A 72089-nucleotide genomic window follows, 5' to 3' on the forward strand; every position below is an offset into this window, starting at 1 on the left:
TTTAAGATATAAATATAATGTTAATCCCGTTAACCAATCTCGTTTCATTAACAATTCCGTAACCTGTAAGGCCCCGTTACCGGAGCCTCACATTTGGACGTTGGATTTACTCATAAACGCCGTTCTAAATATCAGAGTTAATTAAAACTTTCGCGAAATAATATAAAAGTCAACCATTCATTACAAACATCCATAACTTGTCTTTCAAAAACATAACATAAAACATAGTATTTCAAACATCACGACAAATCTCCAGATGCCAGCCTCTTCGGATCCTGCCATGTGTCTTCCTCAAGCCAACTGTCTCAGTCGATTAGCCTGCGTGCATACTAAAGGTCAGCTACGTTGAGTGAGTTCTAGTTAATCCTACCACATACAACACATTCGTAATTACATACTATCTTACGTACTCCATACTTTCATACTTTCGTTTATATACTTATTTACTCACTTACTCTCTTTTTTTTAATATTCATACCTTACGTTTTAAAGAGCATTTCTCCCTATAACTTTCGCATATGTTATTAGGGTATGCAACCCTTTAACATTCGCATATATGATTAGGGTATGAAACCCTTTAACATTCGCATATATTATTAGGATACGCAACCCTTTAACATTCGCATATATGATTAGCGTATGCAACCCTTAAACATTCGCATATATTATTAGGGTATGCAACCCTTTAACATTCACATATATTATTAGGGTATGCAACCCTTTAACATTCGCATAAATTATTAGGGTATGCAACCCTTTAACCTTACCTTACCTTTCATTACCATATCCACACATTTAACACCATACATATCATAGTCGTACATACTTCCTTATTCACATACACGTACCATACATACTACACTATACTTTCCTTAACCATGCGTGCAATACCCGAAGGTCGTTCACGTACTATCAGGCATACATACATGACTATCACAATATTCATAAAGACACACACTTACCATTTAAGGTAAGTGTATTAGCATTCAAATCGAGTATGCACATAGCCCCGAAAACATAACAAGGAAATGGGGCAAGAAACTCACCTGAATGCGGTTACGTTCACCGTTTATGGTAATCCCTTTCTTGAGCTGTGCACGACTAACTGTATAACAATTACACATATCATTAACTATCACTACCCATATCGTCTTCCTAGTTCAATTATTACCAACAACGAACGGGGGTCCGGGGGCAGCGCCCCTTGCAGCGGGGTTCTAGGGGCGGCAGCCCCTAGCGGGGTCCAAGGGGCAGAGCCCCTGGTTGGGGTTAAGCTGGCAGGTCAGCTTGGAAATACTTTATTTTCATTAACTGTCTTAACATATTTTCCATTAACATTTTAAATCATTTTCTAAGTTGGGCTTATTATTAAACTTAAGATAATGGGCTTGTTTGTTTTAAACAGAACATGGGCTTAAGCTTGTGGACTGAGCTAAGTCAGGCCCAACTGCCCATTATAGTATATGGGCCAGCCGAGAACTCTTTAGCAGAGAACATGTGTTGAACGAGAACACATATTTGGCCGAGATCCATACTTAACCGAGAACTCGTGTTTTCGGCCGAGAACCCTGACCGAGAACACATGGTCACCAAGAACTCTGACCGAGAACTTTGGGTGACTACAGGTTTGGCCGAGAACCACATGGTTTGACCAAGGATTCCTAAATTGGGCCGAGAACACCCAGTTCAGCTCATTTTTTTCTATCTTATGTTTCCACTTTGCCCAGATTACTTGTTCCATGGTTCAAATCATGAACTTTTAACCCGTTCTATTCATACTAACCGTTTTACCCCTGTCACTATTCCATCATCTAGATCTAATTCGTTTTAGGCATCAAGCTTGGACCTTTATAGATTAAAAACATTCTAGGCTAGATCTAGGGTTCACTTGATGAACCGTTTATAACCTTAAGCTTGCTAAGTCCATTTTAGTCATCAAGTTTGTATTTTAATGAAGCATCTAGACCCGATCTACTCTATGGTCAAGTTTCACGGCAAAACGTTCATAAAAATGTAACCTTTAATCATAGAGAACATACCTTTTGATGTTTCTAGGTTAAGGTTTGCTTGATATACGATCTTAGACTTGTAATCTTGCTTGTATGATTGAAGATCCTAAGTTACGATGCTTGGTTGTGTATTTGGATTGTGGTCGGCGACTAGGGAGGGAAGGTTTGGCTTGAGTGTGTGTATTAAGGTGTAATATAGATAAGAATGTATGGAAATGGAAAGGATTAGGGTTTAAGGGGGTATTTATACTCTCTTAAGCCCATGGACCTAATGCCCATCTTTCCTCTTTGGTCCATGTTTAATTCCTTTTAATTAGCCTACTTATCTTCCCTCTTAATATTTTATTATTTCTTTGTCAAATCAAATAAACTCGTTTATCATAAGAAATTAAAATATTATTACTTAAAATTTTGGGATGTTACATAACCCAAACCTGTTTAATTATCAAACCCGTAACCCAAACCCGTAACCCAATCCCGTTTTATAACCCAAACCCGTAACCCAATCCAGTTTCAATATCAAATCCGTAACCCAAACCCGTAACCCAATCCAGTTTCAATATCAAACCCGTAACCCAATCCAGTTTCAATATGAAACCGTAACCCAAACCCGTAACCCAACCCGTAACCCACACACGTAACCCAAACCCGTTTTATAACCCAAACCCGTAACCCAATCCAGTTTCAATATCAAACCCGTAACCCAATCCAGTTTCAATATCAAACCCGTAACCAAACCCCGTAACCCAAACCCGTTTTATAAGCCAAACCCGTTTTATAACCCAAACCCGTAACCCAATAGGTTATGTTACCCGTAACCCGTTTTACATAACTTGAGGTTTTCGGGTCCGATCTACAATAGTTTATGTTAAATGGGAGACGATAGTAGTTGGAATCGGTGTCTTAGGGTTAGGGTTTGTGTTTGTAATGTTTGAAAGAGTTACTAGACGGTGGCGTACATAGTGTTTGAACATTGATCCGCCACTGATCGACCGATATGTGGCGGATTAAGTTTTTTTTTTTTTTTTATCTAAGAGCCAAAGAGGCAATATAAAATAATATTATATATTCATAATATAAATTGATTTATACTAATAACAACATAAATTTGATGTTAAACCAATAATAAATTATAAATTTGAATAATTACATCAAAAAGCAACGGATATTACATCAAATTCTATACAACGACTAATTCCTAATCATCTTCTTGTTTATTAGCAGTTCTTCTAGATAAGCACTCCAAAAATAGCATCAAGACAACATTTTTTTGCAGTGGCTCTCCACTCACGGGCAAGCAAGTCACTGGAATCTGTGTCGGCCCACGGCTACGGGTTTGCCCCACAAAAAATGGGGTATAATCATTAGGCCCGCGTATCTCTGTCAGTTGTAGCATTTCAGTCACCTGAATGTCAAATCCACCAGGATACACGGGATAACTTTAAATAAAGTACCCTATACAGGTACCGTTATGCCCGCATATCTCCTCCATCAGCTGTGGAGGCCCTTGCGACCTATCATGGAGTCGTTGACACCGAATTCATTAAAAAGAAAATATTGCTCGATGCACCCTACGTGGGCGCATCGGTGCCATCTTTATTGATACTGGAAACCCCATGAAAGTTGATACGGGACTCTATTATGTGGTTGACCAGTGCTGATCCACACAACCGCCACAATCCCCAATAAAGGACACTGTTGGGATTTATGAAGGGAGACTACTAAAGTGTTCGGCCAGCTCTCGACAGCTGCACTGGTAGCACATAAGTTCAAAATAGCATCTACACAATCACCATTATAAAAATAATATATATTTAATTTTATAAAAATATATTTTTAAAATATATTATATATATATTATTTTATATTTACTATTAAATTACAGTTACCACTATTATTTTTAATATGTATTTAGTTTTAGAAATATATATTTTTATATTTTATTTTATATATATTGTTTTATAATTACTATTTTATAATTTTTAATAATAACGGACTCCAAAATAGCCTTTACACAGCCACCACTATTTCTAAACGAAATTATTATGGTTGTGTAGATGCTATTTTCGGACCCCGTCGTCATTATTTTCCGCCAACATATGGTTTTATCTGGGACTTTATTTTGTAATAATAACGGACTCCAAAATAGCCTTTACACAGCCACCACTATTTCTGAACGAAATTATTATGGCTGTGTAGATGCTATTTTCGGAACCCGTCGTCATTATTTTCGGGTGGTCGTGGTGGTTTTGGTGGTATAATCTGGTGATGTTTTGAGTGAAAGGTTGAGCGTTTTATGTGGTTTTGGCGAGTTGAACAGTTATAACACGTGGCTATTTAATATCTTCCAAAAATGGATCAGATCCGCCACTGATCGATCGATCAGCCACAGATCTGATCTACAGCAGAAACCATGGTTGATCGATCGATCAGTGGCGGATCTGATCCACTTTTGGAAGATATTTTGGTATTATTTTAAATATTTCTGGTATTATTTTAATATTTTTAAATTATGTATTTCATCATGTTATTTATAATTTTTTTTAAAAATGTATATTATTAAAAAATATATTATTTTTAAAAATATATATTTTAAAATATATATTATTTTAAAATATATCTTTTAGAATATTTTTATATTCTATTTTACTATAAGTTCTAATTAAAAAATATATATTATAAAAAAAATATTATTTTAAAAAATATATTAATTTTAAAAATATATATTTTATCATGTTATTTTTATTTAAAAATTGTTGATAACACAAACTACCATATATTACATATATTATATTGTTCTACAAGTTCTAATTAAAAAATGTATATTATCAAAAAAAAATATTATTTTAAAAAATATATAATTTTTATAAATATATATTTTATCATGTTATTTTTATTTAAAAGTTGTTGATAACACAAACTACCGTATATTCAATTTTTCTACAAGTTCTAATTAAAAAGTATATATTATCAAAAAAAATATTATTTTAAAAAATATATTATTTTTAAAAATATATATTTTATCATGTTATTTTTATTTAAAAATTGTTGACAACACAAACTACCATATATTCTATTTTTCTACAAGTTGTAATTAAAAAATATATATGTTGAGTCTAACAACTGACCTAAGGGGGAGATTGTTGATTCAAAGATTTGACCAGAATGAAGTATATGGAAGATTGTAATCTTCTCAACCTCCTCAGAATTCACTGAGTATGGATCCGGGCACACCTTAGACATCCGAGTAAGGTTTTACTTAGCCGGGTATGATATTTTGTCTACCGGGCAAGGTTTACTTCAAGTAGTCTTCTTTAGTGGTTATCCGAGCAAGGTTTGCAAATTAGTGTATTGCCGAGCAAGGTACACTAGTTTATGTAAATCCGGGCAAGGTTCACTTTATCAAGCAAGTCTGTTCTTCAGAGCCAAGTATATTACTTTTCCGAGTAAGGTTTGGTTAACCAAGTCCAAGAAACCAAGTGATTGAAAGACCGGGCAAGGTATTCATTAATAAGTATGGTCCAAGTATGCTTGATGATCTAAAGGAATATCTCTAAGTAATATCGGGCAAGGTTCAGCTCAAGCAAGGAACAGTACTCCCGAGTACACTTTGCTAATAAGTTATTTTATAGCAAAGAGCTGAAATGGATCATTGAAGAACAAGGTTGCTCGTAAGGATTTGTCGGGCAAAGTGTGACAAAGCCAAGAAGACTGAAGTCTACTTGGTGAGTATTTTACTTGGTGAAATACTCTTCAAGCAAAGTCTACCCGGAAACTGATCCCGAGCACACTTCTATGTTACCAAGTCATGAAGGATGGAAGAGTACACAACGTACTCGGAAAATGAAGATTTATGAAAAGCCTACCCGGAAGACTTGTTTTACACTTAGTTTATTTTGAATATGTATGATTGTATTTAGGGTTTCTAGAAGGAATGACAGCTGTCCTAGGTTGGCAGGCCTATAAATAGAATGTTTAGGGCACGCCGCCAAGAGAGAGAGGACACGGATTTTGAGCCTTTTTACACTTTTCGGATAAGAAAGAATATTTCTTGAAAGTGACGGCTGTCCTAGGATTCCTAGAACCCTAAATCGATTATCCACTTTGTATGATGAAAATTATATAGATGGAAATATTTTGAGTGAATCCTTGTGTGCTTTCTACCTTTGATTATTCTTTGCAACCGTATGTTTGTTATTGATTCCGCCTTTAACAAACGAATATCTTTCTAAATATAGCAACCCGTCATTAGCTCTCTTGTCAACACATTAATCTGTGTGAGTTATGACATGATTAATTAAGATCCAGCTGAAATCGAGGGGCCTGACAAGTGGTATTAGAGCTTGTTACTGCTATTTTGGAAAGATTGTTGCTGGTTGAAGATTTGAAGAAGAATGACGTAAGCAGACCACTGTTCGATTGATTTGTGATGTCAGCAGCCCTGTTTTTCATTTTTCTTCCAGATCTACAATCTACCGGTGTTTTCTCTTCCTTATTTCAATTAAAGTTCTAATCTTTATATCTAAATCTTGTTCTAATCACATCAAACACATCAGATCTGAGCATTCTGTTTTCAGATCTGATTATTTTGAAACTCTGTTTTTACAAAGAAACTGATTTTTTTTAAATGTCTGGATATGAGGAACAAGAGGTGTCTACTAACAAGATACCAAGGTTGTATGGACAGGAAAACTTTATCAAATGGAAAGTACTCTTTGAAGCAGCTGTATTCTACAATGATATTGATATGTGGAACTCCATCAAGAATGGTCCACAAGCTGTTGTTGAAGAAGGTGCAAATGCCGCTACAACTGCTGCTGTAAGAGAAAGAATGAGAAAGGTGGATGACAAAGCCTTAGCTATGATTAAGCTAGATTTGTCTTGGGAGATTCTGGCCAAGGTGGCACATCACACAACTGCCAAGCAAATGTATGATGCCATCCTTGTGATGTATGAATGGAATACTGAACTAAAGAACATAAAGAAGCAAAGATTGAAGCAACAGTTGGAAAGGTTCAAGTATAAGGAAGGAGAGAGGTTGAAATCAATACTAGAACGTTTTCTAAGTATTGTGAATGAGTTGAGGACAACTGATTATGTAATGACTGACTTTGATTTAAATACAAAGTTACTCAACTCAATGCCAAAAGAATGGTATACTGCTTGCAAGTTCATCCTTCAGAAGCATAATTTCAACGAATTGAAATTGGATGATGTAGTATGCTTTCTTCAGGCTGCAGAACTTGAAATGATAGAGAATGAGATGATTAAGGAAGATAGACCCTGCTTTAATATTTCAAATGCATTGATTGCACCCATGGGAAATCTGTCTACCAAGAATCAACAGCAAATTCTCATTATTGAAGAACCAGCTGAACATAATGTTGTTACTCCAAAATCTTTCATTGGAGGTTGCACAAGTAATCAAGGAAATCAGCAGAGGTTCAATGTGCAACTGATTGATGATACTGAAACCGCCTCAATGGCAAGTGGGAATGTGCATCACTCTAGTGGTGTAAATGGTCAAAACAGTGAAACAAATGCATTGTTGTCTATGTTTACTGAGTCATATAATGCATTTGTTGCAAAGAACCTAATTCACACAAGTGTGGTACAAGATGATTTAGAGCAAATTGATGCAGATGACTTGGAAGACATGGATTTGAAGTGGCAAGCTGCTATGTTGGGTTTGAGAATTAAAAGGATGTATAACAGAACTGGTAGGTCTTTGGTTTCGGGTCCAAATGACAGGATTGGATTTGACAAGTCAAAAGCAATCTGCTACAATTGTCAGCAACCTGGTCATTTTGCAAGAGAATGTAATCAACAAGAAAATTTCAAATGAATCAATACCAGAATCAACAACAAGGAGGTCAGCAGCAATATCAACAAAATCAACCAGGAGGTCAGCAGCATTACCAACAAAGTCAGCTAAGATTCAACAACAACAACAATCAAATGAACAACTTCAACAACAACAACAACTTCAATCCCAACAACAATTACAACCCCAACTTCAACAACTTTCAGCCTCAAATGAATAATCAACAACAAAGTATGCAACAGACTCAAGGTTTTCAAATGAATAACAATCAAAACCTTCAAGCAGCTCAAAATGCTCCAAACAACACTGTTCCAGCAAATCAAAATCAGATCAGAAATCAAGGAAATGTGACAGTGACTACACAGCATGAAGGAAATTTTGATTGGAGCAATCATGAAGAGGAAATTGCAGATGATATCAAGAAAGCAAATGTGGCATTCATAGCCATAATTGAGAAAGAAAAAGGATCATCATCTCAGGTACACTCTGCTCCTACTGTTGATTTAAATGAACTTATCATTAAATTGAGAACAAAAGTAGGCAAGCTGGAAAGTGAGTGTTTTAGAAAACAAAGTATCAGTGGGTATGAGGCAAGTGAGATGATTAGTGAAGAAAAGATTAAAAGCCTTGAAGATGATTGCATGATCAATTACAGAACTCAAACCAGATACATCACTGAGATTGATGCATTAAAGAAGATGTTGGTTGAAGAAAAGGTGCAAAACACAAGACTGAAGGTTGAAACTGAATTTCTGAAGAATTTGGTCTCAACAGGCAACATATGTGGTATACTGAACCAGGTGAAGGAACAAGACAAATACAAAGTAGTTCCACCTCCATTCAACAATAACTTCATGCCAAAAGTTGACAAAGAGAAAAGAGATGCAAACTTGCAACAATTCAGAGATGTCTTTCAAGACAAGGAAGAATTTGTTGATTTATACAAAAAGGTAGAAGTGAATGAAGAAGGAGAGTTTGTGATTAAGGAAGAAGTAAAAGAGGATAAGTCAATTGGAGTTCAAGTCTCTGAGGATGACTTTGATTCAGTTGAATTGGATCAAGATGACTTGAGTAATTTGAATTATCAAATTACTGAAAAGGAAATCAAAGCTGCTGAAAGAGGAAGAAAATATAAGAAACCGGAATCTGTTGATAAACTTCCAAAGTATCCACCAGTCCCACCAAGATTGAAGAAACAGAATGATAAAATGAAAAGAGAACATGTTTCTTTTGACATTTGTGAAAGGAGGAAGATAAACTACAATGCAGTCAGACCACCAAGCAAGGCTGTATTGGGTAGGATAAAGCAGAAAAACAAAAAGAAGATGGTGACTGAAAAAGTCGATACAGAAAATTTTATCCTAGTTTATCCAATCTTTTCTAGTCATGAGGTGTTGGATGTTGGAGAAGTGGAAACTATGGAAGAGTATGAGAAAAGACAGTCAAGGGTTATAGAAAGCAGTGATGAAGAACCTATGATTATTAAAAAAATTGTCTTTGTCAAAAGCAAACTTGAAAGACAAGACATTAAGATTGAGGAGTTTGTGCCATTCTCAATTAACTTTGATAGCTTAAAGAATCAGAAGACTCTAGGAGTCAAGTCACCTAAGCCAAGTGAAAGATTCAAGAAACCAAAAGAACATGAAATATTCAAAGGCAAGGTTTGGTGCACAAGGTGTGATGAATATGGTCACCACACAGACTCATGCAATGAGATATTGAAATTTCAACCATTTCATGTCCCAGATGGAACAAAGTATGGCCAAGACTTTGTCATGTACAAACAGAAGTATGATGTATATCTGGGAAAAGAAAAGGTGTGTGGAAATGAAACCATGAACATAGAAGAAAAGAAATCTGCAAAGGAGACAAGGATTGATAAGAAAGCTGAAGTAACAACAAAGAAGCAAGTGGCTGAATTAGCAAAAAGAAGTAAATCTCCTAAGAAGCATGAGAAATTGACCAAAAAGAACTATCAGTCTTTGAGAATCAAACAAGATACTCAATCAGTCAAATCTGATGGTTCTCAAGGATCATCAAGCAGTGAGAAGACAAGAAGAAAAGATGCACATTCTAGAAATAAACCAACAGAACTCACTGGTGATGAGAAGTTTCTATTAAAACATGGATATGAACCACATGGTTTCCTTTGGAAACCTAAGACTGAGAGTAAGGTTGAGCAAGTTGCTGATGTGAGAGACTAGTCTGAGAAGAAGGACTATGTGATAAAGGAGTATGCCACTGACTCAGCTGAATACCAGTGTCCAACCTCACTTGTTAAAACTCCAAGAGAGTGTGGTTATGAAACTGATAATTCAGACAACTTAGAATTGACTCATGAAGATCCTAAACCAACAACACTCACTTCCCAAGCTGTGTCTGAAACTGAATCTGATGAGCTGCAAGTTGATAAGGCTTGCACTTCATCACTCAACTAATCAAACTTTCTTTGTATGTGCAGGAACAGTCCACTCCTCTAAATGACATATGGTATATGGATAGTGGTTGTTCTAGTCATATGACTTGTGACAAGAGATCTCTTGTCAATTATGAAGAAAAGTATGAAGGTCCAATAGCTTTTGGGAGTGATGAGAATGGTGGAAAGATTGTTGGAAAAGAAATCTTAACAAATGGGAAAGTCTCATTTGATAATGTATTTCATGTTGAAGGTCTTCAGTACAATCTGCTGAGTATATCACAAATGTGTGATAAGGGTTACAAAGTCAGTTTTGATGATTCACACTGTTTCATTTTAAAACCTGAGTTTGTAATTCCATTTGGAATGATTATGATGATGGCACCAAGAAATGGTAACTTGTATGAATTGAATATGAAAGAAGCTATTTCAAGAGGAGGTGCATGTTTTGTTTCCAAAGCCACTGAAAATGAGTCAAAATTGTGGCATAGGAAACTGTGTCATGTGAACTTGAAGAACATGAATAGACTTGTCAAAGGTGAGCATGTCATAGGCTTACCTACAAGAGAATTCAAGTTGGAAGATCAATGTGATTCATGTCAAAAGGGAAAACAACACAAATCTACTCATAAGTCAAAACTCATCAATTCAATTGATCAAGTACTTGAATTACTTCACATGGATCTCTTTGGTCCTGTGAGTGTACCAAGTATTGGGAAGAAACGATATTGTCTGGTGATCATTGATGACTATTCAAGATACACTTGGGTTTATTTCCTAAGTACCAAGGATGAGACTGCAGAGTTGATTAAAGGTTGTGTAACAATGATTGAGAACAAGTTGAATAAGACAGTAAAGATGATGAGAAGTGACAATGGCACTGAGTTCAAGAATGGAGTTATGCAAGAATTCTGTGAAGCAAAAGGAATACAACAACAATTCTCAGCTCCTATAACATTTGAACAAAATGGTGTTGCAGAAAGAAGAAATAGAACTTTGATTGAAGCTACAAGAACCATATTAGCATATGCTAATCTGCCTGTCACTTTTTGGGCTGAAGCTATAAATACAGCCTGCTATGTTCAGAATAGGGTACTTGTGAACAAAAGGCATAACAAAACTCCTTATGAAATATTTCACAACAGAAAGCCTTACATCAAGTTTTTCAAGCTCTTTGGATGCAAATGTTTACTTTTAAATACAAGGGACTATTTGAACAAGTTTCAAACAAAATCCCTGAATTGCTTCTTTGTGGGATATTCTACAAACTCAAAAGCCTACAGAGTTTATGTGAAAGATCACTTGAGTGTTATAGAATCATCTGACATCATCTTTAATGAGAATCAATTCAATACAGTTAATAGTGCAGCATGGTTGTTTGATCATGAGAAGTTAATAAGGTCTTTCAAGATTTATCCTGAAGACTTTGATGAATCTTTCTACAAGACCAATGAAATTGAAGAGCAAAAGAAGAAATCATTGGACTTGGAAGAATTATGGAAGAAAGTTGCTAGAAAAGAAAAGGAGTATACTTTTGTGAAGAATCCCTCATATGACAATGGTCAACATGATCGAGAAAATAATCACAATCCTAAACATGATCATACTAAGAACAATCAAGACAATCAAGATGTACATGATGATCAAATTCAGAATGAGGGTGACACAAGCAACCAAGCAAGTGGAGAAGAAGCTGCATCTACAGCAAGATTTCAAGATCTATTTCAAAGATTGAACTTAGAAAACAGTGGTGCATCTACTTCAGGACAACATAATGATGAAGCACCGGAATTTCATGATGCAGAAGCTGATTTAATCATTGAAGAACCAGAGTTCAATGAAACAAATATTAACACAAATTTGTCTACAGATATGATTGTACAAACTCCTTATGTGGAAAAGAATCATCCTTATGAAAACATCATTGGTGATTTGCATGAAAGAGTTACAAGAAGTCATTCCGAAATTGCAAACATTTGTCTTTACTCTTGTTTTCTGTCCCAAATAGAACCAAAGAACATAGCACAAGCATTAAAAGATAATAGTTGGGTGGAAGCAATGCAAGAGGAATTGGCAAAATTTAGAGACCTGCATGTGTGGGATCATGTTGATAAGCCATTTGACAGATATGCAATTGGAACCAAATAGGTTTTTAGAAACAAAAGGGATGAAAGGGGTTTGGTGATTAAGAATAAAGCTAGACTTGTAGCACTAGGATGTCTTCAAGAAGAAGGAATAGACTTTGAGGAAGTCTTTGCACCGGTTGCAAGACTTGAAGCCATCAGGATTTTTCTTGCATATGCTGCCTCAAAGAACATTAGAGTGTTCCAGCTTGATGTTAAGTCTGCATTTCTAAATGGAAAGATTGATGAAGAGGTGTATGTTGCTCAACCTCCAGGTTTTGAGGATCCAATGTATCCAAACAGAGTGTATAAGTTAAACAAAGCCCTTTATGGATTGCATCAGGCTCCAAGAGCATGGTATGATGAGCTGTCAAATCAACTTCTTGAAAATGGTTTAAAAAGAGGAGCCATTGACAAGACACTCTTCTACAAAAGAAAGGGATCAGACTTGCTTCTGTTACAAGTATATGTGGATGACATCATCTTTGTTCTACAAATGAACAAATGTGTATAGAGTTTGAAGGGGTAATGAAGTCCAAATACAGCATGAGTTCTATGGGAGAAATGAACTTCTTTCTAGGACTGCAAGTTCAACAGAAGGCTGAGGGGATTTACATTCATCAAAACAAATATTTGCAGGACATCTTGAACAAGTTCAACTGTCAAGAGTACAAGACTGGTTCAACTCTAATGGACACCAAAGAAAAGATGATTGCAGATGAAAAGGGGGAGCCTATAGATGAGCATGAATATAGAGCCAAAATTGGATCTCTGATGTATCTGACTGCAACAAGACCAGATATCATGTTTGTTGTATGTGTGTGTGCAAGACTCCAATCAAGTCCAAAAGTCTCCCACATGAATGCTGTTAAAAGAATATTCAGATATTTGAAGGGAAGACCAGACTTAGGGATTTGGTATCCAAAGAACCAAGCTTTTGATCTGATTGCATATACAGACAGTGATTATGATGGCTGCAACATGAGTAGAAAGTCAACCTCAGGAGGATGTCAATTTTTAGGTGAAAGGCTAGTGTCATGGCAATGTAAAAAGCAGACTACAGTCTCAATCTCTACTGCAGAAGTTGAATATGTTGCTACATCCGCCTGCTGTGCACAAGTTCTATGGATTCAAAATCAGATGCTGGACTATTGTTTGAATTTCTTGAACACCCCTATTCTTATTGACAATACTGCTGCATATTTTACTATTAAACATCCAGTTTAGCATTCCAAAACTAAGCACATTGAAATCAGACATCAATTCATTAGAGACTGCAGTGAAAAAGGTTTGATTAAAATGCAAAGGGTTGATACAAGTGACAATTTGGCTGACCTATTCACCAAACCACTTGACAGAACCATGTTCAACTTTCTTCTAAAAGCCCTGGGAATGATCAACTCTGATGAAATCTGATTAAGGATGTGTGCCTGGTTGTGTGTCTCTCTGTGATAACTGATTATTTTGTTAGAGATTACACGTATTGAATGTTTAGTGAATATGCTTGATTATGTTACTTAAGTATGATATTTGAATATGCTACTGAATATGTTAACTGTTATGTGCTTTAACTGTGTATGTATGCAAACATTGACATGTTTGATCTGATTGATAGGTTTGCATGATTATCTGTTGATGTGCATGTGTGATGTTAGAATAAGTGTCTATGTTGTGATTTACTTGTTAGAGTAAGCTTATTTGACATCACTGCTTGAATGCTTGAATATGTGTATTATCTGATCATGTGATGTTATTAAGATAGGCTAGACCTTGAATGTTAATAATGTCTGCTTGTCTTGATGATGTTATGTTTGATTAAGATTCGATTGTGTTACAACTGTTTGTGTCAAAATAAGTTTTATCTCAAAATTAAATGATAAATGAATTTTCTAATGAATTTTTGCATAAATACTTTATTTTGGTCAAAACATGAGCAAGTTGATTAATGGTGTAGAGATATGATAAGATTATTCAGTTCAAGCTTTAAAGAAGCTCAAAAGAAGGATTTTTTTAAGAAAAGACTCAATTAGTTATTTTTGCTGAAAATTAAGCCATTTGCCCAGTTGGAAGAACATGCACTTGTGTATGTTTGGTCCTTAAATCTCTATAGATTCACAGGATAGCCATTGACCTGAAAACTGAATGCATTTGGGGCAATTATAACTTGTTTCTTATTCTTTCACTAAAAACTATGTCAATAACTCTGACTTTGAAAGGATATATATTCACATGTATGTTTGGTCCTGTTGACCACTTCTGGTCAAACAGGATAGTCATTTACCTGACAATGAAGAGATATTGGGGTGATTGAATATTGAACTGTTAATCTGGGAAATGATAATACATTGACTGCTTAGCCAATCATATGGATTTAATAGGCTAAAAGGACCTTAGTATAGTCATTAACATGTATGGTTGCTTTCCTATGATGATGTAAAATCTAAGGTGATATAAACATAATGAATATGCTAATCTTTATGTGGAGATACATCGTTGTCTTTGCATGTCTCAAGATAAATCTCTCCGAATGATAGGCAGAAAAGTGATTACCTAGTCATGCACGAGCCTGTTGTTATTTGGTCAACCAAAAATGAAACATCTTTAAATATGACAAGGAACATGCTTTAAGAAAATTTGAGAAAATTTCAAAAACAAGGGAAAGAATGAATAAATCAACCAGAAGTTGATAAGTGTTTTTAAATAATTTATCAAACAAGAGGGTTACAACAAGAACTACAAAGATGTTGACAAAAATCTGTCTCATCTTGAATGAAAGGCATGTTATTAACTGTATGTCCAACGTTCAACCTCTATATATGTTTGAATCAAAAAAAACAAAAATCAATAAGTTCTGTCATACAAAAACAAGTTTTTGACCAAATACAGGAGGTTGGAGTCAAATTGGGGTGATCTGGGGAAAGCCAAATAAGCTTTGAGAAGAGATATGAGGCATCATAGCACAGTGTTGACCATTAATGCATTATGCTTAAATTGAACCTTAATCATATCACCAAAGAGATGAAACTCATGCTAAGTTTATACCTGCTCTTAACCTATCTATGTTGTCATAATAATGCTGAGAATGAAGTTTTGAGAAAGCTACTTAGTCAATATGATCTCATTCTTGAGATCTTTTCAGAAAATGGAAGAAGCTGTTTTGAAGAGAAATATAACTGATATTTGATCTCTAAATGCACCATTTGCTCTTAAACTATGATCTTTAAAAAAAAATTATTATATTTTGACAAGTGGTTTAAGTCAAAAAGTGTTGCATTTTGTCTTTAATAGGTTGAATATGTAAGTTCGGGTAAGGTTTAATGTTTTATAACCTTTCCGGGCACAAAATAGTTGAATATGTTTGAATATGATATTTCGGGTAAGGTTTGGTGATTTATGACCTTTCCGGGTAAGCTTAGTCATTTTTGACTAACTTTATGATTTTCGGGCATGCTTTGAAGTGTTTACACTTTCCGGGTAGAGTACACTGTTGTACTCATTTCCCGAGCAAGCTTGAAGTCTTGAGATGATTATGTGTTGTTATAGCTAACTTTTAACAAGAATTTCTTGTTTTGGGCAAGCTATGCATGTTATATGCTGATTGTGATTCCAAGTGGACTTTATGAACTTTGTCAAGTACATCAAGTAAGCTTTGTGATTTGTGTGAATATGTTGTTAGGAAAGGTTTGTTAATCTTTCCGGGCATGCTTAGATATCACTATTTAAGTTTGTCATTTTTTGGGTATGGTTTGGCATGCTGAAATCCCTCGGGTAAGAGCATACCTGATGATTGAATGTGTTTATCCTAGCAAGCTTAGTACTAACATAGGATTTTCGGGCAAGCTCTTTGAAATTTTAGACTATAGCACACTTAAATGTTTATGTGTTTTAATTTTATTCCGAGCATGCTCTGTGATATGTGTGTTTATGATTTCTTTGAAATTACAAGTGTTTTCGGGCAAACTTTGTTTTCCGTGCACACTTTATATTTCGGGTACACTTTTGTTCCCTCAATATACTTGGTAATTTCAAAACATAACTTTCCGAGTACACTGTCTGCTAGAATTCCTTTTCCGGGCACACTTTGTACTATATGAAGGTTATTCGGGTATACTTTGCATTAGAAGGTGTTCGGGCACACTATTCTCTTGAATGGTTGCTCGGGCACACTATGTTTTCAAGTATGCTTGATTGAATATGTTAGTTAGTATGATAAAATTGATTATGATTCTTATTAGGGTTTATGCTAGATAAGTTTTAATTTGAAATTGAGAAATCTATATGGGTGTCTTGACTGATTCCTAGTAAGGATGTTTATTTGATGATTATACTTGATTATTTGCCTTGTGATTAATTTTTCAAGAAATCTAGTATTTCGGGTAAGTTTTCTTCATTATGTCTTAACTTTAAATTAATTTGCTTGATCGAGCAAGGTTTATAAATAGAAGAATTCGGGCAAACTTTGTATATTTAAAAATGAAAATTTTCCAAGCAAAGTTTGACCGGGTAAGCTTTGTAAGTGGTTGTATACCAAGTAGACTTTGAAAAGAAAATTCCGAGTAAGGTTTTATTAACTTAAAAGATAAATATTGTTTTTAATATCAAGTGGATAATGTTACTGTATGACAGCTAATAATTCACAAAAAGACAAAGAGCATTTAAAACCCACTTTCAAAAGGTATATAAGAGGGAGTTAGGCAAAATTTTCAACATTATTTTTCCATCTCTCTCCTTCCACTGCAAACTGCTTACTCTCAAAGAAACCCAAACCGACTTATCACATTCTATCATTCCTAACCCTAACTTGAATTAGCCCTCTAATTCCGACTCGGTAAGCAACATTAATGTGTTTTTTCGACCACGATTAGACTATAATGGGCTTTGATTATGTATCTGATTACTAACACTCTGTTTATGTGTTTAGGTTATAAATTTGTCGAAGAACAGGTTCTTGATGATTTTATCTTTTTTCTTTCTTCTTCATTTTTATACCTTGAAATTATCCAAAAGTACTGAACTTTATGACTAATTTCACTTTGAATATGTTTGTTTATGTGTTTCAGATATGGAAAACGATGAACCCAAGTATGTCTTTGAACCAAAACATAATATGTGTGCACTTCTACAAGTCACACCTGACAATGAGCCGATGACTAGGATGATAACTTGGATGGCTCAGTCCAATGTCAGTTTCGCATTCACTGAAAGCCCGTAATTTACAAAAATCACTCCTTGGATTTCTGGAGATCTGCTGAACTGGTTGAGGACATAAATGGTAAAAGAATCGAGGCAACCGTGGCTAGACAAGAGATACTTATTACAGAGAGAATGATAAGAAGATGTCTTCGGTTGAATGATGGTGATCACAACTCAATAAACTTCAGCACACCCCACCTAATGAAAATATTTGAAGAGACAATGGGTTATCAAGGAAATGTTCATGATGGACAGTTTCAGAAGGGCATGTTTCCTATGCTGTACAGATTTCTTATTCACCATGTTATACACGGATTTGCTCCAAGGAAGGGATCGTGGACCTTGATGAGTCACGACTTGGCAAATGCCACAGTTGGGATTATATATGATCTGCCCTTCAATTTCTCTAAGATGATATTTGAAGGATTAGTAGGAAATCTGAAGAAGCCTGAAAGAAAAATATTTTTACAATATCCAAGATTCCTAAAGATAATCTTCAATAGTGAGCTTCAAGATCTACCCACTGTTGGAACTACACACCAACTGCAAGACCCTGACACATATAGAAGAATCAAAAATCCAGGTGTCTCAAATACATACAACTCAAATGTTCCATTTGAGATATTGCCATGGTTATTGGACCATGACTTGCAAGTGATGCCAGTACCTGAGTTAAGCTCAGAGGAGGAAGGAGGAGAGGATGACAGTGATGATGATGATGGAAACTCTGATGATGGAGATGGTAATGGAGATGAAGGAGGAGACGAAGTGAATATTGAAGTTGTTGCACCTATTCAGGGGGGAGCAACTTGAGCACATTGAACAACCAATTATTCCATCACCACCACAAACTCCACCACACCAGATCACTCACACACAACCACAAATCCTAACCTTAAGCCAACCAGAAACATCTACACATACATCCCCACCACCACAAACACCACCATCCATATTTCAATCCCACACTTCAAACCAAGACCAACCTGATTATGAACATTTCACCACCTACAACACCACCAACTGATAGTGACCCTTTGACCTTATTAAAAGAAAATGCTGAACTGAGAAGAAGGAATGAGGAAGTAACTGAGGAAAATGTTATGTTGTTGAAAAGACTAGTAGAAGCAAATTTGAGAATTCAAACCCTGGAGCAGGAGGTTGAGAAGACCTCAGCTGCCCCAAAATAGGGGGAGAATGTATCTATGCAAACTGTCTCAAGTGGAAATGATGAAGAAAATGTAACAGTTTCAGAGACTGCTGATGCTTTAAAAATGATTATGATTGTTTATGATGATGGAGAGGAGAGTGGTGAGGAGAGGAGAATTGAAGAGATAGATTATGAAGCTGATATGTCTGATGGTACAGAACAGGATTATGATGTGAATGATGAGATTGTGAGAGTAGTATGGAGTGAGGAGGATATTGAGACAGGAAATGAAAAGGAGATTGAAAATGAGAATGTTGAAGAGAATGTTGAGAGAGTGGATGAGATTGAAATGATAAATGTTGCGGAAAATATAGCCTCTACTGACATAGCTACTGATGTCTTGACTGATGTTCAGACAGAAGAAGAGACTGAAGTAATGATTGATGAAAATGCTGCTACTGAGGAACTAATACACACTGAACCAGAAACTGATCAACAAGCTAGTTCCAAGAGAACATAGCATGACCTAGAATAGGAAGCCCTTGAAAAAAAAATAGATGAATATGTACAGTCTGAAGATGAGGAGAATGTGAGGAGAAGGATTGAGAAGGGTAAGGCAAAAGTTACAAAAGAAAAGCCTGTTATGGCATATCCTGAAAAGGATGTATTGTTCAAAGATGATGATGAAGCTGCTGCTGCTGCTCTAAGGGAACAAGAAAACATTCTGAGAGAAACAAGGGACAGAAAGATACTGGCCCAAACTATGGACCCTGTAGATTGGCAGAGCAGGAAAACTTGATCAATCAAGCCAAATTTGCAAGGGAATTCATTGAAGAAGTGGTTGATCAAGAAGTGATAGAGGCCTTGATTGAGTTGAGAAGAGATGAGGAAGTTGATAACTCCCTAGCTATGGTGGTCAGCATGTTTCAAACTGAAAGTCAACAAGAAACAAAGTCAAATGAGACTACTGAACCAGTAAATCTGAATACTGATATGATGGCTGAAGAAGAAATTGGTGAGTCCATGGCCTCAATGGTTGCACAGAAATGGACTCAACAGATCAAATATGACATTAGACAAAATCCTGATTAATGGGAATATGTGGATGATCCCAAGTATGGAAAGAAGTATTCAAGGAAAAGGGATCGACCAGAAACATTCATGTCAGATGAAGGTACTGAGTATGTAAAGAAAGGGAGATGGGATGAAAAGAACAAATACTATGTTGAGACTCCTGATAATGATAGTGAGAATGATGATAGCCCAATCAGAGCAATTCCTTTGCAGACTTTAAGGCCAGATGAACATGTGCAAGGAGTGCCAAATGTATCAATCCCTGAGAATCCACTTTCTGATGAACCACAGATTGATGCAATGAATGATCTAACTGAAGGTGAGGATGAGTCTGAAGACTCTGATGATGATGATGATGACCCTGAGAATGATCAGAAAATGAATGTGAAAGCTACTAATGTTATGTCCCCTCAAGTCACAATGACTGAGGAACAAAGGACAAACATTGAGTTGAGTATGAGGGAGGCTAAAAGGAAAAATCCTTTGGTTTTAAAACTGAGAACATATGGCATAAGTTTTGATTCACTGGCTGATCTTGATGATGATCAGTTGCAGCTGAGACTTGACAAAGAGAGAGATGCTCTGAAGAAAAAGATGGAAGAAAAGAGCCAAGAAATACAGAAATTATCTCAGAAGGCACAACTATTCTGAAAAGGATCTATCTAACTTTACTTTTGATCAACTCCAAGATCTCTATAACAGTGAAAGAGAAATGGTGATTGAAAAATGTGTGAAAGAAAATGAGAAACTGGAAAAGATGGTGGAGTTGAAGAAAAAGTTTGGAGGCATGTGCGGATATTTATTGGAAAGAGGTGTGAAACCTGAAGTTGTTGAGAATATAACCAGAGAATCAGTGTTGGACCAATACAACAAGTTGAAAAGAAAAGAAAAATTGAAAAGGGTCCAAACTGAGAGCTCAAACAAACAGGCCGAACCAACTGATGAACCCCAAGCTAAGAAAAGAAGAATTCAGACCTTAAGAGAGAAAGAAAAAGAACAAATCAGATCAGTTGAAACCCCTACTCCTCAAGATGTGAAACCTGAACCTGAGGATGAACCATTTGTTCCATGGGAAAATGAAGAAATGATAAACATACGGAGGAACATAATGATCAACCAAAGGGGAATGAGTGAAGCAGAATTCAATGTCTTGGAAAAGGAGGATTTGAAATACCTCTTTTATATTAAAAAGGATGAATGGGAAAAAGCCCTAAGGGAAGGAGAGAATCCAAGATACTATGCTGATGGTAGGTTTGTACCTGCTGGATTGGCAAGAACTCCTGGCATGGATAAAATGTTGAAAGAACTTAAAGCAGCAGGACACGATGTGGTTGAACTTGCCAATCTACCAACAGAGATGGTAGAGGCTGTATACATTAATGTTTTTAACTTGAGGCCTGCAAAACCAAATAAGTCGATTCCCTTCAGACCTCCTATTTCAAGAAGATTTCCACAAGGAGGAAGAGGTCAAGAAGGAAGAGGTGAATCAAGCAGTTCAGCACAACAAAGAACAAAACCACAATCTAATGTGGATCTACCAAGAGAACTGTACTTTGATTCTGTTACTGGTGTATTAAAAGTGATTATGGAGAGTAGACAATTGAGAGAAATTGTTGTGAGAAGTGACTTCTATGAATTCAATGAAGAACAATTGAGAAGGATGGCCACTCTCAGATTGTATGATTACAGAAACAGAAGCAGATTGGCAGGTAGACAGATGAATGATCTGTCAAATTTTTTGTGGGAAGAAGCTGGAAAAAGGTTCAAGTTCTTAAAAGAAAAGAGGAGCTGGAGGTTGTTTCAGTCTCACAAGTCAAAAAGGACTGCAAAGCTGAAAAGAATGGACATAGCTGAAAGAGACTTTCAGATGACCTTCAGAGATGAGAATCCATTGTCCAACTTGAATACATGTATAAGTCTGGGAAGAAGACTGAGATGCCCCAATTACACAGTACAGAAAAATGGGATTATAGCTGACATTGAATTCAAAGAGAATGATAATCATTTTGTGCTAAGAAATTCGAATGGAAAAATTCTGGGGATCATTAAAAGGGATGAAGACTTGACATGCCTGCACAATGAAGATCTAATGGATATAAGGGACTTGGCTATACCAGAAAGTCACACTCACTACCAAGCCCTTAATATTTTCCAGATGAAAGCTGCTTCAGAGATAATTAATCGAAGACAAGCCATTATTAATGCAAGAAAGAGACAAGATCAATAGAATAGGCTTTGTTTTGTAATGTCTTCGGACAACTTTCTGACTATGTAATTTGCTTATGTTATTTGAATATGTAATTTTGATTTTTGATTTGATGTGTATTTTTGCTAAGTGTAAGTAACCATAGAAATGTTTTGGCGGCTAGGGAGGGAAGGTTTGGCTTGAGTGTGTGTATTAAGGTGTAATATGGATAAGAATGTATGGAAATGGAAAGGATTAGGGTTTAAGCGGGTATTTATACTCCCTTAAGCCCATGGACCTAATGCCCATCTTTCCTCTTTGGTCCATGTTTAATTCCTTTTAATTAGCCTACTTATCTTCCCTCTTAATATTTTATTATTTCTTTGTCAAATCAAATAAACTAGTTTATCATAAAAAATAATTTAAAATATTATTACTTGAAATATTGGGATGTTACATAACCCAAACCTGTTTGATTATCAAACCCGTAACCCAATCCTGTTTTATAACCCAAACCCGTAACCCAATCCAGTTTCAATATCAAACCCGTAACCCAAACCCGTAACCCACACCCGTAACCCAAACCCGTTTTATAACCCAAACCCGTAACCCAATCCAGTTTCAATATCAAACTCGTAACCCAATCCAGTTTCAATATGAAACCGTAACCCAAACCCGTAACCCACACCCGTAACCCAATCCAGTTTCAATATCAAACCCGTAACCCAATCCAGTTTCAATATGAAACCCGTAACCCAAACCCCGTAACCCAAACCCCGTAACCCAAAACCGTTTTATAATCAAAACCCAAACCCGTAACCCAATAGGTTATGTTACCTGTAACCCGTTTTACTTACCTTGATGTTGTCGGGTCCGATACAATAGTTTATGTTAAATGGGAGACGATAGTAGTTGGAATCGGTGTCTTAGGGTTAGGGTTTGTGTTTGTAATGTTTGAAATAGTTACTAGACGGTGGCGTACATAGTGTTTAAACATTGATCCGCCACTGATCGACCGATATGTGGCGGATTAAGTTTTTTTTTATCTAAGAGTCAAAGAGGCAATATAAAATAATATTATATATTCATAATATAAACTGATTTATACTAATAACAACATAAATTTGATATTAAACCAATAATAAATTATAAATTTGAATAATTACATCAAAAAGCACTGGATATTACATCAAATTCTATACAGCGACTAATTCCTAATCATCTTCTTGTTTATTAGCAGTTCTTCTGGATAAGCACTCCAAAAATAGCATCAAGATAGCAGTTTTTTGCAGTGGCTCTCCACTCACCGGCAAGCAAGTCACTGGAATCTGTGTCGGCCCACGGCTACGGGTTTGCCCCACAAAAAATGGGGTATATTCATTAGGCCCGCGTATCTCTGTCGGTTGCAGCATTTCAGTCACCTGAATGTCAAATCCGCCAGGATACACGGGATAACTTTAAATAAAGTACCCTATACAGGTACCGTTATGCCCGCATATCTCCTCCATCAGCTGTGGAGGCCATTGCGACCTATCATAGAGTCATTGACACCGAATTCATCAAAAAGAAAATATTGCTCGATGCACCCTACGTGGGCGCATCGGTGCCATCTTTATTGATACTGGAAACCCCATGAAGGACACTGTTGGGATTTATGAAGGGAGACTACTAAAGTGTTCCGCCAGCTCTCGACAGCTGCACTGGTAGCACATAAGTTCAAAATAGCATCTACACAGTCACCATTATAAAAATAATATATATTTAATTTTATAAAAATATGTTTTTAAAATATATTATATGTATATTATTTTATATTTACTATTAAATTACAGTTACCACTATTATTTTTAATATGTATTTAGTTTTAGAAATATATATTTTTATATTTTATTTTATATATATTATTTTATAATTACTATTTTATAATTTTTTTAATATTAACGGACTCCAAAATAGCCTTTACACAGCCACCACTATTTCTAAACGAACTTATTATGGTTGTGTAGATGCTATTTTCGGACTCCGTCGTCATTATTTTCCGCCAACATATGGTTTTATCTGGGACTTTATTTTGTAATAATAACGGACTCCAAAATAGCCTTTACACAGCCACCACTATTTCTGAACGAAATTTTTATGGCTGTAGATGCTATTTTCGGACCCCGTCGTCATTATTTTCTGGTGGTCGTTGTGGTTTTGGTGGTATAATCTGGTGATGTTTGGAGTGAAAGGTTGAGCGTTTTTTGTGGTTTTGGCGAGTTGAACGGTTATAACCCGTGGCTATTTAATATCTTCCAAAAATGGATCAGATCCGCCACTGATCGATCGATCAGCCACAGATCTGATCTACAGCAGAAACCATGGTTGATCGATCGATCAGTGGCGGATCTGATCCACTTTTGGAAGATATTTTGGTATTATTTTAAATATATCTGGTATTATTTTAATATTTTTAAATTATGTATTTTATCATGTTATTTCTAATATTTTTAAAAAATGTATATTATAAAAAAAATATTTTATTTTTAAAAATATATATTTTAAAATATATATTATTTTAAAATATATATTTTAGAATATTTTTATATTCTATTTTACTATAAGTTCTAATTAAAAAATATATATTATCAAAAAAAATATTATTTTAAAAAATATATTATTTTAAAAAATATATATTTTATCATGTTATTTTTATTTAAAAATTGTTGATAACACAAACTACCATATATTATATTTTTCTACAAGTTCTAATTAAAAAATGTATATTATCAAAAAAAATATTATTTTAAAAAATATATAATTTTTATAAATATATATTTTATCATGTTATTTTTATTTAAAAATTGTTGATAACACAAACTACCGTATATTCGATTTTTCTACAAGTTCTAATTAAAAAGTATATATTATCAAAAAAATATTATTTTAAAAAATATATTATTTTTAAAAATATATATTTTATCATGTTATTTTTATTTAAAAATTGTTGACAACACAAACTACCATATATTCTATTTTTCTAAAAGTTGTAATTAAAAAATATATATGTTGAGTCTAACAACTGACATAAGGGGGAGATTGTTGAGTCAAAGATTTGACCAGAATGAAGTATATGGAAGATTGGAATCTTCTCAACCTCCTCAGAATTCACTGAGTATGGATCCGGGCACACCTTAGACATCCGAGCAAGGTTTTACTTAGCCGGGTATGATATTTTATCTACCGGGCAAGGTTTACTTCAAGTAGCCTTCTTTAGTGGTTATCCGAGCAAGGTTTGCAAATTAGTGTATTGCCGAGCAAGGTACACTAGTTTATGTAAATCCGGGCAAGGTTCACTTTATCAAGCAAGTCTGTTCTTCAGAGCCAAGTATATTACTTTTCCGAGTAAGGTTTGGTTAACCAAGTCCAAGAAGCCAAGTGATTGGAAGACCGGGAAAGGTATTCATTAATAAGTATGGTCCAAGTATGTTTGATGATCTAAAGGAATATCTCTAAGTAATATCGGGTAAGGTTCAGCTCAAGCAAGGAACAGTACTCCCGAGTACACTTTGCTAATAAGTTATTTTATAGCAAAGAGCTGAAATGGATCATTGAAGAACAAGGTTGCTCGTAAGGATTTGTCGGGCAAAGTGTGACAAAGCCAAGAAGACTAAAGTCTACTCGGTGAGTATTTTACTTGGTGAAATACTCTTCAAGCAAAGTCTACCCGGAAACTGATCCCGAGCACACTTCTATGTTACCAAGTCATGAAGGATGGAAGAGTACACAGCGTACTCGGAAAATGAAGATTTATGAAAAGCCTACCTGGAAGACTTGTTTACACTTAGTTTATTTTGAATATGTAATTTGAATATGTATGATTGTATTTAGGGTTTCTAGAAGGAATGACAGCTGTCCTAGATTGGCAGGCCTATAAATAGAATGTTTAGGGCACGCCGCCAAGAGAGAGAGGACACGGATTTTGAGCCTTTTTACACTTTTCGGATAAGAAAGAATATTTCTTGAAAGTGACGGCTGTCCTAGGATTCCTAGAACCCTAAATCGATTATCCACTTTGTATGATGAAAATTATATAGATGGAAATCTTTTGAGTGAATCCTGTGTGTGCTTTCTACCTTTGGTTATTCTTTGCAACCGTATATTTGTTATTGATTCCGCCTTTAACAAACGGATATCTTTCTAAATATAGCAACCCGTCATTAACTCTCTTGTCAACACATTAATCTGTGTGAGTTATGACATGATTAATTAAGATCCAGCTGAAATCGAGGGGCCTAACAATATATTATCAAAAAAAATATTATTTTAAAAAATATATTATTTTTAAAAATATATATTTTATCATGTTATTTTTATTTAAAAATTGTTGATAACACAAACTACCATATATTCTATTTTTCTACAAGTTCTAATTAAAAAATATTATTTTTAAAAACATATTATTTTTAAAAATATATATTTTATCATGTTATTTTTATTTAAAAACTGTTGATAAAAAATTGTTTATAACACAAACATGTTATTCATAATAATAGAAACACTTTATTCATAGTATCTCAAACAGATTACATATCGTCCTAAATAAATTGGCTCTTCAGTTTGCACTCGCCAAGTTTCCCTTATTCGCAGATACACTTTTATACGATCTTCGTACAAAGACTCCCATTCGTGTGCCGCTTCATTGGCGTATCCTTCCTATTGACATGCTGGTAGCGGCACGGGGAAATTCCCTTCTAATGGTATGTTGAGCCAATGATTATCTTTAACATTTAAGACTGCTATTACCGGAATCTGAGATAGTGGTTCTGGACCCATTCTCATAGGGAAGTAACTCTCACTGGAAGTCAGATGGAGATTGATTAAAACAAAGTCATACGTCTGAGCCACTACGTGTCCGTGCCCAGGTAACGTAAACCATCTACTCTTTTGCTGGAATAAAGTAGACGTCGAGTAGTCTAGCGAGTCACGAACCGTGTCATAATTACCGGTTATCTCGTAGTTCAACCTTTGCTTCCACCACAGTTGGTTAGTGTCCATCTCATTCCTCATGCTTGCTCTGACCTCCTTCCAGTTCATTTGACGCATGCCTAAGCCGATAGCGATTACTCTGAAACCGCAATTACTATCTGGCTTTACATTGCTTATTCCTGAGATGAACGAGTATGCCCAGGTGGGAATGATGTGCCTATAATTTTCTATGATTGGGACGTCCTTTGGGTTACGCAGTAATGGAAAACCAAGGTCGGTTGCGGTCTGTTGCTTTTTAGATGAACGTTTCGGTGGTTTAGGTATCTTAAACCGGGGCTGAGACTGAGACTGGGAACGCGACAACGAATGTGTGGGGGTTTTGGGTGTTGGTTCCCTTGACAGGGAGGGGGCGTACGAGCTGTGTCTGTGGGGATCAAATGACAGGGATGGGGCGTATGAGCTGTGTCTATGGATATCAAATGACGGGGACGGGGAGTACGGGCTTTGTTTGTAAGGATTAGTTAACGGGGACGGGGAGTACGAGCTGTGTCTGTGGGATCAAATGACGGGGACGGGGTGTACGAGCTCTGTCGAGGGTTTCTCTTTTTTTGGCTTGTTGGTTTAGATTTGGACGCCCCCTAGGGTCCTCTCGTTCTCAGACTCCTCCTTGTTTGATTTCCCGGGAAGAACAAACATTATCTTTGAGAATATACTTTTTTTTTTCATTTGGTTGTTTAGTCCTAGAACTTGTTTTTTCACATTTTCCAGTTCCGCTTCTAGTCTGGTTCTTCGTATCGAACAAACGCCAGACTGAAATAGAGCTTCCTCCAAAAGGGGTCTATTTCTTTTAATGGAATACATATATTGTTAATAGTGTACCAGTTAAGCTTACAAGCACACGGCAAGCCCCAGGATGTTTGTAACTGGTGGTCGCACTCCGCCCCCGTATCTTACAATGTGTCAAGCAAAGTCAGCTCTTTGTCAAGTTTAGCGATAACAAAAAGTGACACCCTATTATGTAGCTTTTCAAACAAAGTCAACTTATGGTACTTCTTGACCCTAACACGGGAGTCTTAAAGGGTCGCACCGATTTCTTCCATTTGGGAATTCACCACTTCAAGGGAAAACGCCGCAATAGAGTCTAGCGAATTGTTCGGCACCGGAAGGTATCTCTTCAATTTCGCGTGTTGGCCCTCTACTCTGTTTGTTGTATGCTCGCCGAAGTTTAGTCGGTCGTCAATCCAGCAGGACACGAATTCTCTTTGTAGGGTACCAACCAGTTGTCGCGAATATAATACCAAGCCTCTACAAACAAATAATAAAAAAACATTTTAGGCAATGTACAACTAGAATCTAAAATCATGTGTACATACGGGACATAATAAAAAAACATTTTACCACGTCTGCCGTGTCCAGCTAACGTTCCTTCCATTTGACCGCAGTGTACTCGAACATAGATTTTGTTGGCGACTCGTACAGTACTTTCCACCAGTAAGAGAATGATTCAAAGATATCTGTCTGAAAAAGACTCTTATGTTTTTCTTTATGTTCTGGAAGATGTGCCACCTACAAAGGTTTTTGGTAGCATTGGAAAAGACTGTTTCACAGGATTTCATCAAGGCTTGGTCTTTGTCAGTCAGGATGACACGCGGCTCCCTACAATCGACGAGCATGTCTTTAAGTCGTTCCAGGGCCCATGTGAAGTTACACTCTTGCTCCCTTAAGATAACCGCGTGCGCAATACAGAAAGATTTTGATGTCGACGTCACACCAACAAACTGAACAAACGACCAATTGTACATGTTGGTGTTGTATGTCGTGTCAATCAGCAACAAATCTAGGAACGCACGCCACATGGTATGCGACTTCTCGTGAGAGAAGAAAACATTCTCCGTCCTATTAGTGGAATGATTATCCCATGTGTAAAAGGTAAACCCATGGGTTTGAAGAAAGTTTTCAAGTACCTACGTTTGGTTTAAAAAAAATTTACTAAATATTACAAGTATTCTTACTAAAGATCAGAATTATAATAAAAATAATATAATAAGATAATATTATAAATAGTATTCTTATTAAATCTTACATAATATATATATTTTATATATGATAACACAAAATAATATATATTCAAAATAATATATATTAAAAAAAGTTTTACAAAATAATACTATTTTAACAAAAAGTACCTACATGGGGGTGTCACCAATTTTATCTTGGTCATCAACAAGCTTCACGACGTTGTATATGTCCCTAGTAATACATTTGTTACTGGGAAAGCGTTGCTTTATGGCTGACTTAATTTTAGTAGGCCTCAGACCCTGACTATGCAACGTCGCAACCATATCAATTTCCTCGCCAGTCAGTTTCCTTAGTGTCGGGTGCCCCTCCTCAAACAAAACTGGATCGTGGTTGTGCGTCTCGTTGACAACCTCTAGCTTCCAACAATCACCTGGCGTGTTGTACCTCCAGACAAGTTTAAATGGACAACCCCTTCTAATACTCCCGGTATGCCTCACCCTTGCCTCGAGTTTTGGTTCCCCACCTCGGTTGCATACAAGTTCAACACTTTTGTTCCTTGAATGTTGGACAGAGATAACACAACCATGCTTCCGTCCTGTCTTCTTAACCCAATCCACCAACTCAGCAACAGAATTAAAATACTGATATCAAACAATGTAAATAAAGTAATATTTAGTAACGTCTTGAAAAAGAATAACAGGTTTTTTTTTTTACAAAAAAAGGTCATACATTATTAGTTACATAAGAAAATGTCGTCTCCCGTATGACGATCATCATCATCATCATCATCATCATCATCATCAACATCGTCATCGCCTCCTTCGTCGTGAGCCTCTTGAATGCCATCAACGACGTTGCTCGTGACTAGTCTTGACATGTATGGTTGCTCTCCTAAAGGTAACTGGTACGAATTCTGGGTTCTGTAATACGGACCGTCTACATGTAACTGCTGCGAAGACTGACCATAAGGCTCCTAGACTCTGGCATCATATGTATTCGGCGATGTCCTATTATCCTCTGGCCACGAAGGGTGACTACCGCCGTATATGATATACCTCTGAAAATATAATGGCAACGTATAATATTTTAAAAATAACTAACACGCTATTGTACTATATAAATACACTAAATAACCTAGTCAGAATTTGGTAAGTCGTACTGCTCGATATTTCCATACCCCGGCTCATGGTTCGAGTCGGGAAGTTCATTCAAATCTGGCAAGCCCGATTGCTCCGGTTGATCGTTGTATCCGTAGCCCGACTTCTCGTCGTTCCCGTCACCAAACAAAATATCATTCGCATAATCCTCTTTTTTTTTGTTCCTGATGTGTTCATAAAAAACGTTTGAACATATTTTAGGACAGTAAAAATCAACAATTAACCGTGCAAGCAAGCAAGTATCTATCTATAAATACAAACCCAGCCCGCCCATCTCCCATTTGAAACCAAATCGAATTCCAATCCAACGGTCGACTCTTGTTACGAAAACCCTAATAAATCAATCAATCAATCAAGAAGAATGGTTGTCTCAAAGCAAAACTATGAAGATCTCCGTAAGCAAAGGCTGGAAGAGAACAAACGAAGGATGGAAGAGCTTAATCTTCCTCAACTCACCAAAGCTCTCAAAACCACACCTCACTCCCCTAAGCCCTCACCGGTTCATTTCTACATTTTCTCTTAATTAATAATGAAATGAGTGACCTAACCCTGATTGACACAGGATATATGATGTCATGTTTTGTACAATTGACTCTAATAACTTACTTGTTTGGCTTAGCTTTTGTTCTGCAACTTTGTTTTAGAAACTAAGCAAATAGGTTTGATGAATTAGATATTATTTTAAAACTGTAGTTTTGTTTGAAATGATTTGCTTATCTGTGTAACAATGGCAGATGAAGCGCACACAACCACGTGTAATCGGGACAGAGTTGGTGCAAGTGAGGAGATCAAGCCGCGTTGCAAATTTGCCTGCACCTGTTTACAAGGAAATTGTATGCATCTTTTGTTTCCTTTTTCTATTATTAACTTGCACTTGCTTGTTCATTTAAATCGACTGTCGATACATTGAATCGTATTTTAGATGAAAATGATCGTTCACAAAACCTCATATATTGTTTTATAATAATGCTTTCTTGTAGACGGTTTATGAGCGAATCGACTTACCAAGGAGGTAAGTAATTAATTAACTTCTTTCAGTACTTATACGAGACATGCTAATTATAATTTGAAAAGGTAAGTAATTTAATATGTCTTTGCAGCAAAAGAAAGTATAGCTACGCGCGCAGGGACTTAGCAAACCGTGTGTACGCATCTGATGAAGCTCGGGAATATGCGACAGCAAAAGCCCAAGAACTTGAAGCTAATCTTGAAGGCGGTCATCCTTCATTTGTTAAACCCATGCTTCCTTCACATGTTAGTGGCGGATTTTGGCTGGTTCGTTTATTTTAACAGTTCATAAATAATACTTATATTGCTTATAATCATATATAATATAACCAAATTTTGTTATGAATATTTCAGGGTCTGCCAGGTCATTTCTGCAGGAGTTATTTACCAAAGAATGATGGAACGGTTACTTTAGTTGATGAAGAAGGTGAAGAGGTTCCAACGGTTTATCTTGCGCGTAAGGTTGGGCTAAGTGGCGGATGGAGAGGGTTTTCACTCAGCCATGAATTGGTAGACGGTGATGCACTTGTTTTCCAACTAATCAAACCGACTGTTTTTAAGGTTAGATTGTTGTAACCGACAAAGATCTTTTAGTTATCTTGAGTGATATACCCTTTGCGTTATTTATGTTTACACTAAGTTGTTGGTTGTGTTCTTTAACTAACTAGCGTTAACTTATATTGTTAAGTTTATTGTTGTCATGTGCAAGGCACATGACAAAACAAAACAAAACAAAACAAAAGAAGTTAATGCAGTTAGTTAAAAGGATGCGTAATGTGTTACGGCTTTTCAAATAAAGGGTGTTCTTTGTAATTACTTTAGTTAAAGGACAGAATTCGCATTTCGCAATTTAGGGTAAGCCTAAAGGACGAAGAAGTAATTTACTCTTAACTTAAATTACCAATGTGCTAATCTTAGTTTGTTACTTTTAGGTGTATATTATAAGGAGCAGTGGTTATGAAGATGGTGAAAACAATGACGTTTCAAACGCTTAAATTTATGTGCGAGTTGATCGAGTTAACGCATGTATTAGCGTATTATTAGGTAAGCCTCAACACTTTCTGTAATGCATGTAGTGCTACTTCTATAAGGAATATGTTTGACTTTGACCTTTTCATAGAAGCTCACTTCCTCTGCATGTCATAATTGCACATGCATTCCATGTGGGTGGGGGTACATACTACATAGATAGCCATGCTTACAGGCTGTTAAGTATCTACACAAATATGTACAGCAAGTCTTTAAGTGTTTCGTTAACGTGTTTGATTCATTATTAATATAACATATTTAGTTTTGTATAACCGGGCTTAAATTGTTTTCTATTCACGAATACTAATATTCTCTCTTTTTGTTATTTAGGTTATAAAAATATCAATTATCAGGATCAAATTCAGCACATTTTTGTAGCTATTCAATCCAGTGCTGTTTGGCTTCTCCCTCTGTTCAAAGTCTATAAGAATGGAAAATTTGATGTTTGTCCTAAAATCATGGCAAATCTATATTTATGATATTTTGTAATCACGGTTTAACAACAAACCGTGACTTGATGCATTGAATCGTGTACACTGTTTTGAAGTTTGGTTGATTCAAGCATGGAAATGTTGATGTTTGTCCTAAAATCATGGCTGAAAATAAATTAGAATTGATGGTCAAATATAAATTATGTGGGGTGGTTGAGAATGTGTATGATTGGATTTGTGGTGACAGGCTGTTGCAAGACTTTGTATGGTTTATAAAAATAAACTAGATAGATCCACCAAATTTGAGTGAAAGTTAAAACTTGGTTGAAATATAATAAAAACACTTTTTAAGTTATTTTGTATAGCTTGAAACAGATTATTTAGATGTTGTTTATGTAATTAATAAAAACCTAATCACTAGTGAATACGCTACATTTATCGGTACATACAAGATACAACAACTGCACATCCATTTGCTAATTCACAATGACTGCATTATACAAAAGTGGTTACATTTTCGTGTATTTGTTGTTGCATACGCTACATTTTATTAATTAAAAATGTAAAAACATTAAAAAAAGAAAAAGAAAGAAAGAAAGAAAGAAATGGTCCTAGTATATTAATTAAAAATGTAAAAACATTAAAAAAAAGAAAAAGAAAAAGAAAAAACAAGTGAGAGAGTAATGACAGGTCAGCTCGTCCCAAGCCGGCTTTTCGAACGGTACATGACAATGGACATGATGAGAAGAAAGAAAGAAAGAAAGAAAATCACCCAAACAAAAAAAACATTTATTTATTTATTTGCATCCTTTCTTCTGTCTCTGGCGGATATAATAAAATTTTTAATTTTCCTTGTTGGTCTGCAACATTCAATTCAATTGATTTGATTTGGTAAGTAATTTGTTGATTTACATTACATTCTTCTTGGGTTTTGAAAGTCCGTTGTTAATATGATTCAGGTGAAGTTATATGTGAAATGTCGTCGCATTCGCATTCGCATTCGCATCATCATGAGACGGTGCCGTTATCCGTGTTGCTGAAGCGTGAGCTGGCCAATGAGAAGATCGAGCGGCCTGAGATCGTCAGCGGCCAGGCCAACCACTCCAAGAAAGGGGAGGATTACACCCTCATCAAGACCGACTTAGGAGACGCTGTAACCACCTATTCCGTCTTCGGAGTATGATCTTCTTCTTCTTGAATCACATTACATTTGTTTTTATATTTCTTGTTGAATTACATTACATTGTCAATTTTATTGCAGATTCTTGATGGTCATAATGGCTCTGCTGCAGCTCTCTATACCAAGGAGAATCTTTTGAATAATGTTTTGACTGCTATTCCTCCCGACCTTAACCGCGACGAATGGATCGCCGCTTTGCCCAGGGCCTTGGTCGCTGGATTTGTCAAAACGGATAAAGATTTTCAACACAAAGGTAGGTACTGCCTTCTTTTTCTTATTTCATGAATCTTCTGGTTTTCGATACTTCATTATTCGTTAGATGAATCCGCAATAGTCGGTGTTGTAAAAATCGGGAGTATGCCATTTCATCTAACCGGATTTAGTCAAAATCGTTCCTTTGGTTTTAACCCGACTTTAAGCATTGACATCGACTCTATCAAGTTTTAAGCAACAAAAGATGATCAAACGAGGCATCGAAATGCTGAGGTTTGTAAAAAAAGCAACAAAAAATGATTTCAATGTGTGAGTGTGTATAATTGAAGAGTTACACATAAAAGTTTCAATCTGATTCATTTGTATCAATAGTTAGTCGGTACCACACCGTCTGACTTGCGAAAAGTGTTTTTTACAATACTGGCAGGCAGTAGTGACTAGCTTTCGATTGGTGGAATCTGGCATGCAATTTGTCAATTTACGTGCATCTTGTGTACGCGTATGATCCCCTTTTTACAAAAAAAAAAATAAACCCTTCTGAATCCCACTTATCGAGTAGGTAAGGATAGTAGACCATATCTCTGTTAATGGCAATCATTAGTTACAATCTAAACCATATCTTCATTAATGCCTTTATGTATTCTGTCACCAATGTTTTGATGGATTACTGTAGTTTTGAGTTTTCTTAAAAACCTTATCTTTTAGTTTACTAATTTTGCTTATAATGTGTGTACTTGTCGTATAACATGCATATGTGTTGCTTGTGGTTATGATAGCAGGTCAACTGTCGGGAACAACTGTCACATTTGTAATTATTGAAGGATTCATAGTTACTGTGGCATCGGTTGGTGATTCCCGCTGTATACTTGAATCTGCAGATGGGAGCTTATATTATCTATCAGCAGATCATAGATTTGAGGACAATGAAGAAGAGTAAGTATACATATGCAAAATATGACATTCTATTTATGCATGCTTTTATGATATGTTACTATTATTGTTGTTTGGTTCTAATTTTCAGGACAGAACGTGTCACTGCAAGTGGTGGTGAGGTGGGTCGGCTTAATACTGGTGGTGGTACTCAGGTGTGTTATAACGAAATTATGATCTTCAATATCAAAGTATATAGAATAAATGTCCCAACAGGTTTTATAGGCCTAATTGTAATTAGTACCCTCCCAACAGGGGACAATAATTTTCTTGATATTCTTCAAAGTGTCACTGTTTAAGTGCTTTATGTCTTTTCTTGCTCTCTAGTTTCATGATTTCTAATACCTTTATTTAATAGCTGGCCATTGATTAACCTATGAAAAACATAAAGACACAACTACACAAGTATATATTGTCAATAAACATTACGTTTCCAAAAGCAGTTCTTGTAGTTGATGAACTTTTTAGCAACCATTCAGACAAATAAGCATGCAATAATATATTCATATCTTGAGTTAATAATTTATTTACTTTAATAATTTATTTACTTTCATGTTATGTGCAGATTGGTCCTTTGAGATGCTGGCCAGGTGGCTTGTGTCTTTCAAGATCAATTGGAGATCTAGATGTTGGAGAGTTCATAGTTCCTATTCCTTATGTTAAGCAAGTAAAGGTCAGTTATATTTTTAAATCCTTATTACTAATTGTTTCAAGCCAACGCTCTTCAAAAATAAACTGTAAATGGAATCCTGATCTTATTAATGTTTTAATGCCATATTATATCCCTGTTCTGACCATATAATGCAACGGCATGATTTGCTGTAGTGGTGGCAAAATATGTACTTTTAGTCTGTTTCCAAAGAACTAATAAATAATAAATGCATTAAGCGTGTTAACAAAAGTCAAAGACAGCATTATTACAGTTATATTCAACGTTTTATGAAGTTGTATGCATTAAAGTAAATTTTGGATGACTTTCAACCTGTTTGACCCACTATCTTTTATTCAAAATTGGGTTGACAGGTTTGACCCATTCTCTTTAGCTGATTCGACCAGTTCGCCTAATTCCCTTTTTAGCTAAGATATTAATTCGACCTGTTTGACCCGTTTCCTCTTTAGCTAAAATTTTAATTTGATCCACTTGACCAATTCCTAAGGGTGTAAATGAGTCCAGCCGATCCGAGTCCGAGCTCGGCTCGTTTTGAGCTCTATTTCTGAAGCTTGAGCTTGGATCATGAGTAGCTTTTTAAGCTTGAGCTCGTCTGGTCTTTTTTTTTTTTTTATATTTTATTAGTATTTGTTTATATATAGTTAGTTGCATATGTGTTGTTAGTTTAAATTTCATATATTCTTTAGTTAATTATATTATTGTTTTATATAATAATATTCTTTTAAAATATATATTTAATATATTAAATAAAAACATTATATAGTAGGCTTGTTTAGACTCGCAGGCCAACTCGAGCTCGATAAGAAAAGCTTGGGTTCAGGCTCGTTTATTAAACAAGCTTACTTTCAGGTTCAGGCTCGTTTAAACTCGGCTCGATTCGAGCTTTTCGCGAGTCTATCTCGAGTAATTCATGAGCAGCTTGAATCTATTACACGGCCACTCCGTTTTTAGCTAAAGTGTTAATTCGACTCATTTGATCTATTGATCTATTCCTTTTAGCTTAAAAATTAACTCGACCCTACCCGTTTGAGATAAAACACAATCCAAACCAACCCGTTTACATGTGGAACATGCCAGCTTTCCTCTGTGGGTGGAAGACTTATTATTGCAAGTGATGGTGTCTGGGATGCCTTGTCAGCAGAAGCGGCTCTAGAGTGCAGTCGTGGACTGCCGCCAGATGCAGCTGCTGGACAAATCGTTAAAGTAAGGAAACCCATAGTTTTTAGAGTAATATTTCATGCTTCCTTGAAGCATCAAGTTTTAATCTTTTAACATTATTAACAGGAAGCGGTTCAACCGAAAGGATTAAGAGATGATACAACTTGCGTGGTGGTTGATATTCTACCTGCAGAAAAGATAAATCCACCCGTAGTTCAACCAAAGAGAAAAGGAGTATTTAAAGTCAAAGCCATGTTTAGAAAAAAGAGCACCGAGTCAACATCTCAAATTGAAGAATATCTTGTTCCTGATGTGGTGGAGGAGCTTGTGGAAGAAGGATCTGCTAGGCTTTCTGAAAGGTTCGTCTTCGTTCGTTTAACTTTAATCGAACAAACTAATAAAAAACAAAAAAATTAAACGAACCTTGGTTTCTTGTTCATGACTTCATGATTACTTTGTTAAGAAAATGAGCGTGTTTGTTTATGTTCATTCATTAACAGTATAAATGAGCAGTTCACGAATGAACATAACTGAACATAGATGAACGATTATAACTGAGCTAAAACCAATTGAAAGTAAGCGTGAACAACAATGTGCTGGGCCTAAAATTAGATTAAATTGGAATGAACCCATAGTTATCAAATGCGATAGGCGCACTTAAGGCGCATAAGCCTCGCCTAAGGCCTAGGTGCAAGGCGCAAAAAATGCGAGGGCCTGAGAAAAAATAAGCGCACTTAAATAAAACATTTAAAATATATTATGTATATGAAAAATAATACTATTCTTAAAATAAAATAAACAAAAGCTATTATATAACATATAATATCATCTAATTAGTACCAAAATTTCTAAAATTGTCAATATTCAAATGTGATTTCAAAACTTGAATAACAGAATGTATCAATATAATGCCTTTGACTTCTCCTAGATGTAAGTTTCAATAGCAACCCTTGCGTTTCTTTTGCTCGGCTTTTATGTTCTCATGTCCTTGGCATAGACAATGCCGAAGCGCTCGCCTAGGAACTAGAAGCGCATTTATTGAGCCTCGCCTAAAAAATGGGCCTAGGCGCAAGAAGCGAGGGCTTTTAATAACTATGTGAACCTAAAAAAGTTAAATGCAGATATTAATGTATGTAATTGAATGAACTTAAACTAACGTAAACTGACAGATATAAATGAATGTAAACTAATGGAACTTAAACGGATTTGAATGGGAACGTTCACGAACATAAATGTTAAAAAAACGTTTGTTTTAACTAAATGAACAAAAAATTTTGTTCATGTCCGTTCAGTTATTAAGTAAACGAACTTTCCGTTGAACGTTTCACTGAACGTTCAGTTCATTTAGAGGCCCACATACAACCTTGAAAATCATATTTTTTTGTAAGAAAATTAGATTATTACCTTAACCATTCTATATCTACCTTTTTGATATTTTATATCGGGTTGCAGGTTAGATACAAAATATCCACTTTGTAACATGTTCAAATTGTTCACATGCGCTGTGTGTCAAGTTGAAATGAAGCCCGGTGAGGGTATATCGGTACACTCAGGATCATCATGTAATACACGGAACTCAAGGCCATGGGACGGCCCATTTCTTTGCATAACTTGTCAAGAGAAAAAAGAAGCCATGGAAGGAAAAACTCATTCTAGAAGTATGATTATTCTTCTTAACATGTTTTGAACTCCACTATGTTTCTCACATTCCATTTTCAGCCCTTTTATATACACATGGGTTGATCTGAAACGTCCGGTACTTTAAAGGTCAACTGGTTTAAGCCAAAAGATTTAACTACGAAAGAAAATGGTCAACCCATGTATATACAAATGGACCAATGTGGAATATCGTATATCTTTAACGGGTCACCTGGGTTAAGCTAAAAGATTTAACTACAAAAGAACATTTATATAGAAATGGGTCTATTTTAAATATCTTTGATGTAGGTTAAGCTAAAAGATCTAACTGCAAAAGAGAATGATCCCTATTTAGTATTTATATACACATGGGTCGATTTGGAATATCTTATATCTTTAATGGGCCAACTGGGCTAAGCTAAAAGATTTAACTATATTAGAAGCAAATTTATACACAAATGGGCCGATTTGGTAATAGGTCAACTAGGTTAAGCTAAAAATTTAACTACAAAAGAAGCAATTTTATATGCAAATGGGCCAATTTGGTATATCTTAATTGTGGTCGATTAGGTTAAGCTAAAAGATTTAGCCACAAAAGAAAATTATCAATCCGTTTATACACAAACGGGTCGATTTGGAATATCTTATACCTTTTTACTGGTCAACTGGGTTAAGCTAAAATGTTTAGCTACAAAAGAATACGGTCAACCCATTTATATACAAATGGGTCGATTTTTGGAAAATCTTGTACTTTTAACGGGTAAACCGGGTTAAGGTAAATGGGTCGATTTGGAATATCTTATATTTTTAACAGGTCAATTGGGTTAAGCTAAAAACTTTAACTACAAAAGTAAATGGTCAACCACTCAACCCATTTATATACAATTGGATTCATTTGTAATATCTTACATCTTTAGCGGGTCAACTGGGATAAGCTCTAAAAGATTCAACTACAAAAGAAAATGGGTTAAAAAGGTTAGTTATTTTTTAAATTGTTGATTTTATTAATCATATTTAACATTGACAGACGGGCGATACAGCAGTGGAAGTGAATAGCAAAAAAACCGATTGAAATTCTTGTTTTAACTTGCAATTGCTTTGGAGTCGCGTGTACATGAAAAGATCACAAGGTTATTATTATTCAAGTTAAGTTACTCATTCCTATGGCCTATGAAGATCTTCACTATTAATCCTTCCTTATAAATCCAGATTAGAATCATATTGTGTAGTTATAATCTTTTCCTAACTTCAGGTTGATATAACATAGATCCCATAAATGGGCCAGACTCAGATAAGTTATTAGAACATCTCTCAACAAGTTTTGGAGGTTATTTGTTTGTATACTCGTTTTTTTTTTTTTTTTTTTTTTTTAGATCTAACGATCAGAGTGGAAACAATATTAGTGACGGTTTATATAGTAAGCTCGGGTGTGAGCGAGCTAGCTTACAATTATTGGGAGTCAAGTTATTGAATTTACGGTTAACATTTGTGATTCTTATGTTGGTGGAAATCTGTAACATTATTTGATTCTTGTAAAAGAGTGAACACATGTTCTAAATTCTATTTGATCTCATTCCAACATTTTTGTTTTTGGTTCTTTTTTGTTTCCATTAGATATTGTGGTGTATTTAGATTTTAGATGGGTTTTTTTAATCGTTGAATTGACCATTTTACCCTTGATTCTAGTTTAACAGGGGATGCACTTGAAATAAGATGTTTGGTCGTTATGATGGCACGTCTTCTGATGCTCATTTACCTAGTTTGTGATATTGTTATTCTTGATCTAGTTAACCGTTGTGCTAGGGTGGTAAAGTGGTTATGGTGTAGAATAAGAAGTAAAATGTTCAACTTTTTGTGGAGTGTAGTATTTAATCGTTCAAAAAGAAGTTAACCATTTGACTCGTTTATAAGAAAACTTTTCGATTTCTAATATAGGTACTAGATACATCTTATATATTTTTAAGAAAAGAAAGATATCTGCATTTATTTACTAGAAATAATAAAGTCCAGGGCCGGCTCCGAGAAAACAAAAAAAGTTATGGGTCTATGGCGAAATTTTTTTGGGCCTTAAGTAAAAAGAGTATTTTGTTGGTTTAAACAATTTAATTTTTATATAGGTTTACTTGGTTATAATTTGGGCTGTGTAAAAAATTTTTGTATAAAAATAGGATTAAACATGTCTTAAATGAGACTAAAACCTAAAACATTTTGTTTGCCACTAGACCAAGCTAGTGGTTGTGTAATTGAGTTTAAACATTAAATATGCATATTATATTTTATAAAAGTACATATAATTTAAAAAAAAAAAAACCCGGGCCTAGCAGGGTGTTGGGCCTGTAGCTGTCAACCACCCTGCCACCCCGAAGGGACACGACCCTATAATAAACAAGATTAGATATGTAAAGTCATTTTAATGCATCATGATTGATATGCCCACTTGAATGAAAATGCGTCAAGGTTTTGTAAAAATCATGTTCAAGAAGATACAACTTTTGATGAACGCAAAGCTAAAACCGTCAGTATAACCTAGTAGTCTCAAAACAACATAAAACAAAACAGAATCCCAAAACAAAATAAAACAAAAAAGAATCAAAGAAAATGTTGATGTGTCATAATCGTGTTACATCACGTGATCCAATCACATGTTTTCAGTGTCTGTTTGTCTATAGTATAATCACTAGCCGTGTGAATATATTTGTGCACCTTTAATTGAAATCACTTAACCATGCAAGTCTATTTATGCACCTTTAATTGAAATCAGTTGCCATCCGAATCTTTTTGTGCATATTTAGTTGTAATCACTTCCCTTGCGAACCTATTTATGCTTATGCAATTCTAGTTGAAATCACTTCTTTGTGGATCTATTTCAAAACCACTACTTACAGTGCGATTTTATGACGAAGCAAGATGTTTCTTCAACACAACTCTTCCGTTTCCGTTGGATTATTCAACCTATTCCTTCCAAAGGTAGCGATTGAACTCGGTTTCAAGTGTTAATCTAATAAGAGTGTTGTACTCTAGGGCAAGGTTATCAAGTAGATGCCACTCATGTTCATCACTACAAGATCAGATTGCAAGATCAATTCGATTTAATATAGTCAACGGGCTGACAAAATTCCCAGACCGTATAAATCCATTCATCCATCCATCATCAATAATCATTCTCTTCCTCCTTTTCATTACAACCCAAATCCCATTTTCACTTGATACATTCAAAAATGAATCGTCATTAACTAAAATTTTTGAAGAAAATGGTTTGACCCCAGGTGTTTGACAAAATGGGTCAATGAAAAACTCATAGTTTTTTGTGTTTGAAGAGGGGAGGGCAACGGGTGGTTGCTCTCCTCTTTCCTCTTACGTTCGGGTATTCATTCCTCAAACTCAACTCGAGTTTTGTTTAGTTTTTTGGTGTGGTTCGTGGCTACCGGTGGTATGACCGGGGTTATTGATGAGGTTGTTTGGCCGTGTCCGTTTAGAGGCTTCCACTGTTTCACGGATGGATTACCGGGGTCCAAGGGGGTTCGATTGGCCGCACATATTAAGCGGCTTCATTTGTCATCGGATAACAAGAAAGGGACCTTACGGGAGGCGATCTCGACGAATTTGGATTTGTTTATTTCGGTTGGTAAGGCTTTGAAGGTCTCACACAGGTGGATGTGTGGGGTGTGTATGGAGTCACATGCTTTTCGTCGGGGGTGCCATCATAATGACGGGTCGGTCTGGTACAAGTGTGTCACGGGTGATGTGGAGGAGTTTATAGTAGGGATTGCGAAGCCACATGTTGGGGGGAGGGGGGGGGGGGGGTTGTCGTGGTGGGAATGGTGGAGGTGGATGCAGCTCTCCTTGAGCGTGTCTTCACTCTTCCTATTACGACTGTTAAAAACAGTCCACATAGTTGTCGTATGGCTTTTTCCCAAGCCTTAGTGGGTGCTCTAGGTAAGGTGGCGGCTATGTCAGAGTCTGTTGAGGCGTGGGTGAAACTTTTGTAGTTACCACGTTGAACATTACGAGTTTTCAGACCTTCTAACCGTCAGCAACGCAGGTCTGGCAATAGAAAGTCTCTGCAAATGCCGAAGTATTCAACGGCCGCTATCAGCTTGGGGTGACGGTTTCTTTGAGCTTCTTCTATCGCTTTTTGACCAACCCTTTGGGGATGCCTCGGGTGGTGATGTGTTTGTCCCAGAATCTGATAACTCCGGGTTGTGCTCTAGTGTTAAACTATGTTTGCGGAAAGTTGCGGACAAGCATTTCACTGCTGCGGTAAAAGTTTTATGCTCTTCATTGGTTGCACCTTTCAGTAAGGATACTTTGAACGCATTTTTTTTCCAAAGCATCCCATCATGGCCCCTCCGATTATGCCTGCTTCCTTTCTTTCTGAGCCTCCCCTTGTTGCGGATGTTGATAGTGTTCTTGGGTGCATTAAATCTTTCCCTAAAGGGACTTCGTGTGGGAGGGACGGATTGCGAGCCCAACACATTTTAGATGCGTTGTGCAGAGAGGGGTCTCCGATTGCGGATGGTCTGCTCAAGGCTATTTCTGTGGTGATTAATTTATTTTTGGGGGGAAGGTGTCCTAAGATGTTGTCAAAGTTTGTTACATCTGCCCCCCCTTACGTCGTTGCTTAAACCGGACAATGGTATTAGACCAATTGCCGTTGGGGCCATTTGGAGGCAGTTAGTCTCTAAGGTGGCTATGAGGGGTGTCGGGAAGGAGATTTCTAAATACCTCAGTGACTTTCAATTTGGGGTGGGAATCCCAAGTGGGGCAGAGTCTATGCTCCATAGCGCAAACATGTTTCTAAATCAGTTTCATTCGGATGGGTCATTGGCTTGCTTACTGTTGATTTCTCTAATGCCTTCAACGTAGTCGATAGGACGACCCTTCTACATGAGGTCCGAAGTCGATGTCCTTCTATTTCTCTTTGGGTAGATTTTTTAAATGGGCAGTCGGCTAGGTTATATGTGGGTGGTACTTACATTAAGTCCACCACTGGTGTTTAACAGGGGGCCCAACCTCTCCTTTTTGCCTTAGTTTTGCAACCACTTGTTCACCAAATCAAAGATCGGTGCAAGCTTCTTTTTCATGCTTGGTACTTGGATGATAGTACGATTATCGGGGACACAAGAGAGGTGGCCAAAGCATTAGATATTATCAGGTCCGAGGGGCCTCGTTTGGGTCTTGAAATAAACGTTAAGAAAACAGAGTTATTTTGTTGAGTCAAGATTTGACCTAAAAATGATCATAAGGAAGATTGGAATCTTCTCAACCTCCTCAGATATTGTTAAGTATGGAACCGGGCACACCTGAGACATCCGAGCAAGGTTTTACTTAGCCGGGCATGATATCTTGCCTACCGGGCAAGGTTATCTTCAAGAAGTATTCTTTAGTGAATACCCGAGCAAGGTTCACAAGTTAGTGTATACCCGGGCAGGGTTCACTATATTAAGCAATTTTGTTCTTCATAGCCGAGTAAGGTTTACCCCGGGTAAGCTCTTGGCTAACCAAGCTCATGAAACCAAGTGATTGGAAGACCGGGCAAGGTATTCATTAATAACAATGGTCCGAGTAAGCTTGATGTAAGCAATGATATATTCCAAGTATCATCGGGTAGGGTTTAACTCTAGCAGATTACAGTGCTACCAGGCACACTTTGCTAAATAAGCTATTTCATAGCAAGGAGTTAAGGGACCATGGAAGAACAAGGTTTCTCGTAAGATCTTACCAGGCAAAGTCTGATAAGATCAAGAAGATTGAAGTCTACTCGGTGAAAGTTAAGAGTCTACCCGGAAACTGTTCCTGAACACACTTCAAGGTTACCAAGTCTACCAAGGAAGGCAGAGCACAAAGTCTACTCGGACAAGATTACTTCTACAAGCCTACCCAGAAGACTTGTTTTACACTTAACATAGTTTTGAATATGTAATTTGGATATGTATTATTTATTTAGGGTTTCTAGAAGGAATGACAGCTGTTAAGGAGGTGCCAGGCCTAAAAAAGACATATTTAGGGCACGCCTCCTAACAGCGGATAAGAACATAATAGACAGACTACTCAAAGAATATTATTTAGAGTGACGGCTGTCTAAGAATAGTACGGACATAACTTTCCATAAGAAACCCTAAAATCAATTATCATTTGTATGATTTATATTATATGAATGGAAATCTTTTGAGTGATTCTTGTGTGTTAGTTACCTGTTATTAGTCTTATAGCAACTACCTTGTTTGTTATTGATTCCGCCTTTAACAAATGGTTTTCTTTCCTAAAATAGCAACTGTCATTAACTCGCTTGTCGACACATTTAATGTGTGTGTTATGACTTGATTGTGATTGTGAGTGAATATTCGGGACCGACAAGTGGTATCAGAGCTTGTTGTTGCTGATTTGGGTAAATAATTAGTTGCTAATTGAAGGTCTGTTGAAGAACAATGACGTAAGCAGAACACTGTTTCATTGAAGAGTGACATCAGCTGCTCTGTTCTTCATTTCCGTTCAGATATGCATATTACCGGTGTTTTCTTTTACTTATTTTAGTTAAAGTATACATATTTATTACTTAATCTTGCTCTAATTGAACCAGAAACATTAGATCTGAAGATCCGGTTCTCATATCTGATAATTTTCAAACTTTGTTTTTCTAAAATTAACTGTTTTCAAAATGTCTGGTTACGAAGAACAAGAGGTTTCTACTAATAAGATTCCTAGACTTTATGGACAGGAAAATTTCACAAAATGGGAAGTTTTATTTGAAGCAGCCGTTTGCTATAATGATGTGGATATGTGGAATTCGATTAAGAATGGTCCACATGTTAATACCGAAGGTGCAAATGCAAATGCAACTGCTGCTGTCCGTGAAAGATTGAGGAAGGTGGATGACAGAGCCTTAGCTATGATCAAGCTAGGACTGTCATGGGAAATACTAACCAAAGTTGCACATCATACAACTGCCAAAGCAATGTATGATGCAATTCTTGAAATGTATGAAGGGAACACTGAATTGAAAAACATTAAGAAAAAGAGATTGAAGCAGCAACTGGAAAGATTCAAGTACAAGAAAGGGAAAAGATTGAAGTCAATCCTGGAGAGATTTCTGGCTATTGTGAATGAGTTGAGAACAACTGATTATGTAATGACTGATTTTGATTTGAACACCAAGTTGCTCAACTCAATGCCGGAGGAATGGTACACTGCATGCAAATTCATCCTTCAAAAGCCCAACTTCAATGACTTAAAAGTGGATGATGTAGTCTGCTTCCTTCAGGCTGCTGAAATTGAGATGATTGAGAACGAAATAATCAAAGAAGAGAAGCCATGTTTCCAGGTGACCAATGCTCTCATTGCACCAATGGGAAATATGTCAACCAAAAACCAACAACAGATTCCCATCATAGAGGAACCAAATGAACAGGGTGTTGATACACCTAAACTTTTGTTGGTGGCAGTTCAAGAAACTCCCAAAACCAATCAAGGTTCAATGTCCAACTCTTAGAAGACAGTGATTCAGCCTCAATGGCAAGTGGACATACACCTTTTGTTGGAGGAAATGGAAATCATGGGTCTGACTACCATGGATTGCTCTCAATGTTCACTGAGTCTTATAATGCTTTTGTGACAAAGAACATGGTTCATACTAGCATTGTTCAAGATGATATAGAGCAAATAGATGCTGATGATTTGGAGGACGTGGACTTGAAATGGCAAGCTGCCATGTTGGCTCTTAGAAGCAAGAGGCTATACAACAGGACTGGTATATTACTTCTATCAGGGCCAAATGAGAGAATTGGTTTTGACAAGTCAAAAGCCATCTGCTATAACTGCCAACAACCTGGTCATTTTGCCAGAGAATGCAACATGCCAAAAAAATTTCAGATGAACCAATTCCAGAACCAACCAAGAAATCAGCCACAACAGTACCAACAAAACCAGCAAAGAAACAACAATTTCAACAACAATCCCAACAGTTTCAACAACTACAATCCAAACAACAACTATAATACCAACTTCAATAATTGCCCACAACCTCCAGTTAACAATCAAAAAAATGTGCCTCAAACTCAAAATTTTCAAAGAAATAACAACCAAAACCTTCAAACTGCTCCTACTAACCAAAATAGAAACAATCAAAATCAACCAAGAAATCAAGGGAATGTAGCTTTGGTTGCACAGCATGAGGGTGATTTTGATTGGAGTAATCATGAAGAGGACATTGCTGATTACATCAAGAGGGAAAATGTTGCACTTATGTCTTTGATTGAGAAAGAGGTTGGAACATCATCTCAGGTACACTCTACTCCTACAGTTGATTTACATGAAACTATAAATGAGTTAACTATAAAAGTAGGCAAGCTGGAGGGTGAGTGTTTTAGGAAACAAATTATCATCAATGGGTATGAGGCAAGTGAACTGATTAATGAAGAAAAGATAAAGAGTTGGAAGATGATTGTATGATTAGTTACAGAGCTCAAACAAGATACATCACTGAGATAGATAGATTGAAAAAGATGATTGTTGAGGAAAAGGTGCAGAATACAAAACTGCAAGTTGAGAATGAATTTTTGAAAAACTTGGTTTCCACAGGAAACATCTGTGGTATTCTAAATCAAGTAAAAGAGAAAGACAAGTACAAGGCAGTTCCACCACCATTCAACAACAATTTTATGCCAAAAGTTGACAAAGAGAAAAGAGATAGTTATCTCCAGCAGTTCAAAGAAGTGTTTGAAGATAAAGAAGAACTTGTTGATCTCTTCAAGAATGTTGAGGTGAATGAAGAAGGAGAGTTTGTGATCAAAGAAGAAGTGAAAGAAGAAAAAGCCATTGGAGTGCAAGTTTCAGAAGATGATTTTGATCCTGAAGATTTGAATGAAGATGATTTAAGTGATCTAAGTGATCAGATCACTGAGGAAGAAATCAAGGCTGATGATAGAGGTAGTTAAAGAAACCAGAATCAATTGACAAACTTCCATTGTATCCACCTGTCACACCAAGAATGAAGAAGCAGAATGAAAGAATGAAAAGAGAGCATGTGTCTTTTGACATTTGTGACAGGAAGAAGATAAGCTACAATGCAGTGAGGCCTCCAAGCAAGCCTGTGTTGGAAAGGATAAAACAAAACAACAAGAAAAAGGTGACTGAAACTGTTGATGTTGAAAACTTTATCCCTATTTATCCAGTCTTTTCTAGTCATGAGGTGCTTGATATTGGAGAAGTGGAGACTTTGGAAGAATATGAGAAGAGGCAGTCAAGATATAAAGAAAGTACTGATGAAGAACCAATGATTATGGAGAAGATTTACTGAAAGACAAGACATCAAGATTGAGGAATATGTACCCTTCTCAATTGATTTTGATGGATTGAAAAATCAGAAGACTCTTGGAGTCAAAGCACCTAAACCAAGTGAAAGGTTCAAGAAAGGAATTGAACATGAAAAATACAAGGGAAAGGTTTGGTGTAAGAAATGTGATGAATATGGTCATCACACTGACTCATGTAATGAGAGATTCAAATTCAAACCCTATCATGTCCCATATGAAACAAAGTATGGACAAGACTTTGTTTTGTACAAGCAAAAGTATGATGCATACCTGGGAAAAGGAAAGGTGTGTGGAAATGAAACCATAAGTAAAGATAGTTTGAAATCAGCTGAGGAGACAAGAAAAGAAAAGAATACTGAAGTCAAGACAAAGAAACCTGTGACTAAATCAGCAAAGAAGAAGCATGTCTCCTAAGAAGTTTGAGAAGGTTGTGAAAAAGAGTGTTCAACCCTTGAGAATTATCCCCAACAAGGATACACAATCCATGAAGTCTGATGATACTCAAGGATCACCAAGAAGTGAGAAAACAAGAAACAAGGGTATCTTCCCTAGAAAGAAACCAACTGAACTCATTGGTGATGAAAAATATCTTTTGAAACATGGTTATGAACCTCAAGGTTTTCTTTGGAAACCAAAGAGTGAAACTAAAGTGGAAAAGGTTGATGATGTAAGAAATTATTCAGAAAAGAAAGATTATGTTGTGCAAGAAGCTGAAAATGCATCTGATGAATTCAAGAACACAACTTCATTTGTGAAAACTCCAAGAGAGTGTGGTTATGAAACTGACAATTCTGATAATCTTGAGTTAACATATGAAGATCTTGAACCTAGAACACTCACTCCCAAAGCTGCAATTAAAATTGAAACTGATGATTTGCAAGTTGAAGTAACTTGCACCTCATTATCAAACTAATCACTTTCTTTGTATTGTGCAGGAACAATCCACTACAGTAAATGAAATATGGTATTTGGACAGTGGATGTTCTAGGCACATGACTTGTGACAAAAGGTCACTTGTCAACTATGAAGAAAAGTTTGAAGGGCCAGTGGCTTTTGGAAGTGATAAGAATGGTGGAAAAATAGTTGGAAAAGGAATTTTAACAAATGGAAAGGTTTCATTTGATAATGTGTTTCATGTTGAAGGTCTCCAGTATATTCTTCTAAGCATATCACAAATGTGTGATAAGGGTTACAAAGTTGGTTTTGATGACTCACACTGTTTCATCTTAAAACCTGAATTTGTAATCCCACCTGAAATGATTATGATGATGACCCCAAGAAATGGAAACCTATATGAGCTTAATATGAAAGAAGCTGTTTCAAGGGGTGGTACATGTTTTGTTTCCAAAGCCACTGCAAATGAGTCAAAACTGTGGCACAGGAAATTATGTCATGTGAATCTGAAGAACATGAACAGACTTGTGAAAGGTGAGCATGTCATTGGCTTAGCTACAAGAGAGTTCAAATTGGAAGATCATTGTAGTTAATGTCAGAAAGGTAAGCAGCACAAATCTTCTCATAAAACAAAGCTCATCAACTCAATTGATCAAGCACTTGAATTACTTCACATGGATCTTTTTGGTCCTATGAGTCTGCCAAGTATAGGAAAGAAAAGATATTGTCTGGTGATCATTGATGATTACTCAAGATATACTTGGGTTTATTTCCTAAGTACCAAGGATTAGACTGCAGAGTTGATTAAGGGTTGTGTGACAATGATTGAGAACAAACTGAATAAGAAGGTTAAAATGATGAGAAGTGATAATGGTATTGAGTTCAAAAATGGAGTCATGGAAGAATTTTGTATAGAAAAGGGAATATTTCAGCAATTCCCAGCTCCTAGAACTCCTGAATAGAATGGTGTTGCAGAAGAAGAAACAAGACACTTATTGAAGCTGCAAGAACCATGCTAGCAGATGCAAATCTACCAGTTACATTTTGGGCTGAAGCCATTAATACTGCTTGCTATGTTCAGAATAGGGTACTTATCAACAAAAGGCATAACAAGACATCATATGAAATTTTCTATAACAGAAAGCCTTACGTCAAATTTTTCAAGCCTTTTGGATGTAAATGTTTTCTTCTGAACACCAGGGATTACTTGAACAAGTTTCAAACAAAATCCTTGGATTGCTTCTTTGTTGGTTATTCTACACACTCAAAAGCATACAGAGTATATGTGAATGACCATTTGAGTGTTATTGAATCATCTGACATTATTTTTAATGAAAATCAGTTCAACACAGTTGATGGTGCAGCATGGCTATTTGATCATGAGAAATTGATAAGGTCTTTCAAGATTTATCCTGAAGACTTTGATGATTCATTCTACAAGACCAGTGTAATTGAAGAGAAAAAGAAGAAAACATTGGACTTAGAAAAGTTGTGGAAGAAGGTTGCTAGTAAAGAAAAGGAGTATACATTAATAAAGGATCCCTCAAGTGATATTGTTGAACAAGTTCAAGACATTGATCAAGAGAACAATCACAGTCCAGAACAAGATCATGCAGGTGTCAATAAGACAATCAAGAAGTGCAGAATGATCAAGGTCAGGATGAAGGAAACCCAAGCAACCAAACAAATGAAGAGAAATCTGTAGCAACAACAAGGTTTCAAGATTTGTTTGAAAGATTGAACATGGAAAACAATGGTGCATCCACTTCAAGACTATACAATGAAGAAGCACCAGAGTTTCATGATGCTGAAACAGAATTGATCATTGAGGAACCAGAACTCAATGAATCAAATCTTGACACAAATATGTCTGCAGATATGATAGTTCAAACCCCTTATGTTGAAAAGAATCATCCATCTGAAAACATCATTGGAGATATACATGAAAGAGTTACAAGAAGTCATTATAAATCTGCAAACATCTGTTTGTACTCCTGTTTTCTATCCCAAATAGAACCAAGAACATTGTTCAAGCTCTAAAAGACAATAGTTGGGTGGAGGCAATGCAAGAGGAGTTGGCACAGTTCAGAGATCTACATGTCTGGGATCTTGTAGATAGGCCAAGAAACAGATATGCAATTGGAACAAAATGGGTTTTTAGAAACAAAACGGATGAGAGGGGTATTGTGATTATGAATAAAGCTAGACTTGTTTCACTTGGATGCCTACATGAAGAAGGAATTGACTTTGAGGAAGTCTTTGCACCAGTTGCAAGACTTGAGGCTATCAGGATTTTTCTTGCATATGCTGCCTCAAAGAACATTATGGTATTCCAACTTGATGTTAAGTCTGCATTCCTAAATGGAAATATTGATGAAGAAGTGTATGCTACTCAACCTCCAGGTTTTGAGGATCCAATGTATCCTAACAGGGTGTATAAATTAAACAAAGCCCTATATGGATTGCATCAGGCTCCTAGAGCATGGTATGATGAGTTGTCAAACCATCTTCTTGAAAATGGTTTCCAAAGGGGAGCCATTGACAAGACACTCTTCTACAAAAGAAAGGAATCACATTTGCTGCTGGAACAAGTCTATGTAGATGATATCATCTTTGGGTCAACCAATGAACAACTGTCTATGGAGTTTGAAGGGGTAATGAAATCCAAATACAACATGGGCTCTATGGGAGAGATGAACTTCTTTCTGGGACTGCAAGTTCAACAGAAAGCTGATGGGATATTCATTCACCAAACTAAGTATGTGCAGGACATCTTGAATAAGTTCAAATTTCATGAACTTAAAACTGCTTCAACTCCAATGGACACAAAAGAAAAGATGATAGCTGATGAAAAGGGGGAGCCTGTGGATGAGCATGAATATAGAGCCAAAATTGGATCCCTGATGTACCTAACTGCTACAAGACCTAACATTATGTATGTTGTTTGTGTATGTGCAAGATTCCAGTCAAGTTCAAAAGTTTCTCACATGAATGCAGTCAAGAGAATTTTTTGATACTTGAAGGGAAGACCAGACTTGGGGATTTGGTATCCAAAGAACCAGTCTTTTGATGTGATAGCCTACACAGACAGTGATTATGATGGATGTAACATGAGCAGGAAGTTAACATGAGCAGGAAGTCATTCTCAGGTGGATGTCAATTTCTGGGAGACAGGCTGGTGTCATGGCAACACAAGAAGCAGACCACTGTGTCCATATCAACAGCAGAAGCTGAATACATTGCTGCATCTGCTTGCTGTGCCCAAGTTCTCTGGATTCAGAACCAAATGCTGGACTATGGTTTGAATTTTCTGAACACTCCTATTTTTATTGATAATACTGCTGCATATTTTACTGTTAAAAATCCAGTTCAACATTCAAAGACTAAGCACATTGAAATCAGACATCACTTCATAAGAGATTGTAGTGAAAAAGGTTTGATTGAAATCAAAAGATTTGATACAAGTGACAACTTGGCTGACCTATTCACCAAGCCACTTGGCAGAACCAGATTCAACTTTCTTTTGAAAGCTCTGGGGATGATCAACTCAGATGAGGTCTGATTGAGGATGTGTGCTTAATGTGTGTCTCTATGTGCTATTTGATTATATTGTTTGAAGTCACACACACTGAATGTTGAATGAATATGTTTGCATATGTTACCTGTTTAAAGTTAACTGAGATGTGTTTAAGTGATTATCTTTGCAACTTAGGTATCATTGATGCTTATGTTTGATTGTCAGTTAACTACTTCTATATCATGATAAGTAGTGTTTTATATTGTCAAATTTGATATTTGCTTGTCTGATGTCATGATGAAATGTTTGTTTATGTGTGTTATCTGATCATGTGATATTATTAGGATAGGCTAGACCTTGAATGTTAGTCTTGTCTTCTTGTCTTGTTGATGTTTATTATGATTAAGATTTGAATATGTTACAACTGTTTATGTCAAAATTAGTTTTTATGTCAAAATTAAATGATAAAATGACTTTTCCAATGAATCTTGCATAATCACTTTATTTTGGTCAAAACATGAGCAAGTTGTTAATGGTGCAAAGATATGATAATGCTATTCACTTCAAGCTTTATAGAAGCTCAAAAAAAGGAATTTTCAATGAAAAGTCTCAAAAAGGTACATTTGCTGAAAATTATGTCATTTGCTCAAGTTGGATAGGAATATACTTGTATATGTTTGGTCTTGTCATCTGTTATTGTCACACCCTCAAAATCCACTAACGGAGTTTTACCGTCAGAGGGTGTGAACTAACAGGATCGGAATCATTAGTTATAATCAAACCATAAGTAAAGTTTTCAAACCACGAAACATTTAAGTGTAAATAAGTGCGGAAGCGTAAAATCATAAACCAAGTGTTGCGTCACGCAGGACGACTTAAAACCCAATTGATAACAGTTTAAAAACAAGTTTACAAAAATGATAGAGTTCAAGGTAATGCATGATCCAATACCGCGCTCCCGCCTCGGCTACCTGAGAATAACATACTAAAAGTGTCAACACGGGGTTGGTGAGTTCACAAGTTTATATAAATAAAGCGTTTGCGTTTGGGTTTACGTTTTGCGTTTGCGTTTGCGTTTGTGTTTTGCGTTTGCGTTACCAGATAATGTTAAATCAATTATATATCTATAGGTAGCTAGCCTATAAAACAAGTATTACTAAGTGTTCGACACCGAAGCTGACTGTTTATCAATTGCCTTGCCACCATGTCTATCCAGACCATGGAAAATGTGTTAGCCAAGATTACACCCGCTCGACCTCCAGTCGAGTTTAGCGTTGGGTGGGGTTTGTCAAACCCAGAAGTACTACTCAACAGTGACTCGCTATTATCCAATATTAAACGGTTCGATGTTATGAAGGACTTTAGTTGTTTCGTTTGCCACTTAGCCTTTACAAGTGATATATAATTTAATAACAAAATCTAAAGCGTTTTGGAGTATGTATTCTCCCCCAAGTAAAAGCGTTTAAAAGAGTAAAAGGGGAAACGTGAAACTCACTGTTTGCGAAGAATTCAAAAACAAGTCAACCAAGAGATGCGCGTCACAGAAAATCCTCACTAGCGTTCTAAAACAAGAATGAGATTTTCTAAGTGTTGGAACTATTATTGAGTCTCTAGACTCGGCACATAATACCTATGCATAAGATACGTTTCGTGTTTTGTTCGTGAATTGTGTGTGACTCAACAAACACATTGGTGATAGGTTACATGTGTGAACAACTACTTACGTGTCAAGTATTAATATTGTACATTACTAGCAATCATTCCCCACAAGAGCAATTTAGTCAAAAACATGGCAATTATCTAGCAACAAGCACGTTTCATGTATTTTCATATAGTTCAGCAGCTAGTTCTATCAGGACAGATTTCTACTTGAAAGATTACTCTATTCAACAGATCATAACATATCAATTAATTCACCAAAAATCGTCACAAAAGCACACATGAGTCAGGTTTCCAGAACTATTTTTATTGTATCTTTATTCCACATAGATTTCTCACAATGGTCAAAACATTACAGTAAACTCACAGCAGTCAGAATCATGCGCAAAAGAATGTTATTTTTTATTCCTGTTAAATGAAAAATCCAATTAATGCAAGACCAATTGGGTTAGGTTCCAAACTCAATGTATTTTCTTCCAGAAGTGGAACCAACCCATTTGGTCTTGTAGTTTATGAGATATCTTAGTCGCAAAACAGCCTAACAGCAGGTCTCCCAAATCAGCCTTGCACAACAGTTTTGTAAAATAATAAAAATAGACTTTTATATGTCCAAAAATTACAAACTCGGACTTTTCAGAAACTAGACCCGACCTAGTGTACTATAGAATCAACAATCGTATCAAAACATAACATTAACATCGAGTTACAGTCATCCAAACACGAATTCAATAATCTGTCCAGCATCAGTTTTCATCAAAACTCAATAAACAATTAACCTATGAACTATCAATCATGCATGTAACCCTAAATCATCAACAAACAACATATTTAACACTTAGTGTTTATGTTTACAGGTTTAATCATACACTTAAATGATAGAATAAATTAGATATGAAGCTTATTTACCTAGTTATCACCTTGGATCCTTCAACAACCTTGTAAACAACTTGTATGTGTATGTGTGTGTGTGGTAATCGGTCGATCCAAGGGGGAAGGGGGCTGCCGTCGCAGGTGGTAGAGGGAGAGGGAGAAGAGGGTTAGGGTTTATGGTTAAGGTTGTTTATATATTAATTAAATAAATGACAAGTTACAACTAGGACCCTCAACTTCTATTTTGTATAATTCTAGCATAAAACATAAATCACCTCCATAATATAATGACATGCATACAAGTACACATTTATACATATAAACGTAACACATAATTATATCAAGTACTTGTTTATAATATTCATCGTTTGTTCACCAATGGTTTGAGTCGACTCGTGTGTGTTTCGGTGAAATTCCGAAAGACTACTTGTGTAGTGATTGTCATGCGTCATCGAAACCCTAGTTTAAATGTAATGAGATATGCGTTGTGGTTCGTGTGATCTTAAGTTTGAATTAACGGAGTTAACCTGAAATTGACGAGTGTCACAGTTATCAGAATTGATAGGATAGTCATTAACCTGGAAAACTGAAAGCATTTGGGGCAAACTGTAACTTGTTTTGTTCATTCACTTAAAATCATGTCAATAATTATTATTTGAAGGGACATATACTCACATATATGTTTGGTCCTGTTGACCACCTGTGGTCAAACAGGATAGCCATTTACCAGTCAAATAAGAGATATTGGGGTGTTTGAACTTGAAAATGTTTAATTATGGGAAATGATAGTACATTAACTACTTAGCCAATCATATGGATTTAATAGGCTAAAAGGGCACTTAGTACAGTCATTAACATGTATGGTTGCTTTCTCATGATGTGTAAAATCTAAGGTGATATAAACATGAAGAAACTGCTATATCTTATGTGGAGTTACATTGATGTCTATGCATGTTCCTATATATATATATATATATATATCTTTCCAAATAATAAGCAGAAAAGTGATTATCCAATCATACACAAGCCTGTTGGTATTTGGTCACCAAAATGAAATGCCTGATTTAAAAGAATGACACAGAACAACTGTGAACAACATAATTTTTAAATATTTTATCAACCAAAAGTTGATTGATGTTCACAAACATTTTGAAAGAAAATGCAAACATGAGGGTTAATTCTAGAACTACAGGGGTGGAGGCAATCATATAAGTCCTTTAAACATCCTGAATGAAAGGTCTGTAAGTCTGAATTGCGTGGCATGTAAGTCCAAAGTTCAACCTCACGTATGTTTGTAAATTTGAAAAGAAAAATCTTAGAAATTTTAAAAAATATGTTCTGTCATTAAAATTTTGACCAAATCCAGGGGGTCAAATTCAAATTGGGGTGATCTGGAGAAAGCCAAATAAGCCTTGAGAATAGATAAGGAGCATCATAAAACATCATGTGTTATCCATTAAGAATCATGCATAATAAATGAAATTAAATTATATCACCAAAGAGATGAAATTCATGTTAAGTCTAGACCTGCTGTTGACCTGTCTATGTTGTCATAATAATGCTGAGAGTGAAGTATTGAGAAAGCTACTTAGTCAATATGATCCCATTATTGAGATCTTTTCAGCAAAAGAAAGAAATTGTTTTGAAAGGAACCAAGACTGAAATTTGATCTCTAAATGCACCATTTGCTCTTAAAACTATGATCTTTAATAAAAAAATTACAGTTGAAAATTGGTTTAAGTCAAAAAGAGATGCATTTTGCCTTCAAAAGGTTGAATATGTATTTTCGGGCAAGGTTTGAAGTTTTCAAACCTTCCCGGGCACAAAACAGTTGAATATGTATTTTTGGGTAAGGTTTAATGTTTTGTAACCTTTCCGGGCAAGCTTAGTCATTTTAGACTAAGTTATGATTTTCGGGCATGCTTTAAAGTATTTACACTTTCTGGATAGATTACACTTAATGTACTAAATTCCCAAGCAAGCTTGAAGTCTATGAATATGTGAACAAGCAAGCTTTCAACAAGATATTTCTTGTTCCGGGCAAGCTTCGCATACTATATGCTGCATGATGTACCGAGCAAGCTCTAGTGATATTAGACTTTCTAGCACAGGTGTTTTAATGTTTAGTTTCATTCCGAGCAAGCTATGTGTTATATGTGATTATGATTATTTGATATTACAAGTGTTTCCGGGCATACCTTGCTTTCCGGGCACACTTTATATTCCAGGCACACTTTGTTCCCTCAGTATACTTGATAATTTCAAATTTGACTTTCTGAGTACACTGTCTGCTAGATATGTTTTTCCGGGCACACTTTGTTGTAACAACCCGTAACCGCAGCGGAAACGTAAACGGGATGCAACAGACACGTCTGATATCAACAGCATTGCTTATAAGAAAACACCACTACATTAATTCACACCATATTACATTGTTCCGAGTTTAGTTACCGTCTAGGCGTTAGCACATAAGTTTTACCAACATTACATTAACATATTTAATACAAAAAGATCATTAAGCTTCCACAAAAAGCACGCATCGGCAAGCATGTAGCAATTATTCCAGTTTGGGAGTACCTAGAAAGCATGTAAAGAAAACGGGTCAACTACGAATAGTTGGTGAGTTTCACTAATTTAAATAAACAGTGATAAATCATTATCATAATCATATATTAGCGATGTAATTATGCTGAGCCCACAAGTGAAACCTCTGACTATCCACATACAACCCCGTGGCATACTCCGCCCACGGACCTGCCCCAAACCGCTATGCCTAACATTACATAGCAAAAATATATAACAACAAAATAGACATGTGCAACTGGCTGGGAAACATCAGCAAATCCATGCCGGACCAGTTGGGTTTGTCAGACCAATAGTACTATTCACACTCTACCGGCTTTTAGCTAATCACTCGTGTTGCGGGGCCTTACAATGTTAGTAACTCAGACAATTACCATCTTAGTACATTTCCGTACGATTCCCGTACAATAAAATATATATAAATACACGTAAATCCATGCGTTCAGTATGTACTTAAACATTTCAATAGTAACATGCTTTCCGCCCCGGGAAAATATTTAAAAACAATTCAGAAAAAGGGGCTCGTGAAACTCACCTTATCGTAAACAACCAGGTAACACAGTACGCAAGCTTTTAATTCGGATCTGTAATACGATCCCTAAGTTCGTTACTATACAATCACTATTAATATAACTTTAACCGTGTTAACCGGTACTTCTAGGGACACTGTTAACCCAGTACTGTACCCGTTCTGGGGGCAATGTTAACCCAGAAACACTTCTCCGGACTCAGATTGTGATATCGTTTAGAGTTCAATAGTTAAAATTACTATTAATTCGTTTTCCCCGTTTTGCGTGCCTAGCACGGTTATCCGTTTTTACGTTTCAAAAATGAGTTTGGTCACACACGACCCGAAAATAGTTGTTGACTGACAATTTAATTAAAGTTGTGAAATTAGAGCTCGGTTTAGACGCCCCGATTGGCCGTGGGACCCGTTTCCGTCTTTAGTGTACCGGAAACTGTTAAATCGGATAAAATTACCCAAAGCATCCGAATTATTTTCGGATGATTTATTTTTACTTGTTTAACTCAATTATATGAAAATAGTTCATTTTTTGGGTTTTTATACACCAGTCAGCTCGTTTAGGCGAACTTTACCGGTTTACGCGTTTTAAACTTTAAAAGTTTGTTTCTATTTTCTTTTTAGCACAAATAATTATCCGTTTAATCTCGGATCTTGAAATTTTGCAAAAATCACTTTTTGACAGTGGGGAATTTTATAAAAATATTTCCAGAATTAATTTTTATATTTAAAATTTATTTATCTATTTTTAAACACCATTTAAACACTAAATATGTCGTAAATACCAAACGACCTTAGAAAAATCCCAAATTTTTCCTGGATGACCCCTGCCATCCACATAGTCCCCTGTAATTTTTCCAGAACCAAAATCTCTTTTTACATTCCATTTTCACTAAAACCGAGCTAGAAAACCCTAGGACTCGTTTAACTGAAAAGCCTACTTAGACTTCTCCAACGGACCTAAAAGTTTGTGTGTGACTTTTAAATGTTATAAAAATCTTATCTGGAATTTTCCAGAATTTTTCATGATATTTAACTATTTTTCACCATTTTTAGCCAAAACCGAGCATTAAATTCACCAAATATTCATCCTTTGTCCAAAAATTTCCAAATTTCACAGATCTCATATTTTCATGTGTAAATCATCTCTGTTAAATTTCGTAGCCTAACTCTAAAGGTACCACAATCTGTCCAAAACACTCATAACCGAACATAAACCGAACTACCTTGTGTTTTTAGCTTCAAATCGCAAGGATCTCGCTTTCTAGCATTTGTTAACAACTAGATACAACACCTACAAGCACAATAACACCACACCAAGCAAGTTACATCCACAATCAAGCCATTTCTTTCATGGGTTCGGTTATGATTTAAAAACAAAGATTTAAACCGTAAAAATTCGTTTTTGGTTCGTTTAACTCCTTTCTTGGACCAAGATCCCTTGTATAACCCGTATACATCACTTGATCATGCAAGAATCGGTTTTCATCTTTGAAACCTCATTTTCTTGCAACTAAACTCAAGAAACCAAGATGAAAACGTAAATAACTCGATCTTTACCTCGTTGTTCTTGCTACAAACCTCGGTTTTTAGTTCATGGAGTTGAGAGAAAATGAAGATTGTTGAATGTGGTTTTTAAAAAAAAATAACAAAGGCAAAGGGGTATAACCCCTTGCCGATCGGAATGAGGGGGGAGGTGGGGTGGGGCCCACCTTTCCATTCTTAGCCACATGTTTGGATTTCGGAAATCCGGATAATGTTTTGGATAATCTAGTTCAGTTCGTTTTTTGTTTAAATGTTTAATTTAACTTAAAACGAGGCTAAAACGGTCGTTTTCGGCTTAAAAATGAAATTTATTTAAAACCAATTTAAAAACTTTAAAAACTTAAACCATGACTTTCATTAACTTAAAACATCATATTATTAATAATTGCGCATCTTTTTCGGCTTGATCGATCATCTCTTGCTCGGTTTGGTATTAAAGGTTTCGTTTAACGTACCGACGTATCATTAAATCGAAAATTCTTTTTCTGTGCTTTAATTCACCTATCCCGAAGCTTTAATACTTCATAAACATCACTAAATATTATATATCTCGTCTATAATGTATCCTCGATTCGTTCGGGCTTCAATAACCGTTAATCGGTTAATCGTATTTCCAATACGATTAACTGTATAATCGAGTATAATCCGTACTGTGAATCATACATACTCGTATAAACACATTATAATTCACATATTCATTATTAAATAACACATAAATAGTATATACCGGCTAGGGTATACCTGAATTTGCCGGAATCGTTACATTCTCCCCCCGTAACAAAAATTTCTTCCTCGAAATTTTACGCGTCGACTACTTCCTTTTGAGGAAATAGGTAGGGGTATTTCTTCCGGAATTCGTCCTTTCGTTCCCATGTATATTCTAGGCCTCGTTGCGAATTCCATCTAACTTTGACCAACGAAATCTTATTGTGTCTAAGTTGCTTGATTTTCCCGTCTACTATTTCTATGGGTTCCTCTACGAAATTGAGCTTATCACTTATTTGGACACCCTCTAGAGGTAACATCGATGTCTCATCCTCCAGACATCTTTTCAAGTTCGATACGTGAAACACGTTGTGAACTGCACTCAGTTCATCGGGTAGTTCTAATTGGTATGCTACGGGACCGATTTTCGCAGTAATATTAAATGGTCCAATATATCTCGGGGCTAACTTCCCCGCCTTTCCAAATCTGACTACACCCTTCCAAGGTGATACCTTCAAATACACTTTATCATCTTTCTCAAACGACAACGGTTTTCTACGGGTATCGGCATAACTCTTCTGCCGATCCCGCGCGGCCTTCAGATTGTTCCTAATTTCAAGGATTTTGCTGGTCGTTTCCTGGACCAGGTCTGATCTAATAATCTGAGTGTCGCCCACTTCAGTCCAGCAGAGTGGAGATCGGCACTTCCGACCATACAATGCTTCATAAGGCGCTGCCTTTATACTGCTATGGTAACTGTTATTATAGGAAAATTCAACGAGTGGGAGATGTTGATCCCAATTTCCCTTAAAATCCAGTACGCATGCACGAAGCAAATCCTCCAGGGTTTGGATGGTCCTCTCAGACTGACCATCGGTCTGAGGGTCGTAAGCTGTGCTTAGATCAATACACGTTCCCAGCGCTTCTTGCACAGCTTGCCAAAGATTGGAGGTGAAATGGATATCCCGATCGGATATGATTGAGATGGGTATCCCATGACGAGACACAATTTCATTTATATAAATCTGCGCAAGTCTCTCAGTGTTATAATTATTCCTAATCGGGATAAAATGTGCCGATTTGGTTAATCGATCCACGATTACCCAAATTGCATCATGTCCTCGGGACGTCTTAGGGAGATGTGTCACAAAATCCATCGTGATTTGCTCCCACTTCCATTCGGGAATTTCCGGTTGTTGCAACATCCCCGAGGGTTTCTGGTGCTCCGCCTTAACTCTCGCACAAGTCGTACACTTACCGACATACGTTGCTATATCCTTTTTCATACCCGGCCACCAGTAGAACTCCTTCACATCCTTGTACATCTTATCCGATCCCGGATGTATGGAATATTTCGATCTATGCGCTTCGTCCATGATTAATTCACGAAGGTCATGGAGGGTCGGGATCCAAACCCGATTTTTGAAATAGAGAATTTCGTCCACGCGCTGTTCGAAATTCTTCTCATTGCCGTAAAGTCCCTCCTTTTCCAATTGTTCCTCTTTCAACGCCTCACGTTGAGCGACTCGAATCAGGTCTGAAAGGTTCGACCGGACTATCATCCCCAGTGCTCACACTCGTAATGGCTTAACCCGATCTTTCCTACTCAAGGCATCGGCTACGACGTTAGCCTTGCCGGGGTGATAACGGATGTCACAGTCATAATCGCTTAACAACTCGACCCATCTTCGTTGCCTCATATTCAGTTCTTTCTGATCGAATATGTGTTGCAAACTTTTATGATCGGTGAAGATGGTACACTTCGTACCGTAGAGATAATGTCTCCAGATTTTAAGTGCGAAGATAACTGCTCCCAGTTCTAAGTCGTGAGTAGTGTAATTTTTCTCGTGTACTTTTAACTGTCGGGAAGCATAGGCTATAACCTTATTATTCTGCATCAACACGCATCCTAACCCTCTACGCGACGCGTCACAATACGCGACAAAACCATCGTCTCCATCGGGAAGACTTAAAATCGGCGCTTGGCACAATTTTTGCTTTAACGTTTGAAACGCCGTTTCCTGCTCTTCTCCCCACTCATACTTTCGATCCTTTTGAGTCAGGAGAGTTAAAGGTTGGGCGATGCTGGAAAAGTTCTCTATAAATCGACGATAATATCCAGCTAAGCCTAAGAATTGGCGGATTTTCTTTGGCGATTTAGGCGCTTGCCAATTCTTAATTGCTTCAACCTTACTCGGATCAACGTGTATTCCTTGATGGTTTACAACGTGACCGAGGAATTGCACTTCTTGTAACCAGAAGTTACACTTGGAGAATTTTGCATACAACTTCTCCTGCTACAAAAGCTCTAAAATTATTCTTAAGTGTTGCTCGTGCTCTTCTTTACTTTTCGAGTAGATCATTATATCGTCAACAAACACAATGACGAATTTGTCGAGGTAAGGTTTACAGACTCGATTCCTGAGGTCCATGAACACTGCCGGCGCATTTGTTAGCCCGAAAGGCATAACTAAGAACTCGTAATGGCCGTAGCGAGTCCGGAATGCGGTTTTTGGGATATATTCTTCCTGAATTCTAACCTGATGGTATCTCGATCTAAGATCGATTTTTGAGAAATAGCTCGCACCTTGCAGCTGGTCAAACAGATCATCAATTCGGGGAAGAGGGTACATATTTTTGATTGTTAACTTGTTCAACTCCATGTAATCAATGCACATTCTAAGGCTCCCGTCCTTCTTTTTCACGAATAATACAGGTGCACCCCACGGGGAATGACTAGGACGTATAAATCCTTTATCCAACAATTCTTGCAACTGATTGGATAATTCTTGCATCTCGGACGGTGCAAGTCGGTAGGGTGCTTTAGCAACAGGGCCAGCTTGAGGTATTAAATCGATTCTGAATTCGACCTGTCGGGTTGGCGGTAATCCAGGAAGTTCTTCTGGGAAAACTTGTGGAAATTCGCGTACCACCGGGATATCTTCCACCCGTTTCTCCTCAGAATCAGTGGCCGTCAAGCTCGCTAGATACGCCACGCATCCCTGGCGTATATATTTTAACACCTTAAGGTGGGATATAAATGGTATCATTGTGCCCGACTTCTCTCCTTGCACTAACACCTCTTCGTCATCCGACACCCGGATCTTGACGATTTTCTTTTCAAAGTTTATTTCCACTTTGTTACGTGCTAACCAATCCATTCCCACTATTACGTCAAAACTACCTAATTCTACCGGTAATAAGTCAATCAGGAAGGATTGATCGTTCAAAATAAAAGGGCAATTCCGAACTATCTGATTAACTATCATGGTTTTACCGTTAGCGACTTCTACGGTATAAGGTTCTATGGTTTCACTAATCGGAAGGTTTGCTATCGATAGGAACTTAACGGAGACAAAACTTCTATCGGCGCCCGTATCAAATAATACAGAAGCGTAATGATCAGAGACGAGGAATGTACCTGTCACTACGCTGGGGTCCTGGCGTGCTTCGTTCGCCCCCATCACAAATGCTCGGCCTATCGCCGGATTGGACGACGATGCTTGACCCACGGTTTGCCTCCCATTTCCTCCCTGGTTCAGTTTCGGGCAGTATCTCTTGAAGTGATCTGTGTTGCCGCATTCAAAACAAGCACGGCTGGTGGTCATCATTTGGTTTCCTTGTGGGTTTTGTTGTCGGGCTGGTTGGGTCCTATGTGGCTGCGCACGGATAGGTTGCGGTTGTCGGTTCAGATTGTTCAGGTTTGTCCTACAACTCGGTGCGTAGTGCCCATTCCTGCCACACCGGTGGCACACTACCCCCCTGCACTCGCCACCATGCTGGTAACCACATTTCCCACACTTAGGGAACGTCCCTTTCTGCGATTCCTGCCTTCCGCCTGAACTAGTCATGGCGTAGTTCTGGGCAGCGGGCCGAGCACGTTTATTTTGCTGCTTCTCCTGGATCCTATTGTCATACGTACCTCGCTTTCCCCCAGCAGACTCTCCTGCCACCTTCAGTGACCCACTCCTCACGAAATCGTATGTGACGATACCAGCTTGCGTCACCGCACCCTAAAACGTCTTGTGTCCCCTAGAGTTGACTATACTCCTTACTACTGGAGTTAGTCCCCATATATAACGCTCAACCCTCTTTGGCTCTGGGGTGACCAACCATGGCACCAATCGCGACAATTCATTAAATCGGTTCGTATAACCCAAGTGGTCTGCCCCCTGCATCTCCAGGTTCCACAACTCGTTTTATAACTTCTGCATTTCGTTTTCGGGCAGAAATGTTCCAGTACAAGGGCCTTGAGCTCTGCCCAGGTCATGCGGTTTGTCGCTACCTGACCGCGAGTTTGCACTACTGTGTTCCACCATGTCAAGGCATGGTCTGTGAACGTGCAGGTAGCATACTTAACAACGTAATCCTCAGGGCAGTTGCTGATGTTCACAACAGACTCTATTTTCTCAATCCACTTAACCAACCCATTTGGTCCCTCAGTCCCGCTAAATTCTAGGGGCTTGCACAACATAAAATCTTTGATTGAACATCCCTTTGTTGCAGGAGTCGGTTCAGTGCGATTCGTTTCTACACTAGGTATAGGGCCGTTACTGTCTGTAACGACCACCCTAGGCGGTGCGTCATTACTCGGAATCGGGTTACCGTTCGGTAGAGGATTAACATTTTGTTCCCCCTCATTATTGGTGGTCGTTTGATTGCTCGCAGGGCCTGGATTGGTCGTATTGTTAATACTGGCGGCGATGCGCGATACTATATCCGGTATCGCCGCCTCTAACTGTCGAGCAATCAGACGGTCCACATCCACTTCTGACATTCGAGCTGACCGTTTTGGTGCCATTCTACACAACATTAAGAAAAATACATATAATTAATACAAATTCCAGTCTCGATACACAACACGCATTCCATTCATTAATAAACATCAGTACATATTACATAAACATCAGTTCACATTACATTCCTACCATCATCACATAGATTAAGTTTTCATACATCAGTCCTACATCGGCATCATTTCGACATAACCCGCTATGGGTCAGTGCTTGAATGATACATCAAAAGTATCTACAATGATATCCCCAAAAAAGGCCCCCCATGGGCTAGTAAAGCGGACCCTGACTACTACCACCCTAACATAACTAAACATGGTGGTACACCAACCACACCAACACTGCCACCATCGCCACCAACACCACCAGCAAACCCCGGATCCGTGTCTCCATCCGGTCAATCATCCACTGGGAGTATGCGCCCTCCCTCCTCAGCTGGCCAATCGCGTACTGGCTGTCCAGTACGCAGTGTGCCAAGTGTCTCCTCCTCTGGATCCCCACCGTCAAGGCGATGGTGTGCTCAACGACCTGCTCGTGGAGCACTCGGAGCCATGCAGCCTCGGAGGAGGGACGCTCATCCCTCTCCAGCCTAGGGGTACCCCACACGGGTGGAGGCACAGGCTCAGGCTGGGGGCGGGAGGACTCGCCCCTGTGGAAAGTAGGTCTGGGTGGGGTAGAGGTAGGTGGGACATAGGGGACACTGATCCGCGCCGTGAGGCGGGGTCCGGGTCAGGGAGGGGTAGGGGTGGCCTGTGGTGCGGGTGGTGTGGGGGATCTGGCAACCCTAGTATGGGAGGACAGGCTAGCACTCCTACGGCTAGTCTCACTAGGCTCAGTGCTGGATGCTATGATTAAGCTCCTAGAGTTCCCGGAACTGACCTCCTCCGGGTCCTCCTCCACTGACAGACTTCGTGATCTCGACATCCCTACCTGTACACAAGTTAGCATACATATAGTTTCTTCCATAATGTAAATCATGATTAATATGCACATACTTATACAACTTGTCACATAAAAATATTATCATATACTTACACATATGTTGCCGATTTTACCTATTAATGTTCCCCGTGACTTCCCATGAATTCCGCCGTGTGGACAAGTCTGTTATTATGTTCCGGACCATAATAACTCACTTGTCCATCCAAGTTCATCCAGATCTCGTCACTATAAATTATTAGTTGATATTCAGATCCTATAATACTTGAGCTACTGGTTATATTTTAGGTATCTTTTAAAGACATCCTAATTCTTTATAACCAATGGCTCTGATACCAAGTTCTGTAACACCCCGTAACCGCAGCGGAAACGTAAACGGGATGCAACAGACACGTCTGATATCAACAGCATTGCTTATAAGAAAACACCACTACATTAATTCACACCATGTTACATTGTTCCGAGTTTAGTTACCGTCTAGGCGTTAGCACATAAGTTTTACCAACATTACATTAACATATTTAATACAAAAAGATCATTAAGCTTCCACAAAAAGCACGCATCGGCAAGCATGTAGCAATTATTCCAGTTTGGGAGTACCTAGAAAGCATGTAAAGAAAACGGGTCAACTACGAATAGTTGGTGAGTTTCACTAATTTAAATAAACAGTGATAAATCATTATCATAATCATATATTAGCGATGTAATTATGCTGAGCCCACAAGTGAAACCTCTGACTATCCACATACAACCCCGTGGCATACTCCGCCCACGGACCTGCCCCAAACCGCTATGCCTAACATTACATAGCAAAAATATATAACAACAAAATAGAAATGTGCAACTGGCTGGGAAACATCAGCAAATCCATGCCGGACCAGTTGGGTTTGTCAGACCAATAGTACTATTCACACTCTACCGGCTTTTAGCTAATCACTCGTGTTGCGGGGCCTTACAATGTTAGTAACTCAGACAATTACCATCTTAGTACATTTCCGTACGATTCCCGTACAATAAAATATATATAAATACACGTAAATCCATGCGTTCAGTATGTACTTAAACATTTCAATAGTAACATGCTTTCCGCCCCGGGAAAATATTTAAAAAAAATTCAGAAAAAGGGGCTCGTGAAACTCACCTTATCGTAAACAACCAGGTAACACAGTACGCAAGCTTTTAATCCGAATCTGTAATACGATCCCTAAGTTCGTTACTATACAATCACTATTAATATAACTTTAACCGTGTTAACCGGTACTTCTGGGGACACTGTTAACCCAGTACTGTACCCGTTCTGGGGGCAATGTTAACCCAGAAACACTTCTCCGGACTCAGATTGTGATAACGTTTAGAGTTCAATAGTTAAAAATACTATTAATTCGTTTTCCCCGTTTTGCGTGCCTAGCACGGTTATCCGTTTTTACGTTTCTAAAATGAGTTTGGTCACACACGACCCGAAAATAGTTGTTGACTGACAATTTAATTAAAGTTGTGAAATTAGAGCTCGGTTTAGACGCCCCGATTGGCCGTGGGACCCGTTTCCGTCATTAGTGTACCGGAAACTGTTAAATCGGATAAAATTACCTAAAGCATCCGAATTATTTTCGGATGATTTATTTTTACTTGTTTAACTCATATATATGAAAATTGTTCATTTTTAGGGGTTTTATACACCAGTCAGCTCGTTTAGGCGAACTTTACCGGTTTACGCGTTTTAAACTTTAAAAGTTTGTTTCTATTTTCTTTTTAGCACAAATAATTATCCGTTTAATCTCGGATCTTGAAATTTTTCAAAAATCACTTTTTGACAGTGGGGAATTTTATAAAAATATTTCCAGAATTAATTTTTATATTTAAAATTTATTTATCTATTTTTAAACACCATTTAAACACTAAATATGTCGTAAATACCAAACGACCTTAGAAAAATCCCAAATTTTTCCTGGATGACCCCTGCCATCCACATAGTCCCCTGTAATTTTTCCAGAACAAAAATCTCTTTTTACATGCCATTTTCACTAAAACCGAGCTAGAAAACCCTAGAACTCGTTTAACCGAAAAGCCTACTTAGACTTCTCCAACGGACCTAAAAGTTTGTGTGTGACTTTTAAATGTTATAAAAATCTTATCTGGAATTTTCCAGAATTTATCATGATATTTAACTATTTTTCACCATTTTTAGCCAAAACCGAGCATTAAATTCACCAAATATTCATCCTTTGTCCAAACATTACCAAAATTTCACAGATCTCATATTTTCATGTGTAGATCATCTCTGTGAAATTTCGTAGCCTAACTCTAAAGGTACCACAATCTGTCCAAAACACTCATAACCGAACATAAACCGAACTACCTTGTGTTTTTAGCTTCAAATCGCAAGGATCTCGCTTTCTAGCCTTTGTTAACAACTAGATACAACACCTACAAGCACAATAACACCACACCAAGCAAGTTACATCCACAATCAAGCCATTTCTTTCATGGGTTCGGTTATGATTTAAAAATAAAGATTTAAACCGTAAAAATTCGTTTTTGGTTCGTTTAACTCCTTTCTTGGACCAAGATCCCTTGTATAACCCGTATACATCACTTGATCATGCAAGAATCGGTTTTCATCTTTGAAACCTCATTTTCTTGCAACTAAACTCAAGAAACGAAGATGAAAACGTAAATAACTCGATCTTTACCTCGTTGCTCTTGCTACAAACCTCGGTTTTTAGTTCATGGAGTTGAGAGAAAATGAAGATTGTTGAATGTGGTTTTTTAAAAAAAATAACAAAGGCAAAGGGGTATAACCCCTTGCCGATCGGAATGAGGGGGGAGGTGGGGTGGGGCCCACCTTTCCATTCTTAGCCACATGTTTGGATTTCGGAAATCCGGATAATGTTTTGGATAATCTGGTTCAGTTCGTTTTTCGGTTAAATTTTTAATTTAACTTAAAACGAGGCTAAAACGGTCGTTTTCGGCTTAAAAATGAAATTTATTTAAAACCAATTTAAAAACTTTAAAAACTTAAACCATGACTTTCATTAACTTAAAACATCATATTATTAATAATTGCGCATCTTTTTCGGCTTGATCGATCATCTCTTGCTCGGTTTTGTATTAAAGGTTTCGTTTAACGTACCGACGTATCATTAAATCGAAAATTTTTTTTCTGTGCTTTAATTCACTTATCCCGAAGCTTTAATACTTCATAAACATCACTAAATATCATATATCTCGTCTATAATGTATCCTCGATTCGTTCGGGCTTCAATAACCGTTAATCGGTTAATCGTATTTCCAATACGATTAACTGTATAATCGAGTATAATCCGTACTGTGAATCATACATACTCGTATAAACACATTATAATTCACATATTCATTATTAAATAACACATAAATAGTATATACCGGCTAGGGTATACCTGAATTTGCCGGAATCGTTACATTCTCCCCCCGTAACAAAAATTTCTTCCTCGAAATTTTACGCGTCGACTACTTCCTTTTGAGGAAATAGGTAGGGGTATTTCTTCCGGAATTCGTCCTTTCGTTCCCATGTATATTCTAGGCCTCGTTGCGAATTCCATCTAACTTTGACCAACGAAATCTTGTTGTGTCTAAGTTGCTTGATTTTCCCGTCTACTATTTCTATGGGTTCCTCTACGAAATTGAGCTTATCACTTATTTGGACACCCTCTAGAGGTAACACCGATGTCTCATCCGCCAGACATCTTTTCAAGTTCGATACGTGAAACACGTTGTGAATTGCACTCAGTTCATCGGGTAGTTCTAATTGGTATGCTACGGGACCGATTTTTGCAGTAATATTAAATGGTCCAATATATCTCGGGGCTAACTTCCCCGCCTTTCCAAATCTGACTACACCCTTCCAAGGTGATACCTTCAAATACACTTTATCATCTTTCTCAAACGACAACGGTTTTCTACGGGTATCGGCATAACTCTTCTGCCGATCCCGCGCGGCCTTCAGATTGTTCCTAATTTCAAGGATTTTGCTGGTCGTTTCCTGGACCAGGTCTGATCTAATAATCTGAGTGTCGCCCACTTCAGTCCAGCAGAGTGGAGATCGGCACTTCCGACCATACAATGCTTCGTAAGGCGCTGCCTTTATACTGCTATGGTAACTGTTATTATAGGAAAATTCAACGAGTGGGAGATGTTGATCCCAATTTCCCTTAAAATCCAGTACGCATGCACGAAGCAAATCCTCCAGGGTTTGGATGGTCCTCTCAGACTGACCATCGGTCTGAGGGTCGTAAGCTGTGCTTAGATCAATACACGTTCCCAGCGCTTCTTGCACAGCTTGCCAAAGATTGGAGGTGAAATGGATATCCCGATCGGATATGATTGAGATGGGTATCCCATGACGAGACACAATTTCATTTATATAAATCTGCGCAAGTCTCTCAGTGTTATAATTATTCCTAATCGGGATAAAATGTGCCGATTTGGTTAATCGATCCACGATTACCCAAATTGCATCATGTCCTCGGGACGTCTTAGGGAGATGTGTCACAAAATCCATCGTGATTTGCTCCCACTTCCATTCGGGAATTTCCGGTTGTTGCAACATCCCCGAGGGTTTCTGGTGCTCCGCCTTAACTCTCGCACAAGTCGTACACTTACCGACATACGTTGCTATATCCTTTTTCATACCCGGCCACCAGTAGAACTCCTTCACATCCTTGTACATCTTATCCGATCCCGGATGTATGGAATATTTCGATCTATGCGCTTCGTCCATGATTAATTCACGAAGGTCATGGAGGGTCGGGATCCAAACCCGATTTTTGAAATAGAGAATTTCGTCCACGCGCTGTTCGAAATTCTTCTCATTGCCGTAAAGTCCCTCCTTTTCCAATTGTTCCTCTTTCAACGCCTCACGTTGAGCGACTCGAATCAGGTCTGAAAGGTTCGACCGGACTATCATCCCCAGTGCTCACACTCGTAATGGCTTAACCCGATCTTTCCTACTCAAGGCATCGGCTACGACGTTAGCCTTGCCGGGGTGATAACGGATGTCACAGTCATAATCGCTTAACAACTCGACCCATCTTCGTTGCCTCATATTCAGTTCTTTCTGATCGAATATGTGTTGCAAACTTTTATGATCGGTGAAGATGGTACACTTCGTACCGTAGAGATAATGTCTCCAGATTTTAAGTGCGAAGATAACTGCTCCCAGTTCTAAGTCGTGAGTAGTGTAATTTTTCTCGTGTACTTTTAACTGTCGGGAAGCATAGGCTATAACCTTATTATTCTGCATCAACACGCATCCTAACCCTCTACGCGACGCGTCACAATACGCGACAAAACCATCGTCTCCATCGGGAAGACTTAAAATCGGCGCTTGGCACAATTTTTGCTTTAACGTTTGAAACGCCGTTTCCTGCTCTTCTCCCCACTCATACTTTCGATCCTTTTGAGTCAGGAGAGTTAAAGGTTGGGCGATGCTGGAAAAGTTCTCTATAAATCGACGATAATATCCAGCTAAGCCTAAGAATTGGCGGATTTTCTTTGGCGATTTAGGCGCTTGCCAATTCTTAATTGCTTCAACCTTACTCGGATCAACGTGTATTCCTTGATGGTTTACAACGTGACCGAGGAATTGCACTTCTTGTAACCAGAAGTTACACTTGGAGAATTTTGCATACAACTTCTCCTTCTTCAAAAGCTCTAAAATTATTCTTAAGTGTTGCTCGTGCTCTTCTTTACTTTTCGAGTAGATCATTATATCGTCAACAAACACAATGACGAATTTGTCGAGGTAAGGTTTACAGACTCGATTCATGAGGTCCATGAACACTGCCGGCGCATTTGTTAGCCCGAAAGGCATAACTAAGAACTCGTAATGGCCGTAGCGAGTCCGGAATGCGGTTTTTGGGATATATTCTTCCTGAATTCTAACCTGATGGTATCCCGATCGAAGATCGATTTTTGAGAAATAGCTCGCACCTTGCAGCTGGTCAAACAGATCATCAATTCGGGGAAGAGGGTACATATTTTTGATTGTTAACTTGTTCAACTCCATGTAATCAATGCACATTCTAAGGCTCCCGTCCTTCTTTTTCACGAATAATACAGGTGCACCCCACGGGGAATGACTAGGACGTATAAATCCTTTATCCAACAATTCTTGCAACTGATTGGATAATTCTTGCATCTCGGACGGTGCAAGTCGGTAGGGTGCTTTAGCAACAGGGCCAGCTTGAGGTATTAAATCGATTCTGAATTCGACCTGTCGGGTTGGCGGTAATCCAGGAAGTTCTTCTGGGAAAACTTGTGGAAATTCGCGTACCACCGGGATATCTTCCACCCGTTTCTCCTCAGAATCAGTGGCCGTCAAGCTCGCTAGATACGCCA

At 37.2% G+C, this 72089-nt stretch overlaps 2 protein-coding genes across 2 annotated transcripts; both read left to right on the forward strand.

Moving 5' to 3' along the window:
• Positions 1–30461: 30461 nt before the first annotated feature.
• On the forward strand, positions 30462–32166 carry LOC143627708 (B3 domain-containing protein Os06g0194400-like). Its single transcript, XM_077097472.1, has 6 exons — positions 30462–30617; positions 30853–30951; positions 31099–31130; positions 31219–31393; positions 31481–31687; positions 32059–32166. The coding sequence occupies exons 1-6, from the start codon at positions 30480–30482 to the stop codon at positions 32119–32121; spliced, it is 714 nt and encodes a 237-aa protein (XP_076953587.1). The 5' UTR covers positions 30462–30479; the 3' UTR covers positions 32122–32166.
• Positions 32167–33562: 1396 nt separating this feature from the next.
• Positions 33563–39844, forward strand: LOC143627713 (putative protein phosphatase 2C 12). Its single transcript, XM_077097477.1, has 9 exons — positions 33563–33763; positions 33848–34019; positions 34759–34912; positions 35001–35064; positions 35475–35582; positions 36657–36782; positions 36864–37096; positions 38190–38395; positions 39403–39844. Exons 1-9 carry the CDS (start codon positions 33563–33565, stop codon positions 39429–39431), a joined length of 1293 nt encoding a protein of 430 aa, XP_076953592.1. The 3' UTR covers positions 39432–39844.
• Positions 39845–72089: the final 32245 nt, after the last annotated feature.

The sequence above is a fragment of the Bidens hawaiensis genome, unplaced genomic scaffold (assembly GCF_021521415.1).
Source record: "Bidens hawaiensis isolate Kalapana, Puna unplaced genomic scaffold, B.hawaiensis_p1.1 tig00004722_1, whole genome shotgun sequence".
Classification (NCBI taxonomy): Eukaryota; Viridiplantae; Streptophyta; class Magnoliopsida; order Asterales; family Asteraceae; genus Bidens; species Bidens hawaiensis.

Bases quoted from the DNA above. Each gene is read 5' to 3' on its own strand.
- LOC143627708 (XM_077097472.1), top strand. From the start codon at position 30,480: ATGGTTGTCTCAAAGCAAAACTATGAAGATCTCCGTAAGCAAAGGCTG. The intron at 30,952-31,098 runs GTATGCATCTTT...GCTTTCTTGTAG, and splicing joins CACCTGTTTACAAGGAAATT to ACGGTTTATGAGCGAATCGA. The intron at 31,131-31,218 runs GTAAGTAATTAA...ATGTCTTTGCAG, and splicing joins CGAATCGACTTACCAAGGAG to CAAAAGAAAGTATAGCTACG.
- LOC143627713 (XM_077097477.1), top strand. From the start codon at position 33,563: ATGTCGTCGCATTCGCATTCGCATTCGCATCATCATGAGACGGTGCCG. The intron at 34,020-34,758 runs GTAGGTACTGCC...TTATGATAGCAG, and splicing joins TAAAGATTTTCAACACAAAG to GTCAACTGTCGGGAACAACT. The intron at 37,097-38,189 runs GTTCGTCTTCGT...ATCGGGTTGCAG, and splicing joins TCTGCTAGGCTTTCTGAAAG to GTTAGATACAAAATATCCAC.